Source organism: Pollicipes pollicipes, unplaced genomic scaffold, assembly GCF_011947565.3.
Source record: "Pollicipes pollicipes isolate AB1234 unplaced genomic scaffold, Ppol_2.1 Scaffold_4219;HRSCAF=4965_pilon_pilon_pilon, whole genome shotgun sequence".
NCBI classification, from domain to species: domain Eukaryota; kingdom Metazoa; phylum Arthropoda; class Thecostraca; order Pollicipedomorpha; family Pollicipedidae; genus Pollicipes; species Pollicipes pollicipes.
The window spans coordinates 20,735,002-20,802,038 of NW_023596448.1; the positions used below are offsets into that span (position 1 = coordinate 20,735,002).

The following is a 67,037-nucleotide window of genomic DNA, read 5'->3' on the forward strand; positions in this document are numbered from 1 at the left end:
ACCCCAGTGATTCATTATTAGTCCGCTTTTGTTCACATTATGTTTTTCACAAAGGATTACGGTTGAAAGCCTTTTGAAGCTTGAGGAAAAACTTTCCGGCGTTTTTTCTAACCACACACCCTTTATCAGCGATTCGCGGATAAAAATGTTCCGCAGACAAATAAAAACGTGTTTGTGAATACGAATAATTTGATAAGATTACCATTGGCTGCCTATACGCAAGATAATGCTTATATGGGCAGGGGTGATGCTAGATCTCTTCCTAACGAAAACTTTTATAATTTTTGAAAATAGTCGGTGGTATTTCCGACGTAGACGCTACAAACAAACTTCTATATATCCCTCTAGCGTCCCTGTTCACAAGTATGCAGCATCAATGTAACTTATTTGCAGTACTTACAGGCCTTACATGCAGCATTTAATATAACTTATTTGCAGTACTTACAGGCCCTGTCTACAGTGCTTACGAGGCTTAGAGGGCATCATAGAGGGCATCATCATACCATAACATCATCTAAGATAAATGACCCTTGAATGAAATGATCCTGAAAGCCCGCCTGGCTCCACAATGCTATTGTAAACAATAATGGCACAATTAACATCCGACGTCCTCAACCGACTTTCATGGCTGATTTCCGGGCCTGGAATTTTCCTCGACTTTAGGTGAATTAAAGGCATGGACTAAGAAAATTTCTAAAAAGGGTCCCATTTAATCAAACTGTTTCTGACTTGGATAGAAGTGGTTGCACTATTCCATTTTCAAGCAACTGCATGAAAACCACCTTTTCCTTGCCAGATGGTTAAGTGTACACTACAAATTTCAGAAACATTTTGAAACTGTCTTAAAACTTTTCAGGGTATTTATGCACCGCGAAAGCAGCTGTTCTTTTATTTATCATTGTTGGCAAACGACTTGCCCAGTCACCTGCCACATGAACGCCTCACATGTCAAATAACGCCACACATGCAGACGACACTTAGCTGTTAGACAATGCCCCTCTCAACAAGGAAAGCCCCAACGCAGTAAGAAGTCGTCTGGAAATGTCAATTTGCTAACTTCAGCTTGGTTTAACGCAAGCTGTCTGAAAATGAACAAAGATAATGCCTGCTATGTTCTGGTAGGTTTGGAACATAATTTAAGAATCTGTGGTTTTTGCTTGAATGTGGATGGAAAGATTGTCACAACTTTACGGCACAGCAAATTTTCTCAGTTTGATCATAGGCTCAACACATTTGTGGAAGAAGCATGCCGCCAGAGTCGTGTTCAAATGCAAAAATGTTCCGTTCGCGTTGTGTTACCCTCGGCATTACTCCACCCGTTATGTTCACAATATTATGTTAGAGGCTGATTTTCCCTCATGTATTATACAGTCTTTGCTTATGGAGTGGCGCAATCAAGTGTCCAGCGCAGATAATTTTACTAATTTCTTTTCGGGGTCACTTTATGCCAAGTGTCAAACAACCTCCTCCCCCCATCGCGTCGTAAACCACACCCCTTCCTTCAGACCAGCGTCACTACGAGGGGCTCTCAGCGCGAGCCTGGGGTCAGAGGCTCCCTGCTCTTAGTCGGTCCGCCGCGTGCCCTCGCCGCTGATAGCGGCAGTCCAGAGGCCAGGTACCGGGCCCCTGCGGCCCCGCCACGGAGCGCGGCCGGCACGGCCTGTCCGTCAGTGTGATGACGTTCGTCATAAGCCACACTCCGCCAGCCGCGGGCCCCGGTCAGCTATCGTGCGATCGGAGGGAGGCATGTTGACCGAAGGAGCTCCTCAAACAGCTGCTAATGGGCGGGCCGACACGCGGCGTGCTGTTCAATGTCGCGTCGTGCGGTGGAACGATGCGCTCGCTTAAATGCCAGCTCCGGCTTTTAGCAATAAAAAAGGTTTGGTCCTATAGATTTATTGATATGCGCGCAGGAATGTTGCTTTGCGTACTTACTGAGTGGTGGATGGGTGGGTGGGGGGTGTTCCGCATGCTAATTTGAGATGTCCCAGCGCTTCCCTGGGCCGTTCCCACTTGCAATGCACGTGGGCAAAACGAGAAAAACTGCACCAGGGAAATGCAGGAAGATTTCTCTGAACTGTCATTGCATGGGGTGCGTGTGCCTGACCACATCACTTTTATTATGCTGTCCAATTTGTACCATAAAGTATTCCGCAAGTCCCTAAAATGTATTTGCCATGGAGCCTTTTAAAAGTCGAAGTCAGTTTATAGGTCTTCTAACAGTTGGGAAGTTTTTCGACAAGCTCGCAATTGATACAAGCACAAAATAAAACGCAATAAGCGACCGGTTTAAGAAGTGAAACCTTGCCGGTTTAAGCCATAATATTTATATCATGCCAAATATATAGTTAGAGCACTTTACCGCGATAATCAAACCATACGAACATTGCAAACGAACCCTACTCGAGGCGAAAAACGACACGTTCGCCCGAGCAGAGCGGGCGCACTCAATGGCCACTTCGCTGCCGTTGGCCCCCACATCGCTGCGAAGGCGGCGGCGGTGCGAGGTAATTCAGGTGCGGCCCCGGCTGGACTGCGCCCGCACCGTGTCTGTGCCTAGGCGTTCTTCCTGCATCTAGCCTCTACCGGAGTTTTCTTCAGCCATCAGGAAGGTGAGCGCATCGAGGGCTGTCGGTGTCGATGGCGTACTACTCTATGCAGTGTAAAAGTGTTTCTCTGTGATCGGCGCCCATCCTCTACATCTCATCAACTTCTCTATCACATCACGCACCTTCCCGTCCATCTGGAAGATCGCGCGTGCCACCCCGGTGTTCAAGTTGCGCGATCGATCAGACCTGAACGGCTTTCGGCCCATTTCTATTCTCCCTGCACTGTCGAAAACTACCGAAAAGTTCGTCTTCTCTTAGCTCACTTCTTGCCTTCTTCGACATCATGTACTGGCGCCATCGCAATATGCTTACCGTCCACGTCACTCGACGGAGGTCACCCAGATCGGCGCTGTCGGGTGACTGGCGACGGCTGTCGACAACGACCATGTCGCATCGATAACGACGATTGACCTCAGCGAAGTCTTTGACAGCGTTGATCATGGCATCCTACTCGGCAAGCTGTAATAACGGTCGGAAGCAAGTGGTTAGTGGTGGCTCGGTTACCTTGTCTCTATCCCGCGGGGTAGCCTAGGGATCCCTTGTCGACCCGATCCTGTTCTTCATCTTCAGCAACGATCTATACAGCTTCCTACCCCACGGCTGCACACTATCTCACGCCAATGACACTTAACTCCTTGACTTCGCTACCCCCGATGTCGTCGGCCTGTCCAACCTGAAAGTCCGTGTCGAGGAGTTCATTTAGTACCTTAAAAACTGGTTTCAGTCCAAGAGCCTTAAAATGAATCCCAAAAAGACAGATTTCATGCTGATCGGCACCAAACCCTCTATCACAGAGTCCGGCAACTTCCACATTACCATCTCCTGCACATTCATCCACCGTCTTCAGTGAAGGTACTGGGTGTACTCCTCGACCACCACCTCACCTGGGAACCCCACATCTCCTCTCGCGTTGGGCACTGTAATGCAATCTTCGTACCCCTGTTCAAAATCCAACACCACTTCACTCCTGAGGTTTTGAAGCTCCTTGTCGAAATCCGCGTCTTCCCCCACAACCTCTACTGCCTGGACATCTGGGATGGAGCAGCCGAACGTCATCTAGACAGGACTCAAAGAGTGATGCACTTCGCGGCCAGGCTGGTGAGTGGTGTCCGCCGCAGCGATCACGTTTCACCCGTTTTGTGCGCGCTCGGCTGGCGTGGCGTCGCGGATCTTGCGCACCACCTGCCTGAATGTGCACAGGGCACTGCACGTTCCCGAATCTCCCAATGCACTGCGTGCTGCATTCGTAACGCGCCGCGCTGAGCCTTCCCAACGCCAAACTCGGCCTGTTTGGGGCGGTGTCGGCTCGCCACATCTGCCACGCGTCCGACTGAGCGCCACCCAGCGGCACTTTCCGTACCGCGTCGCCGCCGCGTGGAACCGGCTGCCTGCGGCGGCCGTCCGCGCTCCCTCGCGCCAGGCATTCTTGACTGTTTTAAATCGCTTGCTCATTGACTGAAACTGTGTATCTATACGTGTGTGTATCCCTTTTCTGTGTGGGGGTTCTTTTTCTTGTATGGCTAAGCACAGAACATCCACCAAGTGGATATGCCTTAAATAAAACAACTGCAACTGTAACTGAAAGGTTTTGAAGCCCGTACCAAGCATACGGATGCAATCGAACTTGCTAGCGAGCGTCACTGGTCGTCATCGCAATTAGAAAACCACATCTAAACCAGCATAACATGAGCAGGGCTGCCCAAAACAAGTATCAGGACCACGTTTGAGCTAAACCTCGGGACAAAGATCGAAGACCCGCAAAAGTTCCAATACTTGCACCCCAACGAAAGGTCGCGTGGCTCCCACCGTGTCTGCACTGCAGCATTCCTTGCCCACGTCTGGCAGAGCGGTTGAATGCCCACGAAATGCTGGCCCTTACACTTCGCAACGGCTACAACTACTTGCAGCAGAACTGTGCTAAAGTGCTCTTCATTTAGGGTAAACATCCTTCAACTGTACTGGTTCGTTCAGACAAAGTCACAACTCAAGTTCAGGAACTTTGCGAAGTTGGCTGCACCGTAGTAGTGCCATTACTGAGAAGCGTTAAACCGTTCATGGTCTGTTTCCACTTTCACAATGTTTGACAGTCTGTTGAAGAACACTCGTAGCAATAAAAACTTGTGCATCGTTGATGGCGTCATGCTACCGCACTTGGTCCACCAGTCATCAACTGCTGCATGCTAACAAGTAAAGTGCACTGCTTGCAGGTGAACCTGGTGACCTTACATGATGCGGGATGCAAAATCGCTGCAGCAACATCCATATTGCAACAGAAGTAGAGTTGCTATTAAGTCATTCGTGTGCTTTGTTTTGTTTGAGTTCATTCTATTCCAACTTTATACAATAGCGTCAGGCGTCGTTGCTATCTTTCGCTCCGATTCCGACTCAAGACGAAGGCCAGCGACTTATGATTAACTTAAAAAATTAAAAGTGCTAAGTGGTGATTATGTAATTGCAGATTGGAATGATACCGATAGTTAACCATCTAAGACGGTCTAAGCACCTATGCTTACGACAGAGGGGAATGCAGAGCGGGCGGGGGATACAGGAGGCGTGCCGGCAAATTGTCCAGGCCTCCAGCAGTGTCAAATGAAGTTCTGCTCCTACGCTCGTAAATATTTCCCTCCAAAAACAGCTTGCGTTTCGGCCCCCAAGATCACTACGTTCGATCCACCACGCGTGTTCAAACCTGTGAAGTGTTGATGTTGAAACAAGACGAAATAATTACGCACGCTGTGTTTTTCTCAATATGGGAAAAGATGGAAGACTTTTAGCCTGAAAAGCACCAAGTTGTTTCCTGTCGGATACTTCTGTAAGCCTGGCCGAGATTGTCTAATCGCATGGGTTGCGATGCGCCCAACTTGCATATTCAACAAGCCTCCGCTCCGCTGACCGCACGCATCTCGCCTGTTCCGCTGCGGCAGCCCCCGGCGACCCTACGCCGACACGGGTCACGTGGTCACGGACCAATCGCCGCACGCCACGCAGGGCTGCGTCCCGGTACGACGCCCCGAGCAATGTGGCCCGAGCCGACGGCCCGGACCGGACCGAACCGGACCGGACCGGCTAGGCCGGCCCAACATCCAGCAAAGGAGCGCTCCACCAACACAGAAAGCTGCACGGGCAGCTGTGTGGAACCCCTACACTTCTAGGCTAGTATATGAGCGAAGGTCAAAAGAGTCGGGTGGGGAGGGGGGGGGAATTTGCAGCGTTCGCGATCATCAGATAGTTACAGGGGTAAGATAAAAATAAAGAAGAAGGTGATACACCTGTTACAACCGTGCCATGCCTGACGCCGGACAAGCGGTTAAAAGCATCCCGTCACTTTGATGCCAGTGCTGTCATTTAGTGGTGACATGGTTATTGAATGATGTGCCAATAGACAGTGCGCAGTTTAAGTCAGTGGTTGGTCCAGGATTTCGTCAACTGGGCGGGGGAGGGGGAGCAAAGACATGCATCGTTGTGCCCCCCCCCCCCTCCCCCTGGAGTTTGAAGCTAAGACACCAAAGAAAATCAGCATCGTGTTGATCTCGGAAATACGGGTGTGAGTTACTTTGGCCAGGCCTGTGCACGCGAGCAGGCAAGCCACCATGAGTGAAGGGAGTGTTGGCGCTCAAGAGCGCATGTGGGACCATCGGCAACAGATTAAGGTCTCTCTGGTATGATCGGAGAGCACACGACCAATATGAAGGGCCTCGGAGCGACAAGGAATGCCCTGGCCAATTAACACGCGCTCGGGTAAGGTCACTTTGACCCCCCGAAAGTTTTCCGAAATGGTTACCGAACGGCGCGGCACAGCCACGCCAAATTTTGTAAAACTTCAGGAGATGGAAGAGTGGATCGTTCGGCGTAAAAATCAGATTTACCTGGCAAGATGGCTGAACCACGGCAGGTCGAAATCACGTCAGGGATTCAGAAAGGTGAATTTCTAGGGAATCGTTCAATCTGATGCAACGACGGAGTGTTAGGCGAAGCCATACATCTGTGAGATATTTTCTTAGGTAACCCAATAATTGAATAAGCAAATCGCATTGACCTAGGGTCAGGTATAAAGGTCAGGCCAAGGTTAAAATCGACCTGTTGTATTACTCTAGGACTTACTGTATGGGGTAGTTTCTGGTCCTTATTTTGAATTTATTGATAGCAAAAACTGTATTTTGCATCTTCCATAAATATTTTAAAGGCCAGAGTAGTTCACTGAGCTAAAGTGACCCGGGTCAACGCTTTGCTTTTAGGAGCATGCTGCCTAGCGTAGTTTTTGTCGCTTATTCAAATGCAGATCTCGAAGCAACTTCGTATGATTTTGATCACCATGACCTTCGAAAGGGCAAACACGGTCACTGACCTTAAATGAACACGTGACATTTTGCCTAGAGCAAGTACTTACGTTCTGGGAGCACTTTGGTGACCAACCTGGTGTTTGTCATTATTTGATCTTATTTGACCCGAAGATCATGACCTAGGCGCCTCAAACTTTTGACCTGAGTGAGTTCACGTACAAGCAAATATCCCCTGTGAATTTAGTGCATCTAGCTCTCTTAGTTCGTGAGATCCCAATGGGGTCAAATTGGCCTTCCACCCGAGCGAAGGGTATCCAACCGGCCGACCGGGCGAGTGTTGACATTGAGGTCCCTGTCAACAGCGCAGGCCCTCCGATAAAGTGGGAAAAGCCACGACCGATAGAGACGAAACCTGAGCGATCGAGCCGTGGAGGAAGCCGCGGCAGGGCGACAAGGAGGCTCCCGTCGACTGTGTAGGGTCCTCAGAGAAACCAGAGGAACCCAACACCAACGTGGTGGACCTCTGAAAGATCGAAAGTGTTCCTGCAGGTTAAAATATAGGGCCCAGGCCAGGACGCAGGGCCCTCCCAGCAAACCGGAAAACCCCAAGACCAACATATTTGAGATAATGCCCTAGAGCGATCGAGATTGCCTTAGCAGATGAGCGTTTAAGGTTCATGAGAGCCGCGTTAGTTCCACCTAGCAATATGAAGTGTCCAATATAAATTTACGGCGTCGTCTCTATTAAACATACTTCATCTTGGTAGCTCAGTTGGTTAGAGCGCCCGCCTTCCGATCCATCCACCCGTGGCGGGATGGAATCGAGTCGCTTTAGGCACTTGCTATTTGCCCTTGACAGGTATGGCCTGCGGCCGGTGACAGCGGTCGCGCTGAAAGTCGGTTGACGTCAGAGGGTAGGATGAACCGTGCCGGGCATTGCGGCACGTTAAACTTTCGCCACTAAATTCTGCCGTTGTCTGGAATTGCGTGTTCGGATGGTAGCGGTCAGGACTCACACAAGTCGTGCTTAGCGTGAGCTCTGGTCCCAGAAATCCATCCATTCAAAATGTTCGGGTCAAACCTTGAAAAACTGTGATGGTCCCCTGTGTGATTTAAAGTAGCCCGACAGGTCACAGGGAGGGCCCGACAAGAGCGTGAGATCAACCACAAATGGGATGAAATGGAAAGACCCCTAGAACAATGTAGAGGGCCCCTGAGAGTCGAGGGCCTCGGTATGCTAGGGCCCCAGCAACATCGCAGCCCCCTCCAAGCAAGTGGAAAGAACCCGAGACCGGTGTGGAAATACCTTGGGCAGCTGGCAGTGTCCCGACAGGCTAACATATGCCCCCCCCCTCCCCTCCTTTCCTCCTGCAAGCGCGTATGGATAGAACCTTTCGGGCGAATGGAAAGAATCCGTGGAAGACCACTGATGGATCAAAAGTGCCCCGCAGGTTAGCATATGGGGCTCGACAACAGCGAAAGGCCTCGGGACAGTGTAATGACTCTTAAAACATTCCCAATCACCACCCTCTCAATCACCGAAGAGTTATTTGTGTAGGCCCATGGACCCTTCGTTTTCGCCTGCAACTGATCTTGGTCGCTTGGAGGCTCAAAGGAGACCAATTTTGTTGCGTTTTGTGTTAAAAAACTGCGATCGCCCGGCCGATCATGGGTTCTTTTGGAGCATGTGGACCACTTCGGAGCTCAAAGGGGGCATAGCCTGGTGATCCCCCCTCTGGGTCCACCACTGGCTAAAGGGCGCTAGGTATGCCCAGTATACATACTACATATTAACCTATATAAATTATATATATATATATATATATATATATATATATATATATATATATATGCGTAGTATGCGTAGAAAGGCACTGGGCACACCAAACTACAGGGAAGAGAAGCTGTGAATGACGGTGTTGATCATTGAACGGTATTTATTTAAACGAGGGCTTCAAAAGCATGCCTCTGTGAGCCCGTTACGCATACACGCAGAATACTGATGCGCCGACGGCTGGTAAGCGGTGCGTTTTAATGACTGACAGATGAATGGTCTCCGAACCTGTGCTGGCAGTCTGGTTCTTTACATCATGGTGTTCATCGTTCATCGGTGTTCATCGAAACGTAAGCAAACAGTTTTTTGTCTCACCAAAACAAGTTTGTTAACAAAGGTTGCATAATATCTGATCGCAGGGTTTCACGCCTATGCTTTCAGGATATTCAAGTAAATAATTGCATACATTAGTATTCATAGTGTCCTTATTTACCAGCTAGGTACAGCTAAGTACAGATATCTCTTGATTTTAACACTGACGGTCAAAGAAAAGGGCACTGTAAACGGACGCTCGAAGCTCAGCATTTATGTAATTGCGAGACCAAGCTGAGCATGACCTACTACAGCAGAGGATGAGGGCGTCAGGACATGGAATACGTGGCCAGATTGTATGCAGGGCTTTGCAGGCGCTCGGACGGAACTGAGAATACATGGCTCTGTTGACGCTCGGATGGGACTGAGGACGCACGGTTCTGCAGGCGTTAGGACGAGACTGAGAACGCAGGGCTCTGCGGGTGCTCGGACGGACTGAGAACGCAGGGCTCTGTGGGTGCTCGGACGGACTGAGAACGCAGGGCTCTGCGGGTGCTCGGACGGACTGAGAACGCAGGGCTCTGCGGGTGCTCGGACGGACTGAGAACGCAGGGTTCTGCAGGCCTTCAGACGGAACTGAGGATGCAGGGCTCTGCAGGCCCTCCGACGGGACCGAGAGCACAAAGCTCTGTGGACGCTCAGGCAGAACTGAAAACACCGGGCCATGTTGACGCTCGTACGGACTGAGAGCGACGGGGCTCGGAGGGCATTTGGACGGACTGAGAATGCCGGGCTGCTTGTGGTGGGGCCCTGTCAGTAGGCGTCTTTATGAAATCTGGTTTGGCAGGTGACAAATACGAACGTCATTTTACGCTCTTGTCGATGTCGTCTAGCAACCTGACGTCCAATGCGACCTCTAAAAAGTTTCTCATTCGTGAACGATAAGGTGGTGATTTTTCAGTAGCTCACTTTGTAGCATATTGGCTCATTTTGTCAGTTTAACAACAGCTTTCTCTATAAGTTGTGATCAATGACGGAGATTGAAGATGAAGCACTTTGTCCGTTCTTAATTTACATAATTCATTTGGGAAATAAGTAAATGCCATAGCTGCTATGCTTCACATACACCTGTGGCCGTTTCTGACTGGTCCAACATGAAGACAGTCGGATATTCCTTACCTGAGCCCAGCTCCCGTTCACCGTCAGTGGCCACTTCCCTGAACTGTTCCCGCATAGCTGACTGCGAACTGAGCATGTGACTGCTTTGCTGCATACTCGTGGCATTGGTGTGTAAAAGTATATGGTACGCCTGATTCGGTACCTATTCTCGAATCCCTTGCACCACATCAGAGCAGAAAATACATTTTAGGGTAAACTGTCTGTGTTAGGCATCAGTTGGTCCACCAGTCATTCATCTGCCCCTTCTTCAACGAAGGCGACTTGATCTGCTTTTGTATGTGGGGAGAAGGTTTACCTTTTACACAAGTTGCGTACCCTTGTCCATCCTAGGTGTTTAGCGTAGCCTGGTACCTAAAGGGGACGTTCCACGTTTGTAGATATTCAAGTAAGCATCAGATATGATGAAGTAAGCTCACTTACAACTAATCGCATACTTTTGACGTCATGGATGCCTGGGTGACTTTGAATTATTCTCCCGAAATATTCTGCGCATCTTCGCGGGCGCGTAGTTCAGAAATTAGAAGGTTTTGGGCCTTAAGAAGGGCAGGGCTGTGAACTGCACGGAATAATCTTCGAAATGACAATTTTTGTTCAAAATCCCTTACAAATGTGGAGCACTCCCTGTAAGGAAAAAGTTGGCGTTTCGTGCATTACCGGCCATCCATTCAACGTCTCTAAAAATAACCAATGTTACTGTATATTAGCCAGTATCTTTCTTGCCGTCCAGATTGCGGGCACCTTCTGTAATGACCATTATCATCTCATTTGCGTATCGAACATAACTATCAATGAAGTGCTCAAATTGCAGGCTGAATAAGTTGTGCACAAAATGCTTTCGATTGCCATTTCATGCCTGATGAACAATTCGATGAGCAACGCTGTTAAAGGAACTTTCGCCCCATAACACAGAATGAGTTGCACTAGCTCCTCAGACGTCGACCATGCGGCTCTCAGCTGTTTCAGCAAGCTTATGAGTCGGTGGTCGACCATTGGGGTCTATATTACCCACATATTCATATTCGGTCGGCTTCCGCAGTCGCGCCCGAGTGGTTTAGACTTCCCGCTCCAGCATGTGGTGGGCACCTGGGGCTGGGCATTTCAGCCAGCTCAAACCTGGCAGATGCCAGTTGGGCAGCCGAAAAAATCTCCACGATTGTACGGCATCATTGTTCCAATACATTTGGTCTCGACGGTTGCAAGCAACGGTTTTTAGTTTTTGTGACGAAATGTGCAAAGTGCTGATCTCTAAAGTTGCCTTTGCAAACCGCTTTGACTTAACTAAAAAAGGAAGCGCTAGTACATTTTTGAGGAAAAAACTTACAACTATTTGGTGGTCATGTACAAAGCACTCGGCGACCACTTTCTTCCTCACAACTTTCTCGGTGTGAGACTAAAGACTTCACAGTTTGCCACAGCCTGCCTGTTAGCAGACGTCACCAAATCTTAAGGCATCCTGACAAACGCATTGCACGCGCTGTGTGGCATCCTAGTGCATGGTACTGCCTGCTTTGCCCCAGCTCGACGGGCGCACCTGGCGAACCTCTGTCTCGGAAAACGGTATCGTTCAGAAATGCCTCCCGCAAAGTCATGCATTTCTGAACGTCGCTGTTAGCAGCAGTGGTTGCCGGCACATACACGAACGTGCCGGCGCTCCTCGGAAGACTCTCTGAAGAATCTCAGAGATGTATGGCTTCGTCAATCATTCCGTTATTGTATCAGATTGGACGATCCCTACAAATTGCATGCGCTGAAACCATTACCTGACTTTGACTTGCTATAGGTCAGCGACCTTACAAGGACATCTAATATCTTATGTCAAACGGTTCACTATTCAATTTTCTACCGCTATGAAAACTTTGGCTTGGCTACGGCGCGCCGTTCGGAAACCATTCTGAAAAAACCTTCGGGGGGGGGGGGGGAGCAGTTTGACCCCTACCCGAGCGCGTGTTAAACGTAATCTCTGTTCAGCTTAATCAGCCTTTCTTGAAGGCCCAATGCTTTTCAAATGTTTCACAGAATGCCTAAAGATGGCACAAGTCAGGCAAGGGCGTGCAATGTTGCCTGGGAAAACAGCCTGCAAACTCGTAGCGCTTCAAACAATGCTAAAAAATTCAACGACATAGTACAATAGAGACAGTTTTGCAAAATTACGTGAAACAGACCGCAATGTATAAAAGCCTTGCTTAGCCGATATGCTAGACGTGCACACAACTGCCTTTGAAATATCCTAGCTCCCTGAGCATGTATGGCTGAGCGGACTGTAGCAGGCATGCAGAATGGCAGAGATATGTGGAAAGACAGAGCCTTTGGTACTTGCACAAGTCAGTGTTTGCCCCTACATAAGTCCGTTCACCGTACAAGATAAGATTAAGATGCTGCTACTTATCACATAATGCAAGTGTGTCCCCGGGTAGTTTCACGAAAACGGCTAGTGACCCTAGGTAAATCGGCATGCATGTCTAAGGTAGTACAAAGAAAGCTAAACGCTAAACGCTTCAAAAATTGAAGCCAGTTAATATTGATGTTCCTCCGCTTTCGAAAGTCGGGGGACCATGCCCCTGTTACCACCCCTTCCCCTACTCCTCCGCTCATGCTCGATTTGGTTCGCTTTCCTTCTCGAAGCTCGGGGGGGGGGGAGGTTCCAAGTTGACGATTGGAGCCCATCGAACTGAACACAAAACCATGCCGTTACTGGTGATAGCTTTTCATGAAGGGTGTATCGCATCGACCCTGACGACGAAGAATCTATGCCGTCGACGTCACTGATGACGTCATACCACATCGATGTTGCGCCTTTGGGTGTTCGCAGCGACCCGGACGACAAACGATTTTACATGACGTCACCTTGAATCGTTGTTGGAACGCCGCACAAGTGTTTATGCCGTCGATGCAACCTATGTCAACAGAAATGGCGCACAGTTCAATGATAAAGCAATTTGTTTGCGGTGCGGCCGACCGATGAAAAGGTGTTTTTACGTTACAAAACAACATAGTTTACAGTGCTTATTGTTAGGAGCACGCGTAGTGCTAGCAATGGAATATATGGTCTTGCATGCGCAGCTATTGTCACGACAGTTGGGGCTGGGTCACGACAGTTGGGGCTTTTGTTACGACAGGTGTAAACAGAAAACGTGCCACGATGTGACTGTGACCGGCAAATATTTTTTGTGACGTCACGCGGAATAGGCTATCATCGATGCGTTGCAAACACATCCTTAGTCTGATTTCCGAAGCAGCCCATTTACGATCATTCTCGTGAACTGGAAGGTTACCTTTTCACCTGCATCCCCAAAACCGACCATCTATAGATAGCTTATAACACACTTAATACGCTTATTCTTAGTTGGATGCTCTATCTGTACCTATTTGAAAGTCCGAAGGGGGGGGGGTCAAGCTCGTCCTGTCACTGCAGCCTCACATCCTCGTCGGGCGAGGGTATAGAAACGGCAGCGCCGGGCGAGCGGTAAAAGGGCTGTTCCCTATCTGTATCGGGTTCTGAACTGAAATCGCCATCTTGAAGATCATGCGGTGCAGTTCACCGCCCTGCCCTCCTTAAGATCTAAGCCCTTCTAGTTTGTGAGCTAATAATAACGATATACAGATCCTGCCATTCCGTTGGTCATGCGGCAGACAAGCCCAAGAAAAATATAATTGTCGTATCGTTCATGTCTGGCATTCGAGAGAATGATTTGTGGATACAACGGCCGTAAATTAGCTGTCCAACAATGCTGTGCAAGGTACGATGACGTAATGAACAATGACGTATTGTTGAGCATATTTACTTAACAGAAGAAATTATGTTGTCTAGACCGTCTATATTGTCTATGTTGCATTGTCCGTATGTAGCGTTGTGTATGTTGTCTATGGTTGTCCTAGAGAAGCTTTTTCACTTAAAATATGTCAATAGTTAAAAGTGCGCTTATTTCATCATACCTGATGAAATATACATATTCTATCATACCGTCATACCATACCATCATACATATTCAATATCCTCAACGTGGGATATAATAACCACTTAAAGTTTTGCAAACTTTTAAACATCGCACACCGTTTCATTCATTCATCTCAGCATCTTAATTCCGCTGGCGCATTGGATATATTGCCAACAGAGAGCGAAAGAGAGAAAAAGAAAACATCTAAAAAAATAGAATAAAGAAATAAAAGCGGCCCATGGAATGTTACTTTCTGAATGGCTGATCAAATATATCAGAGAAGCAATCGATAGCGCAGGATAAGGATGAGAGCAATGTCATGTCAGCCCAACGTAACGTCGGGTCAGCTCAGCAGTCACTAAATATAACTTTTCTGCCCCCCAAAGTCACGCAACGTACGTTGGCACGAGGTGACATTAGGGAAGCACAAATATTACAAATCGCGGGAAAGAAAACCAGTTTTCTCTTACCTGTGCCGCGTTCAATGCTCATCACTTTGAATTCACCTGCTGTGCTCTTGGAACAACACAAATTTGTCGCTGTGCTGGTGGTCCGACTGTCTTCAGCTACCGTTTGCCCACCGCAGGTCCGAAGTAAGATTCGGGAGGCTAACGTTCGTCTGCTCCCAGCCGGATCACACCTGCTGTCAAGGTACCCGCCAGCCGTCCGTCACTGGCTCACGCGAGCGCTTCACCTGCCTGACGTCACCTGAGGTGACCTGGCGTGACCTAGGCCGACCTAGCGTGACCTGACGTGACCTGGCGGGGCCGGCGCGGGGCCGGCTCTGTCGGCCGCGTCGTGACCTGCCTCGACAAGACCCGGCCCGGCCCGCGGGCACGCTCTGGGCCATCGATCCAACCGGAAGTGGCGCCCCCCACGGGTCCCACGGCGACGCCCCCCCCCCCAACGCCCGCCGGTGAGCCGTGAGCCTGCTCCAGCCGCTGCTTCCGCGGTTTCGCCACATCGAGGCCCATTGCTGGCGTCATACCACTCTCTCGGCCGTCGCAACCGCAGCCGTTACCCCAGGTGTAATCTGCGGGCCATGCCGTGCGGCGGGTTGACGGACGTTAATGCGCAGGCGTGTTATGATGCTGGGATTAGTGGCCCGTAGCGAGACGGCCCTGCTGGATAACGCCGATCTCTCACGACAGAAGTGAAGGCTTCTAGCTGACTGTCTTCGCATGCAAGCCGTGGAGAGCTGGCATTGGATGAACACGCGATGTCACCTGGTGACCAGGGCAAAGCCGTTTAACTGCCACTGAGCCCGCCTACGCAGAAACAAATGAGATACAACGAGAAGCAAAGCTGGTATATTTCACTAGAGTATCCAAGTCCTTTCCTGGGGAGGTCCACTGCTATCCTCAGGAAGGACAATGCAAAAGCTATCTTGTGGCCTTCAGCAGTGGTTGTGCAAAACTGCGACGACGGAAATCTTGTGTGAATAACATCTGGTGATCACAGTTCAGCCATCTGGGATGTCGTTGACCCGGAGTCAAGACGTCCCATTCTCGGCTGAGCGCCATTTTACACAGCCGCGTCGTGACTGCCAACCTCGCAGCTGAGGTAGAGGGTCGTCCTGCCATCCTTACAGCAGGGGAAGCGGGTCGTCCCTGCCAACCTCGCAGCTGAGATAAAGGGTCGTCCTGCCAACCTCGCAGCTGAGGTAGAGGGTCGTCCTGCCATCCTTACAGCAGGGGAAGCGGGTCGTCCCTGCCAACCTCGCAGCTGAGGTAGAGGGTCGTCCTGCCATCCTTACAGCAGGGGAAGCAGGTCGTCCCTGCCAACCTCGCAGCTGAGGTAGAGGGTCGTCCTGCCATCCTTACAGCAGGGGAAGCAGGTCGTCCCTGCCAACCTCGCAGCTGAGATAAAGGGTCGTCCTGCCAACCTCGCAGCAGAGGCAGCGGGTCGTCCCTGCCAACCTCGCAGCTGAGATAGAGGGTCGTCCTGCCAACCTCGCAGCAGAGGCAGCGGGTCGTCCCTGCCAACCTCGCAGCTGAGATAAAGGGTCGTCATGCCAACCTCGCAGCAGAGGCAGCGGGTCGTCCCTGCCAACCTCGCAGCTGAGATAGAGGGTCGTCCCTGCCAACCTCGCAGCTGAGGCAGCGGGTCGTCCCTGCCAACCTCGCAGCTGAGGCAGCGGGTCGTCTCTGTCAACCTCGCAGCAGAGGCAGTGGGTCGTCCCTGCCAACCTCGCAGCTGAGGCAGCGGGTCGTCCCTGCCAACCTCGCAGCTGAGGCAGCGGGTCGTCCCTGCCAGCCTTGCAGCAGAGGCAGTGGGTCGTCCTGCCATCCTTGCAGCAGAGGCAGCGGGCTGCCGACGCCGCTGGAGGTGGTAGCCGGGTCAGCAGCCGGCCGCCGCTGCTGCTGGTCAGAAGCATGAATCGGACCGCTGGGGACAAGGTCGGTTCCCGGCGATTCAGGTCAGATCGCTTGGTCGCAGGTCGCTCGCAGGTGGCTCGCAGGTCAGATGCCAGATCGCTTGGAGACAGCAGGTGGGTCCGTTGTGCTTTGGTGTCCCTCCCCCCCACGGAGCAAGCAAGTGAATCTGTCGTACCAGGGCCTGACTTTTGATGTGCCGGCGCGGTAGTGTGATCGCCACTTCATCGATCCAGCTTCGAATACGGTACTGAAGCGAACACTGGCGCCTTCAACCGCATCCAGGCGCTGACAGCGGCTCCCTGGGGAACACAGGCGGATCCAATCATCTTGAATCGGATGCTGTCATTTACCACCGAAGATAAAGGAGCTTATGGCACGTGGATGCCCCGGGGCTGTCAGAGCACCGTCGTTAGCTGCATGCTCCGCGCCGCTCGATAGGAAAACCATTAACGTAATGACCGCGCAAGCAAATTACCGGGTTCTGTCGGTGCCGCGCGGCTGAAAAAGGTCGCCTGGCATCCTGCAGAAATGATTGACTGAAGCACACCTTGCAAGAATGCACTTGATTTGAATGCGAAGGTTATTGCCGGCCATCAACCCTGGGGTTAACCTGAACCTGGGGTTAACGGTAGTGCTGGTTGGTACTTGGAAGAGGAAGTAAGGAATTCATCCCATTCACTTTTTTATTCGTCCAGTGACTAAACGTGATAGCTGTTGTCATTTGAGTGAATGAGTGCCATTGCTTTCGGAGTAATTGGCCCACAGATAATCTGGTATGACACTACTCAACGAAGGCAGGCATCAGCAGATGCCTACATAAAATATCAGAGATAACCAAGAGCTTTGTTCAGGGATTAATTGGGCGACGTAGTTGGTTTGTGGGCATATATGATTATAAAACAGCCTGCCCTCAACTAGTCCTACACGCGCCAGGTTGGCCGCCTGAATACCCTCCGCTCGGGTGGGGGTTAATTTGACATCCCTGAAATTTCAGAAATTAAGATAGCCAGAGACACCAGAAGTAGCAGGGTAGGATGGTCTGTATGTAAACTCAGTCGTGTCAAATCTGAGGCTCTTAGGTCAGGACCCTCTGGTCAAAAAAGATCAAACAAGGTCAAACTTCAGATTGGGGTCTTAAGTGTCCCGAAACATTCTCATGCGACCGCTGTGAGGTTAGATACCTATTCTAAGCAAAAGGTCAATAAGGTCAGTGACCTTGTTTGATCTTTATAAGGCCAAGGTAGGGAAATATATACGATACTGCTCCTATTTTGGCATTCGAACAAACGTCTGGGATTACGCTAGACGGTGCATCCTAAAAGCAAAATATTGGCTCGGGTGATATTAAGTCAGTGACCTGCTCTGATCCTTAGAAACTGCACGGAACATATCTGCTGCGGTCCCTGTCATTAATACATTAAAGATGAGCACCAGAAACTATCCCCAAAAACCAGGCTCTCGAGAAAAACCAGCAAATTAGTTTTGACCTCGTTCTGATCCTTCTACCTGACCCTAGGTAAAAAAATTGGTTGTAATTATGAATTTAATTGTTTCATTGCCTAACAAATTACTTCAGATCTGTATGGCTGCGTCCAACATTCTGTTGTTGCTCCACATTGAACGATTCTCTAGAAATGCCCTTCGCTGACAGCCATGGTCTGACTTTGACCTGCCATATGCCAGTGACATTGTGACCTTATAAGGTGCATCTGTTTCTGCATCAAAAGATCCGCTGTTTAATTATTTACAACTCTGCAAGGTAAAGCGCTACAACGCCGAGCCGTTCGGAAATCGTTGGGGAAAAACCTTCGTGGAACAGTTTCAGCTCCTACCCGAGTGCGTGTTGAGACTCCTGCAAGGGAAACGTGCCCGTCGAAAATATTTCCAAGTTAATCATGTCGTTCTGAACGAAATGGGGACTCTGCTTACAATAATACGGAATTTTAACGCGACAAATACATAACCGTGGCATCGCGACAAGCTCAACGTTCATGGCAACTGGCTCGATCCATTGGTTTAGAGCTGGGGTGCTGTCAGTCACGTGTTTTCCACAACGTCTCTCCGCTCTGGAGGATCTCCCGGAAACCGCGCGCGAGGAGCTTGACAGCATGAATGTCACCAGCTTATTCCACGTCGGGCTAAACTCACGCCGGGGCCACGGCACTTCCCTGCTGAGGGCTCTGTTCAAGGGCCTTGGGTGAGGGCATGGATTCTGCCAACCCGCCTGGCTCATCCCGTCCGATCGTGCCAAGACAAGTCGTCAATCTCTGGAAAACTACAATACAGCGTGAGATAGGTGAAGTTAATCAACGTGTCTGAATCATCAGCGACAATGTGTTTGACATTTAAATTAATTACGGCTGCAACTCCGATGTCGTTGATTGAGCAAAATCGTCAAAATGAATTTTGCGCAAACCAAATAACCAGTGTATGAACGTTATGAATGGTGCTCTATGTATACGAAAAAGTCAATAAAAGTCAGAAACAGCCGGAGCACTGTCCGCACGACTGGTTTTGGGAAAATCCGTTTTCACTCCTTGCGCATTTAGACCCGAACGAACTGTAAAGCGTTATTTTTTTCCCTCGGTACGTTTTCTACATTATGGACATTGGCTATTTCATACACTCCACACTGATTATGGCTGCTTAAAGCTGTCATAATGCAGCTTATCATGTACTGTCAACGCTGTGAATTCGAGACTGGGCGACTTTGTTGCATGTTCCACTAACCTTTAGCGCATCTGTTCAACATGTTGAGCCCTGCCACATATCTAAGTGCATTCTGTTAACTCGATAGGGGAGATCACTGAATAGATGGACCGATACATACCAACAGTGAACCATTTCACCCATATTTGCTTAATTTCCCCCCATGACCCACAGCTCTGGTAATTCGCGAAGGTGCACTTACCAACGAACGGTTGGAGCACATTAGGTACCGACCATGCCCGGCGACACGACTCATTATTCTCTCACCCGGCAGAAACAAACCCATTCTGCTTGCAGACTGGTAGAAAAGTTTTGTGACTGCGTCAATACGGTGGCATACAGGTGCGCTGTGATGTTCTGTGGCATACCTTACTCGGAAAGTCGCGAATGAATGGAATTCGCGCCAGCCCATAAGTCGCAGACTTTTCGTTGTTGCAAATTGTGTGGGTTTACAGGTGCAGCGGTGGTGCTGCCGGCGACCTGCACGACTGTTGTCCCAAACGCTAGCTTTGGCAAGTCACGGCAGGAGGTGAGGCCTGCCATTTCGTGAGCAATATGCATTGCAAAAGTATAAACCAATGACAGCAGCTTAAAACGGGGCGCAACAAGCCGTGCATTTTAATGGAAATAAATAACACCTTCTTAAACCAAAAAGCACGCCGATTCACGGCAGCTTTTTATAGTAAAAACAATCTGCTTCTGCACACTTTAATCTGCTTCTGCACTGCTGCACACAGCGCACATTCGTCTGACGCTCGTCTCGACTTCCGACACGGTAACAAATCCAGAAGGCTCAGCAGTGTCCACGCCACAGCAAGACGGTGGCGGCCGCCCCTGCGCCGCGCCCATGGGAAGGAAAATGACCCAATTCATAACAACAACAAACAGGTTAGTTAATCGGGTTTAGCGATCGGCATGTATGTGGCATGCACGCGCCTACGGCCATCAGCCCCAATGCCCCCCACCCCCACACCCTCGGTCAACAGCACAGCGCCAGTGCGGGTCAGCGTGACGGGCCGTGGTCGATACAACAGCCGAGGCCGTGGCGCGCGAGAGCCTGAGCCAGCGACAGACGCAGCTTGCCGCCGAGGTCAGGTCGAGAGGCGCTCGTGGCGACGGGCGGCGCGGCCCGCTCGGGCCGCCCTCGCAGGCTGAGCAGCAGCAGCGTCAGCAACACCACCAGGTAGACGCCAGGCATGGCGCACGTCCAGAGCGGCAGGCCGCAGCGGAGCCCCGGCATCTGCAAAATGATCGCGGTCAAGGTCACACAAACCTCGCGCTCGTCAACGTCATATACGTGTAACATCAGTCACAGCCAAGTTGTTATAAAGCTCGGTGCGATGAGGTTGACGCACAGGTCAGATGAATCAAAGTCAAGGTCACACCCACGCACGGCGCAGAGTGGTGGGATTCCTATGAACCAGGAGACTGCCGGTCAACTTCATATGCAGCATAAGTTTACCGAAATCTCATCTGTCGGACTACGCGCATAGAGCGGATTAAAAACGATCTAATCTTAAAAGGTTCAGCAAGTACCTTACAACGTATTACTCGCGCTGTAACAATCCTATGAAAGGAACTTGATGAACTTGATCTAACAAAATGTTGGTTTTGATCATCGATGGTTTGAATGTATCCAAGACTTTTGATATAAGCATGTCATTTCGTGGAATATTTCACAAAAAAGCGCTTTTAAATGGTAACAGGAGCAGTTTAACAGGTGGCTAACAAGTCATGACCAAGGTACCATCCATACAGGTACAAAACAAAAATCATGGCTGACTGCTAGCAGTACACCTGAAACGCAAAGTGAAAGCATTATATACAGATACACCACGAGTGACCTGATTGATGGCCTTAATGTAGCATTGTAGTATTCACATTTTTATGAGCATGCACTTAGTTTTGCCAAAAAAATATGCATTAGAGGCCTGCGCACACTCAAATATTTTGCAGTAAGTGCTCTGTTTTCAATGCCAGTAAACCTTGTATAATGGCACGAAGTTAATGCTGAGGAAAATTACAAGTACTTCCATACTGTTGGATAACTTCAGTTCGGTGCTCTCTATGAATACACGAAGAAAATGTAAAAGCAAGTAGGATGTCCCCTTCTCAGAACTGAAACTAGGTTCTGAAAACTCAATTCACCTCTGAAGTCCGCTCAGAATCCGCAATTTAGGTGTTCTTCTAGAAATCTCTTCATTCCCCTTGTAGATCACGCCTCTGCGCACGAAAATATAGCGTGCTGGAGGTGGTCTCAAAGAAATCTTATCTCCTTTGAGACCATGAAACCATGCCGATTTAGTCCGACACCGGACTAAGTCGGCATGGACTCCACAGAAAATGTGCGGCAAAATCCTACGGATTCAAGGAGAGCCTTACATCCCGACCCCAACGGCGTCTGATGACGCTCTGTTGAAGGTCACATCGAGATGATTCAGATGCAGATGCAGATGTGCGTTCGTCAATAATTCAGAACCATGGTGGCTTTTCACGTGTCCCGTCAGTATAATAGTACATCAATAATACGTCAAAATACGATGTGGTACAATACAAATAAAACGCCGCAGATACAGACACGAGCGTCGCTGTAACGAAACAGCAAGTGCAAAAGAGGTTTTCAGGCGTCTAAACAAGATTTCGCTCAAAAGTTTCGATGGAATGACAGTAGATACGGATCAACCTTGTTCCACTTCAGCAGAGTGACCCCTCTGGTTCACAATTAGCGCCTGGCTGTTTCAGTCTGCGTTCGAGGCTATGTTACGCGGTCTGCCTTGCGAGTGCTGTAGTCGCTTAGCTCGTGGGACGTATGATTTTGCTGCTGTACTCGGGATTAGCTGCCCTATTAGCTCGCTGAACTGCGCAGACGGCGTGGCATTCGTCTAGCTCAGCCGCTCGCAGCTGATCAGCTGCCGGGCTGCTCCATAACACCTGAGATGAGATCACAGCGTCTGCGATCACTGACCACTCGGGCAGCTTCTCAGCTGCCGAGCTGCTCGATAACACCTGAGATGCGATCACAGCGTCTGCGATCACTGACCACTCGTGCAGCTGTTCAGCTGCTGAGCTGCTCTACAACACCTGAGATGCGATCACAGCGTCTGCGATCACTGGCCACTCGGGCAGCTTCTCAGCTGCCGAGTTGCTCGATAATACCTGAGATGAGATCACAGCGCATCCGACCATTGGCCACTCGAGCAGCTGCTCAGCTGCCAGGCTGCCCGATAACACCTGAGATGCGATCACAGCGTCTCCGACCACTGGCCACTCGAGCACAGCAGTTGACCTGCCGCACGCGAGCAATCTGCGTCACGCCATACGAGCCATGCACGCTCATGCGGTACCGAACGACCGAAGGAACGAGAACCCGCACAATGATTATCAGCGTGTTCGCAGGCAGCACGCGACACGCGTGACTGAGGGCGATCAGAACGCATGTACATATATGTGGAAGTCATAGCGTCAATGTGTGCCTGGTTAGGTCAATATGTGCCTGGTCAGGTCAATATGTGCCTGGTCAGGTCAATGTGCGCCTGGTCAGGTCAATGTGTGCCTGGTCAGGTCAATATGTGCCTGGTCAGGTCAATGTGCGCTTGATCAGGTCAATATGTGCCTGGTCAGGTCAATGTGCGCCTGGTCATGTCAATGTGCGCCTGGTCAGGTCAACCCGTGCCTGCTTATGTTAATGTGTGCCTGGTCATGTCAATTTATGCCTGGTCATGTCAATGTGTGCCTGGTCAGGTCAATGTGTGCCTGGTCATGTCAATGTGTGCCTGGTCAGGTAAATATGTGCCTGGTCATGTCAATGTGCGCCTGGTCAGGTCAACCCGTGCCTGCTTATGTTAATGTGTGCCTGGTCATGTCAATGTGTGCCTGGTCAGGTCAATGTGTGCCTGGTCATGTCAATGTGTGCCTGGTCAGGTCAATATGTGCCTGGTCAGGTCAATATATGCCTGGTCATGTCAATGTGCGCCTGGTCAGGTCAACCCGTGCCTGCCTATGTTAATGTGTGCCTGGTCATGTCAATGTGTGCCTGGTCAGGTCAATATGTGTCTGGTCATGTCAATGTGCGCCTGGTCAGGTCAACCCGTGCCTGCTTATGTTAATGTGTGCCTGGTCATGTCAATGTGTGCCTGGTCAGGTCAATGTGTGCCTGGTCATGTCAATGTGTGCCTGGTCAGGTCAATATGTGCCTGGTCATGTCAATGTGCGCCTGGTCAGGTCAACCCGTGCCTGCTTATGTTAATGTGTGCCTGGTCATGTCAATTTATGCCTGGCCATGTCAATGTGTGCCTGGTCAGGTCAATGTGTGCCTGGTCATGCCAATGTGTGCCTAGTCATGTCAATATGTGCCTGGTCATGTCAATGTGCGCCTGGTCAGGTCAACCCGTGCCTGCTTATGTTAATGTGTGCCTGGTCATGTCAATTTATGCCTGGCCATGTTAATGTGTGCCTGATCATGTCAATGTGTGCCTGGTCATGTCAATGTGTGCCTGGTCATGTCAATGTGTGCCTGGTCATGTCAATGTGCGTCTGAGTCTGGTTAGGTCAAATGGCGGTCTAGGCACAGCCCAGGTTTTTCACCGTCGCTGCATGCCTCACTACGGACCCACAGCATGTGACCGTAACGGGAGTGACGCTCCTCGGCGTTGTCGGTGTGCCCCGTACAAATATTTCAGTTTTGGCGCTCTTGACCTTCATGTCATTTTGTCAAAACAATCGGTAGAGAAAATCAAGGGCGGTTTCTATGAGAGAAACGATAATTGCCAAAGTCTAATTCTACTCGTAACATGAATTTGCGGATCATCTGCAAACTTAACGATGGCGGCACCATTGGGCACGTGCAGACTCAGGCCGTTGGCGAAAAGCATGCATAGGACCACGTAAGACGCAGCTAAGGCTCCCTTTAGAACACCCCGATGTTGTTTTCTCTTGGCCGAGGCGTTATGCCGGAGCCATCAAGACCACGCTCTCGCGCGTGCTGCACGTGCCCCGCCAAATAGTCTGTGAACCAACTGGCGTTGACAGCGTCATACTCAGAAATAGTCTGTGAACCAACTGGCATTGACACCGTCATATTCAGCTGTTCGAGAAGTTTCTGGTGAGGCATAACGTCAGCACCTTTGGAAAGACTGAAAAGGGCCAACCCTGAAATTTCGCCGCTGTTCATGGCACGAAGGGCGCGATCAGTGATGACACAGAGACCTGTCTCAGTCCAGTGTCGTTGTCGGTATTCGTGTTGTGCTGCAGCCAGTAAACATAGCGTGTCCAGGCAGTCGGCCAGCTGTTTTTGTACCACACTCTCCATTATTTGCATTGTACTCGATAGACTAGGACGCGTATCAGTTGGATTAATGGTTGTCCTTCCTTTGGGTATCTGTGTACCTATCGCATGCTTTCATTCTGCTGAGGTAAGTCCGGTGACAAGACTCGTGCGTGTGTATTGAGGAAGGCGTGGCGAAAAACAGTTAAAAATAGCTGCAGCGTGCTCATGCTCACAACGTCTACTCCGGTGGATGTTTACGGCTTCATGATGAAGGACGTAGTGCAGTGTGACAATGTCGGTAGGATGAATCATAAACGTGCCTGCGGAGCCACATGGTAACCAGACTGGGACAGGCACGGTCGGTAACGGGAAACCGGCAGAACTGTAGAAGATCCTATCATGACGTCATAGCCGTGATGCAATTAATGCGGACGCTGTAAGAGAACGAGAAAATGCGCGGATCTCCCAGCCTGCCGACCAATCAGTTTTTTACCTGAAGCGTGAAAGGAGCCCACACTACATCGGTGCGGGGGTACGGCATCATTGCCCGAGGAGGCAATGCCGGGAGTTAGGCGGGGCCAGAACTGTTCACTAGCACCGAACGTACTATACAACTGCAAAAAGCAGCCTGCAAAAAGATATCGCCTGTTGTATGCATACACTTTTCTAGCTAGATGGTGCTGGCGACAGGCTTTTGGAAGTGCTTCACACACAATGCAGACCGCTCAAGTGGAGAGCTAACCTGCATAAGAACGGAGTAAACCGCGATCCCAGCGAACTGCAGCATTTGCAGATGGATGAGGTAACGCTTCCTTTTGGAAGTGGCTTTTGGAAGTGCTTCACACACAATGCAGACCGCTCAAGTGGAGAGCTAACCTGCATAAGAACGGAGTAAACCGCGATCCCAGCGAACTGTAGCATTTGCAGATGGATGAGGTAACGCTTCCACCACAGATAGCGGCGCATCGCGGGCCCCAGACTGGCCAGTAGGTAGTAGCTGTAAATAACACCGTGGACGAAACTGTTGATGGCCAGTGGCAGCCAGCTGGCCCCGCCTGAAATGTAGGGAGTGGTTTACCGCTGTTACGTCAGCATAGTCACGGAGTATAAGAAGTTACCTATAATTGCTACCACAGCACAGTCACGCAGCATAGGGAGTTGCCTACAGCTGCTACCTCAGCACAATCCTGTAGTATAGGGAGTTGTCTACAGTTGCTGCCTCAGCAGAGTCACGGAGCGTGCTGACACTGGAGCGTCGTTCAAGCTTCAGGTTTATCGGGTTTCACATAAAATTAAATCAATTTCAAGGATGCACAAAGCCCTTTTAGGGCACATACATTTGTAGTATATCATCCGCGATCTCGTTGAATACGAAACCACAGATTTTACTGGATATTTTTTCACAGGTCATTTTTTGGCACTGTGAGTTTAAAAGTGTTTATTGTCTCAGCTCTCTTTATTTGCAGAGGTCATGGCAGATTTGAAATGCATCTAATGCGTTCCTGCGTTCCTGTGCTGCACATTTCTTGGCGACCTTTGTGTGCGTGCCGGCTACTGCTTTTGCCTCTCGGCTAGATGTATTTCAGTGCATGGACTTCAAAAACACAATCAGAAATGAATCATCCTGCAGTTTCTGGCTTCTGGTAAAGTTAAAAGGGTCAACATAAAATTTAAACAAAAATTGTGGCGCCTAAAGGTCGCCTCGAAATTCACTTACTGAAACTTATAACTTAAAACTCAAACCTCATTACTTGTGCCATATATATATTTTCCCAATGATGAGACAAAACCTCGTAACGCAATAATGTAGAGATAACGGCGAATATATGAGTGACTTTGTACGAACAATCTTTGCGATACAGTTAAGCGGAAAGCTGGGAGTCTCGTACGCTGTAACAAGAAGCTTGCTCATGCGGAAGCAATGCTCCTTTTGATCAAACATGCATGAACTCACACAAAAAGTATTCTGCCAAGATACACTGACATGAAACCTCACGACCAGGCAATTAAGGAAGAAGGTACCACCAAGAGGTATGGAGAAAAGCTGGTGATTTATCAACTGGGGCAGAAGAAGGCCTGCGGTATTCTTAAGAAAAGAAGTGAAAGCTTTAGAAAAGAGTTGTAGTTATGTTTCCCTGAACATGAACTAAGACGAAAAGGGTTTGACGACTTTAACGTAATTGAGTGTAATGTTAGACTTTTTGCTGAAAATTCATTTCGCAAAAATTCTCAAGACTCCATGCTGGACACAAAATATTACTGGAAACTAAAGACAGCTGCATCAGCTCATCAAACGATGATCTTACTGAAAAATAAAAGGGGGTACTGAAACTTATATTAAACTGCCACATTTTGCCAAAATACGATAAACATAAGAAGAAAGAAGAACTATAATTTTGTCCCAGGATATCGCAAATGTTGGAAAATAAGAAAAGGACGCAATAGACAAGGATCTTAAAAATAGCTTTCTGGGAGAGACCACGAAAAAACGTGAAAGTAGCAACACACACACACACAAACACACACACACACACACACACACACACACACACACACACACACACACACACACACACACACACACACACACACACACACACACACACATACACACACACACACACACACACACACACACACACACACACACACACACACACACACACACACACACACACACACACACAAACACACACAGGTTTTTTGTTTGTGTGTGTGGTATATTTATTGCTTTTAAAACTGGACTGCTTCCGTGACTGGGCTTTTGCCTGTGGAGTGCTCATGCCCTAAATAAACAAATAAACAAGTATTCGAACAAGAGCTCAGGACTTCGGTAAAGAGCTTTGTGAAAAAGAGGACATCTTTATTCAGCGAGCGAGCAAACCATCGCTTTGCGTGATGCTTCACAATAAAGAATGTAATGAGAAGCTAATTCTATCTTGAACGATAAAGAAAAATTACTTCGTGCCACAAAAGATCCAGCAGACTAACTCAAACTATGCGTGACAAACTGATCACTGCTGCGAATGCCGTTGTTGATGGCGCACACTTCTCCAAGATAAGAGGTATCCCTGGTTACACTAGTGGCTCTATAAATACTCACAAAAATGACAGCTCCCTTTCGTAAGATATACACACATGCATATATATATTTATATATACACATATGTATATATGTATGCATGTATATATGCATATATATAAATATATATATATATATATATATATATATATATATATATATACACATATATATATATATATATATATATATATAGATAGATATATATATAGATAGATATGTGTATGATATATATATAGATATATATATATAGATATATATAGATATATGTATATACATATATATATATATATATATATATACACATATATATATATATATATATATATATATATATATATGTACATATATATAGGTGTGTCCAGATCTTGCAAAAAGAGTGTAAAGAAGATTGAATGCTGCATTACAATGCTAATAATCTGAATATTCGTCAGCCAATGCTGGCACTAGGGTGCTAGGAGAGGTTAACGTGGTACTATCTTTGCACAACTGTAATTAGAGGAAAGAAGAGAAGCGTTTCTGAGCAGGGTTGCCTCCAGGGATGCAGCAAGGGTTCTATATCACCTGGAACTTGATGGCCTAAAATCGGAATAACATTTCATCGCTCACTGCTGTGCAGTGAACAACGCTCCAAACAAACGATGCCAAGGGCGGATCCAGAAAGAAAAGGACGGGGGCATTGCAGGATAAGAACAACGTGGCCACCAACAACAGGCCTTCCGCTATCGGTCTCGGCGATGGGCCACCCTCCAGTCACGTGTCCCGTCCTCCCTTCTTTGAAGAACTGGGTACGCCTGTGCCACCTTTCGTAATTCGCCTGTGGCACCTGTCGTAATTCGCCTGTGGCACCTATCGTAATTCGCCTGTGCCATCTGTCGTAATTGTACGTTGGCACTGTAATTAAATTACAGTGCGTATCATCCTCATACCAGACAGTAACATCTTTTACTTACCCAGGTTCTTATCCAACCGCTTTAATAGGCATTCTGGTTCTACCTATGTTACAATTTTGATATGTACCTGTTTTCCTAGAAGCAAAGCAAGGCACAGTGACATTTGCGTCTCATGCATCGAATTAAAAACCCGTCATTACAATGTTTTTTACTCCGTTTTGCGTTTCCTTGATGGCACGGTAGATTTCCAATTTCAAAATATTGCCATCTTGTATGAATTTCAAAATAATTGTCCGTCTTTCTCTTGAAAATTGCGTTGAAATAGACTGATTACTATCACAAATAAGTGACATAAAAAATATTCGCTTTTAGGTTTTCGCCTCCCTCTGTCCCCCCCCCCCCCCATAAGAAGTAAGTGGGACTTTCTTTCCGCAAATATGGATCTGAGAAATTCAACCGTTTTTTTAATCAACCCGGTATTCGCAGAGTTCAGGCGGGCGGTTCGGGGAGTTTACGGCCTCCAACTGGCTCTCAATCAATGTTGTGTAAAGTACGATGACGCAATCAAACAATGACGGATTGAATCATACAAAAGGTTATGAGAGCTTATCTCATCTTATATCATGGTTGCTTTGATATCTTAAAATGCGGAATATTCCCTTTAAGAACTGCTTGGCTCCAGCTCCCAACTGCTAAGTCTGCCTAGCGCATCAGGCCCCATGCCTATTTCAGGTAAAAATCCTGCTTCGGAAAAGCTTGCCGTCATGAACCAGAAGATGAACAAGAACCATGAACCATGAACATGATGCATGAGCGGAGCACCAGCTGAGACAAACCTGGGGCGTACACCGACGCTATCCAGCCGCTGAACAACATCGAGCCGTGGTGGTACACGTGGAAGTACGTCATCCTCTCGTGGTCCTTCCGCAGCACCAGGAACACCGTATCCAGGAAGTCAAGCATCTTGCTCAGGACGAAGACGGCGATGGCATCAGCCAGCCGCTGCGCCCGCGGGTCGTCGTTGACGTCGACAGGGACGCAGAGCCAGCTGGACGGCCTGCTGACCAGCGTCTCGTGCAGCAGGTACCCGCTCAGCCAGACCTGTCGAAGCACGGAACGCCGGTCACAGCCTGCCGAAGCACGGGACGCCGGTCACAGCCTACCGAAGTGACGCCGGTCACAGCCTGCTGAAGCACGGGACGCCGATCACAGCCTGCCGAAGTGACGCCGATCACAGCCTGCCGAAGTGACGCCGATCACAGCCTGCCGAAGTGACGCCGATCACAGCCTGCCGAAGTGACGCCGGTCACAGCCTGCCGAAGTGACGCCGATCACAGCCTGCCGAAGTGACGCCGGTCACAGCCTGCCGAAGTGACGTCGGTCACAAACTGCTGAAGAACGGGAGGCAGGTCATGGCGGGCGACGCATTAGCCCAGGTGGGGCCATCGCGCATTTTCACGAGAGGTGGGGGTTGGGAGGCCAGGGGAGGACCTCCGGCTGTCCCTATGACCACCGGACGTTGACATGACCAGCTTGGCCGCCTTTGACGCTCCGTTATCAAGAACAGGCGATGACCATAAAGCATGCTCTGAACTAACACAGCCGCACTCACTAAAGAGGTCTTGGCTCCTATACGGTAGGTCCCAAGGGAATGTGCCACCTTTGGTGCATATCTTAACAGCATATTCTGGTAAAACTCCAACAGGCGTTATGTCTAATAATAACTCCGGGGTGTGGTACTACAGTGCCAACGATTTGTAAGAAGCAAATGCATTTTAAGAATTTTGGAGTCCAGCGTACGCAGCGTTACAACGCAGCTTCATTTAACTCACGTGAAAATGGCCCGACAGTTGCATTCAATTTTTCCACATATGGTATTTTAGTTCTCACAGCAAAGATCAAGTATGTTGTCTGATTATTTTTGACCATCGCAAAGACCAAAAAGCTTGTCAAACACTGTTTTTTACACAAAGATTTAAAATGGAGCTTTGCGTGAACAAAACGAAACACTCACAATTTGTTTTAGGACCTCCAGCTTGAGCATAAGCACACAAATGCAATGGATGCATGTCATTGTCACCTTATCGCATGCCGATCCTGCCCAACTCACATGTCACTCGTGGCGCATATTCCGCACCAAGCACCCCATTAAAAAACACATTGTTTTAAACAATGGATGCAGCACAGAAACGTCTCCTACTCTGTCATCAGGTCCTGTGCGCTTAGATTCGCGACGTTCCAGCTTTCATTGGGACGCTCCACAGTTTTGCTGAAAGATTAAAACCGCCTCCACTGTTTGCCAGCAGGTTTTGCCGGTTCGGACACATCGCTTTTACGTGGCGCATTGACGCAACAGTGTCCCGGACAGCCGGGCGTTACACATCGGACTCTGAAGCCATCAAGGCTATCCTGTCTTAAATCCTCTTGACCACCTGCTTACTTACTTGCATTACGACTGGCTTCTATCTACGTGAAATATTTGTTCTTTTAATTGCTTTCTTATCTGACTTTTATGCCTAACGATTTTTCTCCCATTCGAGTTTTTTCCTGCTGGCTTTTCGTTCTTTGATGTTTTTTTCCAATATTTTACCAATACCGACTATTTATCCCTCATGATTTTTTCACCTTGGGCCCTGTTGGCTTTGATCCCACCTGACTTGTTGGTAGGACCACTAACTAGTTTTGTTGATTAGTCGTATTTCGACTATTTTCGTTTCACTTTTTTGCCATTGGCAGGCACCGTCACATACGCAGAGCCCTACATGATAAATTTATGTTAAAAAACAACAACCTTTATATGTACACACATATATATATATATATATATATATATGCATTTGGCCATATATATATATATATATATATATGTATATATATATATATATATATATATATATATATATATATTCGCTTAGAATTAAACAAAGAACACATTCAGTTTTTGTGCTAGTGCTTGGCATGATTTCGTAAGTACTTCCATGCAAAGCTGAAATAAAGCAACTCTCTGGATAAATTCACCCTTGACCTGACATGAAGGGGTGAGGCACTAGTTTAGCAACATACACATGGTAGGATTTCGCTTAGATCGATACACTGCTTTTTCCGTGAAGCTCTATTTGTTTTGGTTGGAAACAGCATTAGAATGGGCGGGGGAGGATCGTAACGACCAGCTCTGAGGGTTAAGCGATGCTCATTTGTTACGGCGTAACGGGAGGAACATTTCTTTGGGTCCACCTTTTTCATGCGTTGAACTTCATACCGCACCACACATATATGCATTATGCTTTGGGGAGTGCTAAACGCGCGACAGTAGAAGGCACTGTAGCGCTCAAAATATGTCCATGTACAATGCGCATGCGCGGCTGGTCTAGCCCGAGGGTCAAGATGAGTTGTCGAGAGCTCGTGGAAACGTTTTGTTCATGCCATGTTTGCATTACTGTTGACACCAATGCAGTGAGCCACGAGATGCTGGAGATAAAACAATTGTAAAAGGGCAAGGTACTTTGCTTTTATTCCGAAAATTCATCACTTCCGCAGCGTATGTGAGAGGAGCGACTGCTTAAGTCACAAAATATAACCTGGAAATTGTGCATGCCGGGGAGCGTACTGAAACTGTAAACGTTCTTTTGTGCTATTGTTTTAGCATAAACTAGTAATTACGCTGCTCTTCTAATAAAACTGACCGTGATTTGAATATTTCTAGGATCAGCATTCCTTGTAATTACAGGTTAAGTCATATAGAAACAGTTTTTCATTCTTGTGTGGAATTTTCTTACTGGGATGGATCGAAACAGTGTCGACCATTTGAGTAAGTAAGGTCGACCGATCTTCGCCAGGGTACGTTCATCATTTTACAGAATCAGGCATTGACCAAATGGCTTAGAACAGTTAAAAGTATAAGTCTCGAGCACGCTCCAACGCAATTTCATCTCGCGAGAACGCCGAAGCCCAACGTTGTAGTGTCCATGGGCTGCGCAACGTCGCCTGTCGCAGCTGTCATTTTGTGGGCGTAGAAAGCCGGCCGAAAACGACAGCGTGGCGGAAAATAGTGCTTTCGAACGTTTTTTAAGTTAAATAGTGCGTTTTACAGGTTGATATTGCCGCAAACTCCGCTTGTGCAGTTAACAGATTGTAGATCTGAACAGATTAGCAGTTACGACACAACAAATATTTCACGCAATGTTGCGCTATCTGCTGTTCGGTTTGGTGTAACAGCTAATCTGATCGAGGAATCAATGTGGATGTTGCGCATGTGAAATGCGCACAACGAGATGTGAACTCCTGATAATACGGCTTTAGCATAACAGATGTATAAAGCGTACGAAGATACTACTTTCCCGCACATGGGCGTTTTTGCCCAACCAGATCATAGCCTGCTGTTAGCAACAGTGACCGACGGCGTCCAGCATATGGGCACTGCGATTCCGGGAGCCTTAATCTTGCAAGGAAAGACTGCGAGCGCGCGTACTCCAACCAATTCGTATCACTTTGTTGTGGTGTCTGGAATGCTTTTATCCCATAGCTGCATGTTATAAAGGAAACCTAGAAGTCCGTTGTGAAGAAAAGTATCGTTCTTGCAGGATACTGGTACGTCAATTTTGAACGGTGACCTGATCGGACCTGATCCAAGTGAATAATAAAAAAGGTTGGATGTACTCCCCATGGTCTTAACACCTATTTCCGTGCCCTCAATATCCGTTTCGACCTGTCAACATAGATTTTAACTGCATCTATCAGAACGACTGTTTTTTACCTTTCGTGGCCTCTGGTGACCTCACGGTTGAGCTTAGGTCAAAAATTTGATATGCATTCTTTATGTGAGGATACCTTAAAATAGTGTCTTTGTTTCTCTCATGCGGCATCTGGAAGTCGGAAATCTTAGGGGCGGGAAGTCAGCTTTCCCCGGCCGGGCGCGGTTGTCTCAGACCCCCGGCCGGATGTGGGTCAATATCCAAGTCGACGTAACACGTGACACAGATGAGGCCATCCGCTCTTAGCGCCTGTGGTGCGCCACGTCCGCCGCCTCGCCTGCGCCATGTTGCAATGGGTGAGCGGGAGAAGAAAGCCATGTCACCGCCTCACCTGCGCCACGTTGTACAGGGCGAGCGGCAGCCGAAGGCGCGGCGTGGGCCGGCCCTTCATCAACCGCGGTCCGCAGCCCACCAGCAGCAGGTAGCCGCCCAGCGGCAGCAGCACGGCGGCCGCCGACGACTGTATGAGGCGGCCGGAGACGCGCGGGTCGCGCCGGTGCGCCAACACACGCGCCACCTCCCAGACCTGGTCCATGCCGGTCGCTGGTGCTCTCTGTCGGACGGTACGTGGCGGCGAATCTGCTCCACTGACGGTCGTCCCCGTCGATGGGCTGGTGGGAGACTGTGCTCGCCGAGTTGGTCACCGGTGCGGGTGCGGCGCGGGCCCCCGCCGAGCCTGACGGAAAGTGGAAAGTGCGGATGCAAGACTGGGCTGCGACCGGAACAGACCAGCTCGACCGCCAGCCATAATCCGGTGGTGCAGAGCGCGTCCGGCAGCGGCTGCACTCCTAGCAGTAAAATCCTGCTCGTCGCAGCGGGGCTCCTGCTAGTGACCTCGGAGAGGAGCAAAAACGTGCCGTGGTCCATTTTTCGTTGGCGGGGCTTTTGTCGCGGTCATTTTACTTGCCATTTGTACCTGGCGGTTATAAAACAACATCGATGTTTTGTTTTGCTTTCGCTAGTTTTCTCCTCATTGCGAGCATGTATTGTACAAGCTTTTTAAAATGTAGATTCCAGCCTTAGCGATATTAGCAGTTATGGGCATAGCTTCGCGTGCTCTCAGGTACACGACCAGCGTACCTCCCCGAGCCGGATTACGGTGCTGATGGCAGTCCGTAGTGGGTGGATAGCCACCGACCTGAGGTACGTCCACTTTTGCCTTAACGGAACCAGTTCTTTTCTGGGTCAGGAGACGTAGACCGCGCCTATTGGCCGCTTGCACTTGCATGCGACTACGATACAGGCGCAATGAACTGGGTGGAGAAATCATTCGTTATGGAGCCGGCCGATGGGGTTGCAGGAAGTTGGCCCTCTGCCCTCGTTGGCCGGTTGCCGACTGGCCTTTCCATTTCAGTCGAGTCGGAGTCGGAGTCGGACAATGCGCCCGCTCTGGGACTCGTGCCAAGTCCCGTTGGAGTACGAGTCCAGCATCTCCCGCCCAGACCACGGAGACGGCATCAGCGGGCTGACATGCGTCGACTTCTCCACAAGGTTCTCTTTCCGCCACCGGAGCCGGCACATGGATGGTCGGTTACCGGTTGCTTGAGACGTCGGCGCACCGGTGAGGCAACCTATCGTGCCTGTATCGCGCCTGTAACCTGTGGCACTGGTTGTGTCACCGTCTCTTAAGCCCCGTAGAGGCGGGCCGCGTCCCGGCTCAGCGGCGCCCCGCTCCCTCGGCGCCCCCCCCCCCCCCCCCGCGACGTCCCGTCCCCTCGGCACCCCTTCAGCGGTGCCCCACCCTTCAGCTCCGTCCCCCCTCCCCGGCACCCCTCAGCGGCGATTCGTCCCTCGGAGCCCTGCCCCCTCGGTTTCCCGTCCCCTCGGCGCCCCTCAGCAGCGCTCCGTCCCCTCGGTTCCCCGCCCCCTCGGCGCCCCTCAGAAGCGCCCTCTCAGCACCCCTCAGCGGTACCCAGCCCTACGGCGCCCCTCTCCGTGTCCCGCGGGCCGTGGTCGGGAGACCCCTGCGCTCTGGCCGAATGCCGCGCCAGCCAGTTTGGACTGTGCTAACCGGGAGACGCAACATAGCCACTGGCATGCACGACCGGTGTGACTTGCCCATGTGTTTCCTGAGCATGACGCACGTGATGCTTACTCTTTTTCCTCGTGATGGAACTATGACGGAGGGTAACAGTTTCCGTGTGAACCGTCGGTGCCTGGTGCTGTGTCGACGTCGAGGGCTTTAGGCTGCTCGGTTGGAACTATGACGGAGGGTGACAGTTTCCGTATGAACCGTCGGTGCATGGCGCTGTGTCGACGTTGAGGGCTTCAGGTTGCTCGTGATGGAACTGTGACGGAGAGCGACAGTTTCCGTATGAACCGTTGGTGCCTGGTGCTGCGTCGACGTCGAGGGCATCAGGTCGCTCGGGCCGGGAGTTCTTCGAAAGTTTATCTCCAGAGTGACGTCGTTTCTGAAGGCGAGCAGCATGGCGTTCGGGTCGGCCTGGCTGTCGGTCATGCAAAATGCACGCTCATTGCGGAAAGACTGGTGTCATCAGTTGCAGTTCAAAGCCTGTAAAATCCCTGAAATTTTACTCTCTTCATATTAACTGCTTACCAAAATAATTAAGTTGAATTACTAAAAGGGGGCCGGCATCGGTAGTTGACAGATAGCCTTCGACAGACCTTATGCCATTACAAATGCGGCAACTTCAGCAACCACACCTCAAAACATGCCTAGCAGTGACATACACTGCACGGTGGTGTCAATAAAATCCCATGAGAATGCATGCGAAGGGTTTCGAACCCTATCTGAAACATGTTAGAGTGCTGCACACCCACACCGAGATGCTGATTAGAGTACCGCACACCTGCACTGAAATCTAGATTATAGTGCTGCACACCTACATTGAGATCCAGATTCGGAATATTTGGTGGATTCATGCGTCTTGGTGTCTAAGTGCACTTTTTTAGCCCGTCTCGACCCTTTCAATCGTAGTCATAAGTACAGATTGAAGCGTCAGGTAAAAGTTGCTTGCCCCATGTATATCGTCATTTAACCGATACCTCCTGGCATCCTCAATAGCAGTAACTCAGCAAAGAACTTGAAATGCATAGAGCACTATAGCCACAGCTTTGCCGCTTTCGCCCCGCCCGTCCACATCCTCCGTCTGTTTGTGGCCGACGCAGCCGCCCGTGCCAGGTCCGCCTGTAGCCGACGCAGCCGCCCGTGCCAGGTCCGCCTGTGGCCGACGCAGCCGCCTGTGTCCGGTCCGCCTGTGGCCGACGCAGCCGCCCGTGCCAGGTCCGCCTGTGGCCGACGCAGCCGCCTGTGTCCGGTCCGCCTGTAGCCGACGCAGCCGCCCGTGTCCGGTCCGCCTGTGGCCGACGCGGCCGCCCGTGTCTGGTCCGCCTGTGGCCGACGCAGCCGCCTGTGTCCGGTCCGCCTGTGGCCGACGCAGCCGCCTGTGTCAGGTCCGCCTGTGGCCGACGCAGCCGCCCGTGCCCGGTCCGCCTGTGGCCGACGCAGCCGCCCGTGTCCGGTCCGCCTGTGGCCGACGCAGCCGCCCGTGCCCGGTCCGCCTGTGGCCGACGCAGCCGCCCGTGTCAGGTCCGCCTGTGGCCGACGCAGCCGCCTGTGTCAGGTCCGCCTGTGGCCGACGCAGCCGCCTGTGTCCGGTCCGCCGATGGCGAAAGCGGTTCTGGGAGCTGGCGCGTGAGCACTGACGCGCGGCTGCGCCAGTCCGGCCCCGGGCGCGCCACAGGAGGGCCACGAACCGCTGGCGTCACCATGGAAGTGATCCGGAGTATCACGAACGGCCTGGTGCATCGGCGCGACCCGCGCGTGCGAGACTACGTCATGCAGTCCTCGCCCGAGATCACGCTCGGCGCCACCGCTGGATACATGCTGCTGGTGGCGTACGGGCCGCGTCTCATGAAGAACCGGCCGACGCCGCCGCTCCGGCTCGTCATGTTCCTGTACAACATTGGCCAGGTGAGCGGTGGCTCTGGTCGGTGAGGCGGCGGTCCGGGCTGGGTCAGCAGCGGTCCTGGCTGGGTCAGGCGGCAGTTCTGGCTGGGTCCGCGGCGGTCCGGGCTGGGTCAGCAGCGGTCCTGGCTGGGTCAGCGGCGGTTCTGACTGCGTCAGCGGTGGGTGGCCCCGGCTTGGTCAGCGGCGGTCCTGGCTGAGTCAACAGCGGTCCTGGTTGGGTCAGCGGCGGTCCTCGCTGAGTCAGCGGCGGTCCTGGCTGGGTCAGTGGCGGTCCTGGCTGGGTCGGCGGCGGTCCTGGCTGGGTCAGTGGCGGTCCTGGCTGGGTCGGCGGCGGTCCTGGCTGGGTCAGCGGCGGTCCTGGCTAGGTCAGTGGCGGTCCTGGCTGGGTCGGCGGCGGTCCTGGCTGGGTCAGCGGCGGTCCTGGCTGGGTCGGCGGCGGTTCTGGCTGGGTCAGCGGCGGTCCTGGCTGGGTCAGCGGCGGTCCTGGTTGAGTCATCGGCGGTCCTGGCTGGGTCAGCGGCGGTCCTCGCTGAGTCAGCGGCGGTCCTGGCTGGATCAGTGGCGGTCCTGGCTGGGTCAGCAGCGGTTCTGGCTGGGTCAGGCGGCGGTCCCGGCTGAGTCAGCGGCGGTCCTGGCTGAGTCAGCGGCGGTCCTGGCTGGGTCAGCGGCGGTCCTGCCTGGGTCAGCGGCGGTCATGGCTGAGTCAACGGCGGTCCTGGCTGAGTCAGCGGCGGTCCCGGCTGGGTCAGCGGCTGTCCTGGCTGGGTCAGCGGCGGTCCTGGCTGAGTCAGCGGCGGTCCTGGCTGCGTCAGCGGTGGGTGGTCCCGGCTGGATCAGGCTGCGGTTCTGGCTGAGTCAGCGGCGGTCCTGGCTGGGTCAGCGGCGGCCCTGGCTGGGTCAGCCGCGTTTATGGCTGGGTCAGATGGCCTCTCGCCGTCTCTCTTGCAGCCTACAACGTGCCGCGGTGCAGCGTCGTGCGGCTGGCGGGCGGCGATAGTTGCAGCTGACAGCTCTCATGGATCCGGCTGATCTCTGTAAGTCTTCGTACCAAGTGGAACTATTGGTCCATACAAGATCGTGTTGTGAAAACTCACGGATTGATGAGAGTGCATCATACGTAGGGATGTGTTGTCGTTGTATTTTTTATTATTTGGTCGTTTTATGTTTTATTGAACGCACTGACAGCTGAGCGACCGTTCGCACCTAGACAAAACAGAAGGCCAGGTCAGCCATGGTCGACCGAGATCGGCCATGGTTTGAAAATCGGGCTTTAGAAGCCCCGTCGTATCCGTGTTGACGCAACTGCACTTTCAATTACGACTATAACCAGTTAATCATTTTGTTATCGCAGAGCAAAACCAAGCAACGCAAAGTGAGTATTTGACCAAGCTTCCTTCTGTTCGGTCCTAGATCACGTAAATTGTTAGGTGCATGTGCGAGAAACACTATTCACATAGATCAGGCAGTAGAAATAGCCTTATTACTCGGAAAACACAGGAGAATGGAGATGTGCGTGTGATTTTTGTGCGTTGATATTTCGGCAGCATTCCTCTATCAAAACGAACAGCAGAAGCGAATTAAAAATTGCCTGCCAATGACCCTACTCGATTTTTCAGATTTTTTTTTAACACAGCGAGCCACAGTTTTTTTACAGAAAACAAGCATTCGGGGATTAAGCAAGGTGCAATTGTCACCCATTATTACGATACAGTGCATATCTCGCAAGGAATTGGACTACGCGAAAAATACGCGTGCAAATACCTTTATGTGTTTTTCGCCCGTTCCGATTTTTGGATATGAGCTGTATCGTAGTAATGGATGACAGCTGCTCCTTGTTTAATCCCCCGAATGTTGGCGTTCTGTAAGAAAGCTGTGGCTCGTTCTGTTTAAAAAAGCCCTGAAAATCAAGTTGGACCATCGGCAAGCATTTTTTAAAATACATCTCTGCTTTTTGTTTCCATTAAGACGTGTTGTTGAAATATCAACGCATCTATATCTTCATTCTCCTTGTTTTGCTCCGAGGAATAAAGCTATTACTACTGCCTCACCAAGCTCCCTTCTCTTCAATTTGAGAACAGTGGGCTCAGAGTCGGATTCAGATTTCAAGCACTGGAAGTCACACTGAAAGGCCTGCAAACACGTGGCTCGGACCAGACTTTACTTTTCATACACTTACATCATGGCTCAAGGTGCATGTTTGCAACAAAACGCATTATGCAAAACGAACGGTTTGGTATGACGACACATTGTTCCCGATCACATAGGATAATAAGTGGTTTCAGAATAACCAAAAACGTTTCGCAACATTTAAAACGACCAAATCGTTGGGAAAACATGCTGACTGAACCAGAATTTAATACAGTTGTGATGTCGAAGACACAGGGTCGTTTGTGACCAAAAACGTGTGAATGCATTTTCGCCAACTTGTACTGTAATTGTGAGCATGAGGTAGGTGGCCGCTTAGCCGGAGCGGGGATCAAGTTGCTACTCAAGTCGAAACTTGTACCCGGCCGGAGTCAATGACAGGCTACGATACCTGATACGGAGCGTAGCCGCGCTCAGCGTGGAAAAAGCGGACGAACGGCTATTTGCAGCCCCCCCCCCCCCCTCTCGGAATTTTTGCCGATTTTGCTGCTACCTGTCACTGAAACTTCAAATCGCGCCGTGCGATCGCAGCTTGCCACTGCAGAAGTCTTGAATGTGCCTGCCACCACCGTGGTCACCTTTATCATGCATTCACTTACATTCAGACGGCTGGAGGGCTCCGCTTTGGTCACTGTTGAGCGAACGACGGCAGCGTCTAACGCGACTCATGCCAGCCTACCGATAGAAAACCGTCTTGACCGATTCTCTGTCGATTTAGTCTTTTTGGTCGCTTTAGGCGCGCGGTGTTGGCTGTCGGAGTTGGTTATTTCCAGCCACTTGGTCAGTATAAAGTGGGGCCCTACGGAGGGGGTGGAGCCTGAAGGGTCACTCGATCCGACATCCAAATTAGGACGGACGGCGCGGCCCGTCGGTGGCGGCGAATGCGTGAGCACAGATTCCTAAGATATGCGCGAGGTAGGTGTGTGGGATCATGTGCACAGCCGGGATTTCACTTGTTGTGTCGCGTTCGTAAGTTCAGTATGTGTCATGGACAACACGTCAAACCTTGTCGCATCGAGACCTACAATTTGAGATGCGTCATGGCACAAATATCGCAAGAACATAGACATTTGGCTGTCGCTACGCGCTTCAATAATGTTAGTTATAATTGATCATTTATATATGCATCAAGCACGCTTATTGCAAAATAAATGCCAACGGCGACCTTTTAGGACCAAATGCCATCCAATGAGTGGTGACATTTCGTGTCTATTTGTATCGGACAATTTGTCTGTGTTCAAAGACGGGAGTATGCGGGTTGGTACACACATAACTTTCTGCATGCGATGCCGTGTGGTGCAAGATCTGTGAGTGGATAACACTTTGTGGACATGATGTGCTGCATGCGAGCGTGAAAGCAGCTTGAACACGGTCAAATTGACGCCCGAAGGTTTTTCCAAAATAGTTTTCGAACAATGCGGCGTAGCCGCGCAAAATTTTCCAGATCTGTAGACAATTGAATAGCGGATGGTTTGACATAAAAAATTAGACTTATCTTGTAAGGTCGCTGACCTATGGCAGGTCAACGCCAGGCCATGGTTTCAGCGAAGGCAGTTTCTAGGGAATCGTCCAATCTGATATAATAACGGAGTGTTTGACGAAGCCATACATCTCTGATATGCTTTCTTAGGCACTACGAAGGTCAGACCAAGGTCACAACTAATCTGGTTTATTACCCTAGGGCTTGCTGTATGTGATAGTTTGTGGTGCTCATTTTGAATTTACTGGCAGCATGAACCGCATTATACATCTTTCATTGACTTCTAAGAGGTCAGAAAAGGCCATTGACCTGAGATGAGTCGGTTAGAAATTTTGTTGTATGAGCAAACTGTCTAGTGTAATTTTCGTCGCTTATTAAAATGCAACACTCGGAGCAGTCTTGCATGATTTTGGTCACCATGACCTTCAAAAGGTCAAACAAGGTCACTGATTTCAAATGGGCTTTTGATCTTTTGCTCAGAAACAGTTTCCTAAGTTCTGGGGGCAATTTCGTGACCAGCCTAGAATTTGGCATTGTTTGGCCCTACTTGACCTAAAGGTCATGACCTAGAAAGCTCAAACTTTGACGTAAATGAGCTCACATGCAGGTCAAGACACCCTGCAATTTGGAGTCTCCTTCTTAGTTCCCGAGATCTCAGGGGGGGGGGTCAAATTGACTCCCCCCACACCTGAGCGAAGGGTATCTAGCCGGCCACCCGGGTGCGTGTTAAGAAAGTAGCTTATAGTTGTAACACCTGTAGATAGAGGCCAAGTGGAGAAGCGTTGTATAGGAATGCGTCTAAAACAACTCAGGTCTGAAAAGAGGATTATCACAGATTTTTCGGCTGCGATTTGACTTTGGTAGCGCCCCTCCCCGTCTTGTTGCCACATAGATCAACAACGACTGTGGTAGATAACGCCATGAAAAAAATTATGTAAATACCATATGCACTTTCGCAAACAGGACTATGCCAATCATCCCGCCACATGGCAAACAAAACGAACGGCATCGTTAATTTATAATGTGTCCGGATGGCACGTGAATGCGACAAATTACGACTAAATCACAAATTAAACGAAACTATTAATTTGACGGTGGTGACAGTTGGCAAATACTTTCACTCTTTCACGTGCGATTATTTTCAAACGTGATGGCTTCAGCGCCATCTGTACAGAAGTCTTTGCTCATTAATGGCTTCTAGTTGCAACCTGACGCTGACCGTCAGGCTCTAAATCTGAAATACTGCATCGGCACTGTTTTAGAGCAACAAACAGCTTTGAAGTGCCAAACGCTTCAAGCCACGGCTAAAAATCCTTTTTCATCTCTCTGGATCTTGTCGCACAGGAAGCATGCCCAAATGTTTTTGACACGGCACAGGAATTAAGACCTATCAAGTTGCTGAGCTACCTGCCCGTGCAGATGTGCACACTATTTCAAGGTCACCCAGACATCCATGACGCAATCATAACGTCATTCAAATCATATTACCGCATTGGCCAAGCGGAGATTAAGGCCAATAGAAATATAACCGTCGAGTCGTTCATAACTGGTGGTCGTGAGCACGATTTCCAGATATAACGGTCGTCAACTGGCTCTCAAGTAATGTTATACAAGGTGCGATGACCTAATGATACAATAACGCATTGGGGAGCACGTCCACTAAATATAGAAATCGTGTCGTCTGGAGCGGCCCTTTTAACTTAAAAGCATACCACAAATTATAAGTGAGCTTACTTCATCATACCTAATGCTTCTTTTGATATATTTAAATGTGGCACGTTCCGCGCACCCATGGTCATTTTTTATGGCGAATGTGCTGGCAGCTGTGAATTAAAACGACGTCTACCAGGAAAACGTCTCGGTCTCACTATACCGAACGGCTCATACACTGACGTGCATATGCAGTACCCATGAAGCCAAGGTAAGAGAAACCGCCTGGAACGAAGTTCGGTTCATAAATTTGACACCGTCTAGACACCGTCTAAATGGGCAATTATCTGTTAGAACTTTTGTATCCTTTGTTTTGTAACATTTGGTGGCCTGGTACTGGGGATAGTGTGATACAGATGATACATCAGTGACTGTGTTGTAAATTTAAGTAGATGTCATGTTCAATACTTCGGCAGAAGTTGTAAGGAAAAGGAATGATACTTCATTAACCTGATATCAGGTGCATACTGTTAGCGAACCTACATCATATTCCATAAACAACAACAAACATTATGTTCCATAAACATCAAACATCATACTCCATAGGTGGCCTGGACCAATGCTGGCTCAAGGGCGATCCGTTTACATAGGATTTGACATGGTGCCAGATGGGCCGCAGTGACACCAAAACAATTCTTCAGAAGTGGCCGAACACTTGTTTGATGACAGCAGGAGCGTTGAATCGAAGACAGATGTAGGCTATGAAATTACAATGTAAACTTAAACACGCTTGCGTTTGCCCCTTACAACTGCGTGCACATGATCGTGGTTTCGTTTCGTGACGGTCGGCGTTCTCGCCCCCACAGCCGACATGCGGCCGCAGCCAGTCGCTGATTGGTCTAGATTTTGTCCAAGATGTGTCATCAGTTGCGATTGGTCGAGGGTTGTCCTCGTTTGGACGTCCCGCTGGGAGTTTGGGCCTGTTTTGGGACCAGGCTTGAGGGCCGGTCCATTGCTTGGCCGTAGCGTTTGACGTCATTTGGTTGCGGGTCTGTCTTATGAAAAGCAATATTTGTACGTTACAGGTGAACATATGCTGCGCCCTATGAGGAGAACAGGTTTCCGCTGGTGCAAGGGAGAGCCGTACCCTACCCAGGCGCCAGATATTACAACATGGCCAATGAGATGTGGTCGGCACTGCTTGTTTAGTGAGGCAAACTGGTGTCACTTTTTCTGTGCCTGATACTATCCTTGAGTTCGTGAGGAGCTAACCTCCCGTGACGCGGGAGGGCGCGTAGTAGCAGGTACTTACTAGCTTACATAGCGCAGAAAATGTACAGTGAAGCTACCACGCTGAAGATTAACGACTAGGTTACCAGCCTCGCTTTCGGTCTGTGATAGATGCTGTGTAAATGGAGGAACTGTGGCTTAAAAGCAATACAATATTCGTCGTACCGTACACGAAAACTTTGACCCGGTACGTCGTGTGAGTTTGGCTGCTATAGACAAAGCTTGGTGAATGGATCGGTGCGATATTTTTTTGGGGGTACCATGTTTAGTGAAATTGGTCTTGTGGAATTTGACAAACAGCTCTCCGAAAAAGCACGCCTTTAACACGTGAACCCTATGAGCTGGTAGGAAAAGCAACTGTACTGCCAACACACTTTGACTGGGAACGCCACGAACCTTTCTCTGCAGCGATTCGCAGCGCCAGCAGCATTATCTGTTCTGCTTGCAGAGGTCAACACGCATCAAACGGTCCAGACATGACAAGCTTCAAGGTCATGGCGTGGCCTTAAATCTTAAAAGAAATTGGAACAAAATTAATACACACTCGATTCTTACACTGGGCCACGACGACTGATTCCCTAAAACCAAGGATACCAGACAAAAAATATCAGAAGTGTTCAGCCTTCTTTGAAGGCGGCACATGAGCCAGTTTGCCCTACTGACGTAATGCGTATGTACAAGAACATCGAACGAATCCGTCTATTTATCAGGGTACCAGCGTATGTCGTCAAATGTGTCTGAGCACCAGTTTGTGGTACCACATGTGTCGGAGCACCAGTGTATGCCATCACGTTCGTCGGAGCACCAGTATATGCCATCACTTTTGTCGGAGCACCAGTGTATGTCGTCACGTGCGTCGGAGCACCAGCGTATGTCGTCACGTGTGTCGGAGCACCAGTGCATGCCATCACGTGTGTCGGAGCACCAGTGCATGCCATCACGTGTGTCGGAGCACCCGTGTATGTCGTCACGTGTGTCGGAGCACCAGTGTATGCCATCACGTGTGTCGGAGCACCAGTGTATGCCATCACGTGTGGCGGAGCACCAGTGTATGTCGTCACGTGTGTCGGAGCACCAGTGTATGCCATCACGTGTGGCGGAGCACCAGTGTATGTCGTCACGTGTGTCGGAGCACCCGTGTATGTCGTCACGTGTGTCGGAGCACCAGTGTATGTCGTCACGTGTGTCGGAGCACCAGTGTATGTCGTCACGTGTGTCGGAACACCAGTGTATGTCGTCACGTGTGTCGGAGCACCAGTGTATGCCATCACGTGTGTCGGAGCACCAGTGTATGTCGTCACGTGTGTCGGAGCACCCGTGTATGTCGTCACGTGTGTCGGAACACCAGTGTATGTCGTCACGTGTGTCGGAGCACCAGTGTATGCCATCACGTGTGTCGGAGCACCAGTGTATGTCGTCACGTGTGTCGGAGCACCAGTGTATGCCATCACGTGTGTCGGAGCACCAGTGCATGTCGTCACGTGTGTCGGAGCACCCGTGTATGCCGTCACGTGTGTCGGAGCACCAGTGTATGTCGTCACGTGTGTCGGAGCACCAGTGTATGTCGTCATCGGTGGTGTATGCCGTCACGTGTGTCGGAGCACCAGTGCATGTCGTCACGTGTGTCGGAGCACCAGTGTATGCCGTCACGTGTGTCGGAGCACCAGTGTATGTCGTCACGTGTGTCGGAGCACCAGTGCATGTCGTCACGTGTGTCGGAGCACCAGTGCATGTCGTCACGTGTGTCGGAGCACCAGTGTATGTCGTCACGTGTGTCGGAGCACCCGTGTATGCCGTCACGTGTGTCGGAGCACCAGTGCATGTCGTCACGTGTGTCGGAGCACCAGTGTATGTCGTCACGTGTGTCGGAGCACCCGTGTATGCCGTCACGTGTGTCGGAGCACCAGTGTATGTCGTCACGTGTGTCGGAGCACCAGTGTATGTCGTCACGTGTGTCGGAGCACCCGTGTATGCCGTCACGTGTGTCGGAGCACCAGTGCATGTCGTCACGTGTGTCGGAGCACCAGTGTATGTCGTCACGTGTGTCGGAGCACCAGTGCATGCCGTCACTTGTGTCGGAGCACCCGTGTATGCTGTCAGGTGAGTCTCGCTGTACCTCTGGCGCCGCTCGTCCGTTGACCGACTCGGTCCCGGCAGGTGTGTCTCAGCGCCCACATGATGCACGAGTTCTGGGTCAGCCGACCCTCCACGCGGGTCTGCGCGCCGCTGGAGACCAGCGATGATCGCAGGGCCCGCCGGCTCGTCGACGCCTGCTGGCTGTTCCACATCAGCAAGATCATTGACTTCCTGGACACGGTGTTCCTGGTGCTGAAGAAGGACCACAAGAGGATGACGTACCTGCATGTTTATCACCATGCTTCGATGAACTTCGGCTTCTGGCTCGGCACGCTGTTTTGCCCGGGTATGTCAAAACGCTGCCAAGCCGTCTGACCAAAGGCGGCATCGACTGATAACTCGTGCTTGGCGTTATAAGCCATGTTCTGCGCGATGTTAGAGAAACGCAATGGCTTGGTATTAACTATTGTATCGTTTCACGGTCACCGTACTGCTATAGCTTGTCACCGTTTGCTGTCTGCAATCATCCAGAGTCAACGATGCTGGGCGTAAACTAAAGCCTTCTGATCGGTTAGCAACGACCAGTCTTTCTGGCGCATATCGTAAGAAATGGGCGGTGCCACAAAAGCAGTCAGCCTAAGTACAGTAACTGAGATTTACTTGGGAAAGGTAGCTTACTAGATTTAAACGAAGATTGTGGAAGTTATCTTGCTTGAGACAGAAGCGCATCCATGCGTTTTCTTATGCGTAAAAGTCCGTTTCATCGGTTAAACAGTACACTTCTGATCTCATAATTATCAGCATTAGCTTCATCAAAGGAGCAGGCAGCAATACTTTTGTCAATTTTACTGCCACCAAATCACAAGGATTTTGAAGACATGGATATGTCAAAACCAGAGTGGCCACGCTGGTCCGGCCTTGTATAATGTCATAATATAACAACTCTCAAATAGTTTCGATGATAATTTTGTTTTTGGCGTGCGGTTATCCAAGACATCGCGTTGTTACATTTTCCATGTCAAAACGCCAGCACTGTTTTTGTCTGCACGCCTGCGTGCGCATGCCTCGAAATAGGATTATGCCACACCTGGTGCCGTAAATAACCAGCGCAAATAAAGTCTGAATGACGAACAGTGGGGACGCACGGCGTATGTGGGGGACGTATGACTTGTGATAGGGAACGCGGTTTTTGAATGACATTGGACGACATCACGCTGCTATTTTGAACGCGTGGGGGTTGGGCTGGTATCAATGCTTCCCTCCACTTTAAAAAGTGAAGGTGGAAGCGTGCCCCCACCTCTACCCCGCCCCGCGTTCTTACATGGAGGAGAACTACGAAAGGCGCCAAGCTTAGGAGTAGCTAAGTCAGTAACCTTATCTTATGACGGCAATCACGAACAGGCCAGCGCTGGTTTAAGCATATATGATGCCTAAAGTCCTAAAAGGAACGAAATTAAAAATGGCTAGGTACTTAACAACGAGCGATATGAAGTCCACAAACGGGCTGTGTGGCAGAACAAGCATTCAAAGTATCACGCAAGGTCAGAAACCAGACAAGGCACGTCTGGTCTGGCTAGTTCTGCACATACTGAATACAAACAAACCCACTTTAAATGTGATTTTCTTATTCCAACAAAACTTTTCAATATGTTGTAACGCCATTTTTTCAGATCTACCATTTTAAAGGCACTTCGCCGCTAACGGTGCTAGGTATTTGCGTACAGTTTCAGAGAAAACCAGAGACAAGTCATCGTACTATATATCCCTAGAACAAAGACATTTCCTTTCTGTAATCAACCTGGTCCTCAACCGAGCATGTTAATCACTTTTGCGTGTGTACGATTGCAGGTGGATCCACATGGATCCCTGGAGTCCTGAACAGCTTCGTGCACTGCGTTATGTACAGCTACTATCTGCTGGCCAGTCTGGGCCCCCGAGTGCGGCCCTACCTCTGGTGGAAACGCTACCTCACCCAGCTACAGCTGGCCCAGTTCGCGATCATCGTGCTCTGCACCGTTATGGTCCAGGTAATGGAGCACCCACGTACGAGGGAGCCTTGTGTAAAGATCGTTCTCTGACATCTACCATGAAACTTGAACCGTTACTTTATTTAGGTCATAACTTTTAACAGATGACCTTCGTGCAGCAAGTCCAGTTGTACAGCAAACCAATTATGCAGCAAGTCCATTGGTGGTCAACCCGTAGGAGCACCGTTAATGGGCGAAAAAGATGCTGGGAAGCTGCGTCCCATCGTGCGCCACCGAAGTCAGAGCCTTGCAGCGTCGGGGGAGGGAGGGAGGGGACGCGTACGACCACCGTGCAAACAAACCGCTGCCAACAAGTGCACCCTACAATACGCGTTTCTACGAACAGTTTGTTTCATACGCACTTTGATTTCCTGTCATTAGCGCGTGGTGCCTGAGTCAGACGCCCTGTGACCAGACGGTGACCGTTGTGACCGAGCGACGTCCTCTCGCCGCAGGTGGAGGGCGGCCGCTGCGGGATGCCGTTCTGGACCTGCTCCATGACCTTCGTCTATCTCATTGTGCTCACCGGACTCTTCGTCAACTTCTACGTGCGCTGTTACCTGCCGATGGCGGGCCGGGGCCTAAGTCCATCTCCGGCCGCGGCGCCGCCCGCCATCTCGAGCGAGGCCTCGATCCCGGCCCCGGCCCCGCCCCCGATCCGGAAGGCCGCCTCGTGCGAGCGGCCGAGCGTCATGGCGGATGTGGTGCGCGCCATACTCTCACACGGCGTGGGATGCTTCACAAAGGAGGATTAGACGCTGCCAGTGTTTGCCGCCGTCGTCGAGACGTCTTCAAGGAGACGTGACCATCGGCCCACGAGTAGGCTGCTCCAGCCGGGCACTGGATGACAGTGTCTCCGACACCGCGATGCCGGACTGGCCTGGTCACGACCGACGCGAGCTTCAAACCATCGATCCGAACAGAACTGTTTTACGTTAAACGTTTGAGAAGCTGCGTCATTCTCTCCAGTGTCCTCCGTTATTTGTCTTTCGCGGGGTTTTGCTTTCCGGCGCAGCAACTCTTCAACGTTCTGGGTTGAACAAGGGTCCAAGTAGCAAGCACATACCAACTGGCCGCACCTTCGTAATAAATGAACATGAGTTCATAGCGTCATGGTCAAAGACAGGCCTCATCTATGCCAATATTTGTTTTGTTCACGATTTGCTGATAGTTGAAGACTGCATTTTTTGTATTCAAACTGTTTTTCTCTTTCCTGTAAAAATGAAATCAGATGGCCATTTTTTCAGGTCTAGTTCTCTCAAAGATTTTGAAGATGTCGGAGGATGTCTTCAAATCCTCGCTTTATATGTGTTTTAGCCACGCGGTATAAAACAAGACGACTTCTCCTCGGTGAACAAGGATTGAAGATGGCTTGGGTTGACGTTATATTAATGGGAGAGAAAGCTTACTGGACATAAACTTCAGCCGAGCTGAAGCTCCGTTAACACGCGCTCGGGTGCGGGGTGAAATTGACCCCCCTCAAAGATTTTTTCCATAATGGATTCCGAACGGTGCGGCGTAGCCACGCCAGATTTTGCATAGCTGTAGACAACTGAATAACGGATCGTTTGGCATCAAAAATTAAGATGTACCTTCTAAGGTCGCTGACCTATGGCAGGTTGAAGTTAGGCCATGGTTTCAGCGAAGGCAATGTCTAGGAAATCGTGCGATCTGCTACAATAACGGAGTATTTCACGAAGCCATAATCTCTGAGATGCTTTCTTAGGCACCACAAATATTGAATGAGCAAATTACGTTGACCTAAGGTCGGTATGATGGTCAGACCAAGGTCACAACCAACCTGATGTATTACTCTTGGTCTTGCTATATGGGATAGTTTGTAATGCTCATTTCAAATCTATTGACAGCAGGAACCACATGTTGCCTCTTTCATTGACTTCTTAGAGGACAGAAAAGGTCATTGACCTAAGATGACCCGGATAGACATTTTGCTTGATGAATATACTGCCTAGCGTAATCTTTGTCGCTTATTCGAATACAAAACTCGGAGCAGTCTTGTATGATTTTGGTCACCATAACCTTCAAGAAGTCAAACAATGTCACTGACCTCAAATGGGCTCTTGACCTTTTGCTAAGAAACAGTTTCCTAGGTTCTGGGGGCACTTTGGTGGCCAACCTAGAATTTGACCTTGTTTGATCCTATTGGACCTAAAGGTCATGGCCTAGGAAGCTCAAATTTTGTCCTAAGTGAGTTTACGTACAGTTCAAGACCCCCTTTATATTTTTTGTCTCTAGCTCTCTTAGTTCCCGAGATCTCAGGGGGTTAAATTGACCCCACCCGAGCGAAGGGTATCTAGCCGGCCACCCGGGCGCGTGTCAAGATGCGATTGAGTTGAGACGACTTTGAGTGATACAACACTGAGCACGTCCCTGGGTTGACAAACGCAAAGACTACCGTGGTATCTTAACACGCGCCGATTTGGGTGGCCGATTGGACACCCTTCGCTCGGGTGGGCAGGTCATTTTGACCCCTGAGATCTCAGGAACTAAGACAGATAGAGACACCAAATTTACAGAGTGTGTAAGTAAACTCAATTAGGTCAAAGTTCGAGATTTGGGTCAAATAAGATCAAACAAGGTCAAATTCTAGGTCGGGCTTCAAAGGGCCCCTGGAACCTAGATGACTGTTCTAAGCAAGAAGTCACATGTTCATATAAGGTCGGTGACTTTCTTTGACCTTTTGAAGGTCATGGTGACCAAAATCATACAGGACTATTTTGATTTTGTATTTATATAAGCGACAAAGATTACGCTAGGCAGAAATGTGTTCCTAAAAACAAAATGTTGACCTGGGTCATTCTAGGCCGGTGACCCATTCTGACCTTACAAAACAGGTTAATTTTGACATTGGTCTGACCTTCATACCTGGCCATAGGTTAATGTAGTTTCGTTCAATTGTTGTGTTGCCTCAGAGAATATCTCAGAGATGTATGGCTTCGTCTATCGCTTCGTTGTTGGAACAGATTAACCTATTCTCTAGAAATTGTCTGCTGAAACCATGGCCTGACTTTGACCTGCCATAGGTCAGCGGCCTCACAAAGTACATCTAAATTTTTTATGCTTGTTGTTGATGTTGTTCATCCGCTATTCAACTGCCTACAACTATGCAAAATTTGGCGCGACTATGCCGCGCCGTTCGGAAACCATCCCAGCAAAGTCTTCGGGGGAGGGTCAGTTCGATCCCCCACCCGAGCACGTGTTAATCGTGGCACTCACAATGTATGTGTGTGTGTGTGGACGCTTGTGAGGCTGTGTTTTCTGCATTGGCACGTCTAGGCACTTGCAAAAGTATGTGAGACAACTCGCCGTTGTTGCGTTTTCTGCGGATTGGCCAGACTGTGATGGCGAGAGCCTAGTTGATGCTGATGCAGCAGTTTTTGACGGATTTCAACACAGAAGAACGGTCATTTGCCTTATACATAGGTCTACGATCTAATGCTTTCGCAATCTATTCCACCCATTGTCATTCCTTTAAAGGAACAGCAATGATAATGCTTCGTTAGCATAGTGTTGGTACTGTGGTTTGGTGATGAGTGTACACGCTGATTTGATAACTATATGATGCATGTAATATGTTAAAGGGTAAGAACTTGACATATGCCTTCATTGAATGGAATGCACGTCATTCGACAAGCTGAATTTCGAAATGCAACCGTCCGGGGGTCTGAGACAACCGCGCCCGGCGGGGGAGTTTGGCCTCCTCTGGGATCTCCAACCTCCAGACGTAGTGCGAGAAAAAGAGATACCGTTGTAAGGGCCTTGTCAAAACGGTAGTAATGCACACCAAATGTTTGGCCTTGAGTGAAATGTGAGGTAGCCAGAGGTCACAAAAGAAAGCAGGTCGTTCTGATTGATGCAGATAAAGCTTATATCTCCCCGTCGAGACGGCTATAGAGGGCACAGGCGTAAGCATTAAGACTGCTGGGAGTCCATTACGACTAATTCTGTTCCCCACAAGGGTCAGGTCAGGTCAGGTCGCCGTTCGGAATTGGTCGAACAGAAGCCCACAAGAACATGTCTTTTCTGCTTTCTTTTACAATGTGCTTCTGACTGAAATTACTGTGCAGTTGTGGGAAAAAGTATCCCAGACGCAAAAATACAGTTTTAGGCTGACCTAGAGGTCCGCTGAGGTCAGCCTGGGCCAAATTTATGAACCATCCAAATGAAAAAATTGGAATACTAACCAAGTGTAAGTGACCAGTGCACTGTTTTTCTGTGCTCAGAAATAGCGTATTGCACATCTGCAGATACTCAAGATAGCATAGCTCTTGTATACATCGTGCGTAGTCCCTTCGTCGCTTGGCAATGTAGTTGTAACAAACTGAAAACAGACAAGTTTGGACATGAAATTTTGCTTATCAGCTTCACAACAGGAACTAGGGGTAGTTAAACGCGTCGCCATTGTTCATCTAGCCACTCCGCTGCTGACAGCATAGCTCATTGGTCTCAGATGACCTCATATAATCTTGCATGTCCTCATATGGTCTATTGTGGCCTCATTATGCATTAGCGTGATGTCACATGCTTCCAGTGGAGCATTCGAATTATGCGCCCAAAATTGCGTCCTAATGGTCTATTTTGAGCTCAGCATGCGTTTTGCAGAAAGTACCCATAGAGATAGGTCACGACCTACGTGAACGGCATGTGCTCTGTGGTTATATAATGGTTTCGCGTGTGCGTTAGTACTCTGCCTCAATGTAAACACCAAAACTACCCACAAGTACTTACAAATTTGCCTTCATTTCCAAATGACGCAAAAATTGATCTCGTCTTAGGCCATTGGCATTGCCTGTTTCGAAACGTCTAAAAAACCTGTAGGTGCTATCATTTTCTGTTATTATAGCTAATTGAAGCAACAGCAAATAAGGCTAAAAAAAAGTCATGCACGGTCAACCTTTTTAGAAGTTGGCCTCTTTGTCCTGACCTAGGTAACTGACCTGACCAGATGAAAATTTAAAATTTATTACAAAGAATGGGAAACTGATAGATCAAGAGGTACTGCAATTTTTCTGTTACTGCAAGCGTTCGTTTTTTAGCTGTTCTCGAAAAACCGTAGAGAAGGAAATAAATAATTCTGTTGCCATATTAATCACTAAGTTTTTCTTCAGGCCTCTCATCGAAATTCACACGATTGACCAAAAAATATATCTTTCCTGAAAGCCATTGCAGGTAACGTCCTGAATTTCACCTGAGTTCGCATGCGGACTGTCACAGAATCAGAGCCTTTCCGCGATTTTCACTCACGAACGCCAGACAGGATGACAAGGGGGGGGGGGCTGCAGTCGACCTTCCTTTGCCAACAGTCTCTTTTAGACAACAACCACGAAACGAGCACGAGTGAGCAGACTACCGGTCAAGGAACCCAGCAATGTCTTGCTTCACCTTCAAGCTTAAACACCGACTTAGACAACCTCTTGCTTCACCTGGCCAAGCTAACGCCCACGTCTGGGAGCAAAAGTAAAAAATGTCGGCTTTATGAAGCACGAAGCAGCATTTGCCAGGCGAGATAAGCGTAACACGCTCTCGGGATTGCAGATTGCGTGATTGCGTGATTGCAGATTGCGTGAAGATGTTCTGGGCGGAACAAGTATCAAACCAGGTCATCATGGGTTATCTCTTAAGTTGACCTTAAGGAGCTCATTAGCTTACACAGAGTTAAAGTCTATCGGAAGTCCATTTTTCCGCACAGATTGGTTACCCAAAATTATCGTTGTCACCACTGAACAACAAAAAAGCAGCAATACTCCGCGTAATAAATGACTTCACGACTTCACGGATCCTGTTAAGGCGTCTGACGTAATGACCACTGGGCTTTGGCAATTCACATGCCATGAATGTAGCCTCAGGGAAACATAACTTAACGAGGCTGTCTTCCGCAGGTTTTCCCTGCTTGTATACCTGCAGCCTGGCAATGAGATCCACTGCTCAGGAACATTATCCCCACGTTTCTCCACCGGAGTGAAAGTCAGCGGCCTTGAGGACAGTTCTCTGGTCAGCATATCTCCACTTCGTGGTAACGGTTGTTGACTCTTGCACCGACATCTCTCGCATGTCCCCATTATGGTCATCTTGCAGATCTTGTCCCCGGCCGGCAGACCGGTCAGTATACCCCTCGGTGGTTACGTCGGTACCACCGCGCTGCTCTAGCGCTGACCCGGCGTCAGCTGGCGGCGCCGCGTGCTCGCGGGAGACCTGCTGGCAAGAGACCTACGCTCGGAAGGCCCGCTGCCAAGAGATCTACGCTTGGAAGGCCTGCTGCCAAGAAATTTACGCTTGGAAGGCCTGCTGCCAAGAGATTTTTGCTTGGAAGATCTGCTGCCAACAGATGTACGCTTGCAAGGCCCGCTGCCAATATTTCTACGCTCGGAAGACCTGTCTCCAAGAGATGTACGTTTAGAAGACCTACTGCCAAAATATCTACACTCGGAAGACCTGCTGTCAAGAGATCTACGCTAGAAAGACCTGTTGCCAGGAGTTCCACGCTCGAAAGACATGCTTCCAGAAAGCCAGGGGTGAAAAAGCATCTTTTCTGTCACCGACGAAATTTGGAAAAGCCTGAATTGTCACCTGGAGCAAAATGTATCAGAATCCGTCGCTATTGAACTGTAAATGCGATAAACCACACCAGATACAGATGAATTAAGCGCAGAGAGTCATAAACGTCACCAATAATCTCATTTCGGAAGGTGTATTTCACAAAAGTATGATTTGCTGGCTACAGCAAAACCTCGGTGGTTAGCGTGTAGGTCTCAGTGCATGGCTGAGTTGTGCAGGGTTGCTCAAGGCCGGTAAGCACACCGGTTCAGTTCAAACCCGATACGTCCCATATACGGAGAAAGGCAAGAACTGTTCGGTCAGCAGTGTTCGAGAAGAAATTCTTCCAGAGTTAAGCTCATCCATAAAAATCTCTTCACCGGTTTACTATCAGTTGTACACTCGTTTTGATGTTACAAAATGCGTTACCTTAACGCACGCCCGGCTGGCCGATTAAATGCCCTTCGTTCGGGTGGGGGGGGGGGGGGAATTTGACCCCCTGAGATCTTAGAAACTAACGGAGCTAGAGACACCAAATCACAGGGTGCGTTTTCCGATAGATGAACTCGCTTGTGTCAAAATTTGGTATTCCTAGGTCATAACCTAGTAGTCAAATAAGGTCAAACAAGGTTAAACTTCAGATTGGCGTCCAAAGTGCTCCCAGAACATAAATACCTGTTCTAAGCACAAGGTCACTGGTGTTCATTTAGGGTCAGTGACCTTGTTTGACCTTTCACAGTTTATAGCAACCAAAAACGTACAAAATTATTTTGAGTTGCATTTGAATAAGCGTCAAAGATTACGCTAGGCAACATTTTCCTAAGACAGAGTGCTGACCTGGGTCATTTTGGGTCAGTGACCTTAAAGCAGTCCACTGAGGATGCATAATGCGGTTCCTGTTACCAATACATTTGAAATGAGCACTAGAAACTATCCCGTACAGCAAGCTCTGGTGTAACAAAGCAGGCTGGTTTCGACCTTGGTCTGATTTTTGTACCTGACCAAAGGTCAATACAATTTGTTTATTCGATTGATGTGCTGCATAAGAAACTATCACTGACATGTACGGCTCACTTAGTTCTCCGTTATTGCATCAGAGTTAAACGATTCCCTAGAAATCGTCTTCGCTGAATCCGTGGCCCTACTTTGACTTGCTGAAGTCAGCTACCTTACAAAGTGCGTCTAAATTTTTAACACCAAACGATCCGGTCTTTACTTATGTGCAACTATGCATGATATAGCGCGGTAGGCCACGTTGTTCGGAAACCATTCCAGGAGAACCTTTGGGGTGAGTCGAATTGACCCCCACCCGAGTGCGTACTAAGTTCAGAATTACTACGTCGTTTCATGTCAGAGCTATGGCCTATGTCTATAAGCGCAGTGTCTGAAATACAATTTTCTAGTTTTCCATAATCCCGAAATTAAGATCTCCGGCATTTATAACCTGTTACAAAGTCTTACCGTTGACATGGAATTTGACGATGGGATCGCGGAGTCATTGTCTGCACTTAGCGCTGGCGCTCATCCTAGAAATGCATGCAATCAAAAGGCTCAAACTAAGTCCAGAATTAAAGTCATGGCCGCCCCCGTCATAATGCATTACCATCGGCACATATTATGAGAACTAAGAAAAAGGTCCTTACATCATAATTGGGTCCGCAGGACGGTATATTTATCGTTTGGTCCCCGGTTACCTGAACGAAGTCATCCTGGCATATTCTTCTTCCTGTTAGAGCATGTACTATAAAAACTGAGTGAGTTCTCCCGATTGTGCTGGAAGTTCTCGGCTTAACAATACAATAATACCATGTTGGTGAAGAAAGGGCAGGGAGGTGAAACAAACAGGCCGGGTGAAGTTATCGCTTGTTCGGTGCGCATCTTGAGCTCTCCCGCAACTTCCATGTTCTGCCCAACAGTGGTGTGTGTATTTTTCGCACGATCAAGATTGCAGTGGCATTGTGATGATCATTCAATAACAAAACAGGATAAAAAGCAATGACAGTCATCAAGGATCTCACATTCGTCAAATCGTTACCCTTATAGAAGATGCTTCCTCAAGGACGAAAACGAGGGTCCCATCAACACCACCTCGGAGCGCTACAGTGCTACCGTTCTGATATCCTTCTGGGATGCCCTGGGGCGATTTCACGGGTCAGGTCGCGACGGGAACTGGCTGCAGCAGGATGGCGCGATACCGCAAGCGCATTGTGTGCCGCGTCGCCAGATCACGTCTCCTGGATTAGTTGTTAACATTGTCCCTGGCGTTCGCATCAGCGCAAGACTGCCGTTAGGTGGCTTCTCACTCGCACGCCCTGTCGCCCCTGATCGCAGGAGCCACGTCCACAAGGATGGGCCAGCTTACCGTCAAAGGCCCTAAGCCGCCTCTACACTTGAGATGGGAGACACCACCGTCGACAAGAGAGACTGGACGATCGACCACCTGCAGCGGGTTCAGATGTTGTGCACCTTGGACCGCCACGGGACAACGTGGGGCATGCTTTGTTGCCATGATTTGGGGATGTGGAATATCTGATGAGCACCACCGTTGCTGTACGTGTTTTGCCATTGAAGTTGCAGTTGTTGACGCCTTGCAGCGCCAGTGTAAAGCCTGGCATCGCCTCTGCCATGTCGGCTGCTCAGCCCCTCTGGCCGGTCGGGCAGGGCGTGTTCTCGGGCTTCGCGCTCGGTGTGGCTGGCACCCGTTTATGCCTGTCGATGCCGGACAATATAACTCGCATCTCGACAGCAATCGAATGCTTCCACGATCACGATGCTGCGAGCTTTCCGCTGTTGAGGACAGCATTGGTTAGCTTTTACCTGTGCCGCTCAACGCTTTAAAAAGCTGGCGTACATTGCTGCCTTCACCCACCTGCTTTGTCTGGTGAAAACCTTCCAGCATTCGCAGCCTTGCCAAGTACGTGATGGAGTCGGCATGGCAACAACGCTGCAGAATAGCCTAAGTAACCGACGCGCATCTTCAGGCGAACCAATGTAAAAAACATGAGACACCTGAGCAGATCTACATGGTTCGCTTCCCATGCATCATCTTAACAGACATGAACTCAAGAAAGACAACCAACCGTCCAACTGTTTCATGAAGGTCAAATGGCATCTGCTTCCAACCAAAACGAAAAAATCCTCTCGGGAAATCATCTCTCGACACGTAGAGGTAAGAACCACTGCGGAAAAAAGTGTCATTGATTATCGCAACAAAAGAAAAGAATCTCCAACTTTCTTGTGAGAAACAGCCTCGACAAACCCAGAATGTAAAATGCACCGATGTTGTGCGCCATTTTCAATGAAATCTCGAAGGCTGCAAACTTCTTTCCATACATCACATTTCCATACATCACATTACATCACACAGCATTCACATTCAGTAGAAGCTAACAACTCGTCCGATTTCGCTTATGCATTCTGCGAAATCGGATGAGTTGTCGACACGCACCTAGGTAATGACTCCCCAACAAAAGAGCCGTATGGATTTTACGGTGCATTTACAGCTTTGACCTGAGTAGTCACTAAAGATTGAAATCAAATTATGCATGAAATGGCTTTGGCCTACAAATAATGATGGCTGCCTTCACGCTACAATTAAAAAATGTACGATGCGGCTGGGAAGATTGAATGTATGGATATGCATCGTCATCTGAAGAGAAAAAAAAACATGCATCAGCCAGAGCTACCACACGGTTTGCCGCTGGGTCGCGTCAACGTAGATGGAATCCTTGCAAATTGCACTATTATCTGAAAAATCAAGCTATTTCAGGATTTTACCGATGCTTCAAAACCTTCGACTTGAAATGAACTGACTAGGAAACAGATGAAGGCAGATTAAGCAAGTTGTGTTCGAAAGAAGAAAGGGACTGCACATTGATCGAAGCTTTACCGGCGATATTTTCCTAGGTGTTGGGTCATCCTGATTTGTCCCATTTACTGGTACGTAAGAAAATAATCCGCTTTTCACATAGTGCATCATTAGCTATGGCGACTGACATGGTACCATACGGAGCGGAAAATCGCAGCCATTTCACTTGTCTTCAAAGCGTTTCACTGTCACCGAGGTGCAGATACGCCGACTCCTGCATTTGTCAGCCAATTTATCGAGAATTGTAATCTCCAGAAGTCATGATATGATGCATCGGTATTCAATGTTTGTCATCAAAATCGTTGATATCAGGAAGTTTGATCTAGCATCTTTAAACTTTAAACTTTGAAAGCAAAATATGGGTAATCCGCTATGATTATGCTGCTACCTCATGATCATCTGCACACTTATGCAGCTCAGGTCTTGACGTTTTTTACCGAACGCGTTCATAATATACATGTGATCGGGAAGCCCTCATCGGGATTAAGCTAACTATAGAACATTTCTCTTTGTCCGGTTACATTTTTCTGCGACATAGATTGATATGTACGGCAATAACTCACGTTTATCCACGCTTGCATGCTTTTCTAATGCTCGTCGTAATTCTTTCACTTGATGGGATGGATTCTCTAGATTCCAACGTTCTGAAAGGTAAACATTGACTGACAGCAACGATCTTGATAATCAACGTCGAAACTGGATGTAGTATATCGTGACATCTGGAGATCGCATTCTTATGCATGACTTATAAGTGCAGGAACCTACTTACCTTGACGTGAATGACGCCTGAATCGACGCCAGAAAAACAGAAGGCATTGTGATTTTTTGCTCCGTGATGAACGTTCATTTGTCTGTATTGCACGACATGAAAGATTAAGCAACTTCAAAGGACTGTCGATTAATGGTAATATGGAGTATCGGACTCCTGCTAATCTTACGGACGTCACGGTTGACTCAACACAATTTGGAATTCCGTGCCGCCACGGGAAACAGCTCGGATGACTTTCTTGGACTCTTCATGGGCTTGTTGGCCTGTGACGAATTTAGCTGTCAACGGCGACGAATCGACAAAGGAGAAGGTGGGCGGGGAAGACGGGGGGGGGGGGGGGAATGAGAGCAGGGTCGTTTCTGGCGGAAGCCCAACATTACCACCACGATGGTGCCTCGAAATGGGCTTGAAACTTGAGTTTGCCCGCCCGCCCCCCCCCCCCCCCCGCTTTTATGACGTAGCTTTTATGACGTGTCTTCGTACCCGTCACGAGTCATAACCTCTACCCTGAACTCACACTGTTGGCCATTTGCAACTTTTGTGTCATTGCGGCTGCAATTCACGATTGTAAAACGCCTTGCAGAGTGCTGCTGTGGGACTCCATTTCCATGGACGGCTCCGCCGTCGGTGGAGGGGAGGGGGGCAGGGGGAGAGGATCCGAGATCAGCTGAGCCCCCCCCCCCCTCCCCACGCGAAAATGCAGGTGCAGGCGGCGCCCGAGGTGGAAAATTCTCGCGCCAGAAGTGACAGCAGCCAGGTGCTACGGCGCAGATGCATGGGCCCTCGGCGCCCTCTAGAGCAGCCGCCCTGTGCGATGCACCTCCACTTCTCCAGCCGTCCGCCAGGTGGCCAGGGTTTCTCGCAGCTTGGCCGCGGCAGAGCGTGACTCCAGCCTCAATCGCCGCCGCCAGACGACGTGGGCATTCTGCTGTCACCCAGCGGCTGGTGGCGGCTTCAGCTGGACCGGAGTGCAGGATGGCATGCATTTCACCGCAGAAAGTGCAGCCGACCGGGCCGGTTCAGGGAAACAGGATCAGTCTTCCATCATCGCCGCTGACCGTGCCAGCGAGGCTGCCGTGGGGCTGGCAGCGAGCCGTCTGGCAGCCGTGGAGCTGGGTGGCGGTCTGGGATCAGCTTCGGCCTGCTCCAGCATGCTAGCCATCGCCGCCCACGCCGCCCCCGCTGGTTTGTTCGTGGATGGCGGCGACCGCTTGTTATCGCTCAATGACATCGGCCCCGCAATGTCGGCCGGTAGCAAATCCTGATACCAGAATCCTCGGATCGTTAAAATGCAAGGCTAGGATCGCAGTATATCCGAGGATTATTACGCGATGCTGTGGGACAGATGCTCAGTGGGAATTCTAGCGGCAAAACAACACAGCAAACGCGCAGAAAGCTGGGTAAAACATAGCTATCAGCTGGTACTGAAGTGGTACGTGCCTGCATGCAGCGCGCTACGGCATGACGCAGTATTGCAGTGTATATTGTATATTTTGCATATATTGTATATATTGCAGTATATTGACAAGGTCATCCCAATAATCCTGTGAGTGTGAGTGGATTGTGGACGAGTTTATTTGCATACCATCTTGCAAATAATTCGACCCCAATCCTGAATATACCACATTTGCATAATGAAATGCGCCTGCTTTTTAGTGTTTGTAAGTCGGCAAGCCTGTCCCTGTCCTGTGACTGCATGTCCTACATATGCAGCTATTTCTAGCATGATTCTCATCCTGAGGTTCACATCCGGACTGACGCTAAGGGGATAGGAGACAAGACTAGGAGTAGTCTCTGGCTGGCTCACAACAAAATGACTTCTAGTATGTGTTCCCAATGCAGTAAAGCAGTGGTGGTCGCAGTGAATGTCGTTGCGAAGAGAACTTTCAGCGGCCATACCAGCAGCTGGTTCTCAAGCGGACCGCATGTTTTTACCAGTTTCAGTTACGATAACTGTGTCATTGGGTGCAGTGTCTAAGCACCAGCTGGGTCTCGCTGATTCGCCAACAACTCCACAAGATACGTCGCCCAAACACCGCCATGAACATTCGAAACGGACCAAACTCCAGCGGTGCAATTCTGACGTACGAGTGGAACGTAGGCGCAACAAGCTCTCCTGTCAGACGGGCCAGACGCACCATCGGCCGCCGCCGGACGTTAGGAGCCGGACTCAGACGGGCCAGACGCACTATCGGTCGCCACCGGACGTCAGGAGCTGGACTCAGACGGGCCAGACGCACCACCGGCCGCCGCCGGACGTCAGGAGCTGGACTCAGACGGGCCAGACGCACCACCGGCCGCCGCCGGACGTCAGGAGCTGGACTCAGACGGGCCAGACGCACCATCGGCCGCCGTCGGACGTCAGGAGCTGGACTCAGACGGGCCAGACGCACCACCGGCCGCCGTCGGACGTCAGGAGCTGGACTCAGACGGGCCAGACGCACCACCGGCCGCCGCCGGACGTCAGGAGCTGGACTCAGACGGGCCAGACGCACCACCGGCCGCCGTCGGACGTCAGGAGCTGGACTCAGACGGGCCAGACGCACCACCGGCCGCCGTCGGACGTCAGGAGCTGGACTCAGACGGGCCAGACGCACCATCGGCCGCCGTCGGACGTCAGGAGCTGGACTCAGACGGGCCCGGACGGCCGCAGGCGCGGATGCCACCGGACGGTCACCGGCCCGGGCAGGGACGGGGGGCCGACCGGTGAGAAAGTCGCGAGCGTGCCGCGCCGACGTCGCGCGCGGCGGCCCGGCCGGTCTGACCCGTCCGGCGGCCCGGCGTGTCTTCTGACCAGTCTGATGGCGGCCGAGTCCTCCCCCGACCTCGCTGCACCTCCAGAAGCTCCTTGACCGCCGGGCCACGCTGGGACCGCAACCAGCGCAGAAGGCGCAGCCCGAAGCCTCTCTGCCGCTAACGTGGCGCCGGTGACCCGTGGCCTCCGCCGATAACATGACCTGCGTTGGTGATCTGTGACCTCTGCCTCTAACGTGACCTGCGCTGGCAAGCCGTGACCTCTTCCACTGACGTGACCTGCGCTGGTGACCGGTGACCTCTACGGCTAACGTGCCCTGCATTGGTAAGCCGCGATCTCGATCGTTAACGTGACCTGTGCTGGTGACCTGAGATCTCCACCAATAACGTGACCTGCGCTTATGAGCCGCCACCTCTGCTGATAACGTGGTCTGCGCCAGTGACCTGTGACCTTTATCGCTAACGTGACTGCGCTGATGACGTGTGGCGGTTTGTCCTTAACGTGACTTGCCCTGGTGACCTGTGGCCTCTACCTACAACGTGACCTACGCTGGTGACCCGTAATCTCTGCCGGTAATGTGATCTACGCTGGTGAGCCGTGACCTCTGTTGAGAATATGACCTGCGCTGGTGACCTGCGACTTCTGTCGACAGAGTGCGATCTCTGCTGAAAGCGCGTGCCAGCTGTTGACTACAAATTATCGTTGCTCCTCACTTATTGCTTCTACAGGTCCAGGTTTACGTCGATATATTTGATAACGCATTTGTTGTAGGTACATGTCCTCTACTAAACAAGCGATGCCCATGTGCTGTCATGCACGACCCGTCCTGACCAGACCCTCTGCCGAGCAGGGTGTGCAGCTGAGCTCAATCGTCCGCTGGTGGCTGCGGGTGACCCCGGCGCCGCCTGGGGGTGTGAGTCCTCCGGTCAGTGAAGCAGGGATGGTCCGACCGAGCGGGCTGCCGGGCGGCACTCTGTGTGCGCTGCTGGTGAGTCCGACCCACCACTTCTACGCCGGCTGACTGCCAGCAGACTTATGGTTAGGTCGTTGGCGTGATCCTGGGAAGAAAGGGGAGAGGCGAGGGGGTTTCCAATCTGCTACATCTGCCATTGGCTTATAAATGATGACGCTAATGTCCATAATATTGGCGTGCGTCGCAAGATAAGTCGAACATTCCTATTGAGATGACTGATAGCTTTTGGGATAAGTTTGCAGGGCTCTTTACGTGAATGAGCACACCCCGATGCTTAATTCGAGTGATTGGAAGCATCCTCCCATCTTCCATAGCTCGCATAGCAAGCGACACTTCCGCCCCCGTGCCTGCCCAACATCATTACATTCCCAAATCTTAACCATTTACGCAACATGAACATCGTGCCGAGTGATGAGTGGTAAGACGCTTCGACTCCGCACAGCTCACTATGAGCGTCACGGGCCTGACGCAAGCCCTCCATTGATGACACGCTGGAATGACGCCTTCAGAATAGTCTCCTGGAGCTCTTACTTGGTTGCTAAGGGAGAGCTGTTGGACAGTCTCTGTGCACTCAGCCACTGTGTGGTATCGTCAATGAACGGTCAGCTCTGGCTGCTCAGGGATACAAAGTCGCGATATAGATGAAAGGGGAGAGGGGGCACAGGGTTTGCAAGGGGCCCCTGATGGTAAAAGCCTCCTGCTGCAAAGAAAAATGCACGGGATATGGCCCGCTTAACTCCAGGGCGGCAACAGTTTTAGTTTTATTTCACTTTGACCTTTGTTGACTGCTGAAACAGAAGTCATCACTAACCGAAAGCTACTGTTTTCATTCTGAAGTTAACACGCGATCGGATGGGGCGGGGGCAAATTTGATTCCCCGAAGGGTTTTTTCCGGAGTGGTTTCTAAGCGGCGCAGCGTAGCCTCGCTAAATTTTGCATAGCTGTCGACAATGGAATACCGGATTGTCTGGTACCAAAAAATTATATGTACCTTGTAAAGTCACTGACCTATGGCAGGTCAAAGTCAAGCCATGGTTTCAGCGAGGGCAATTTTTAGGGGCTCCCTCAATCTGATCCAGCAACGGAGTGCTAGACGAAGCAATACATCTCCGAGATGCTTTTTTAGGCAACACAACAATTTAACTAAGAAATTGCATTGACCTAGGGTCAAGTATAAATGTCAGACCAAGGTCAAAACCAACCTGCTTTATTACTCTAGCGCTTGCTGTATGGGGCAGTTCCTGGTGCTCATTTCAAACTTATTGATAACAGGAACCGCATTATACACCTTCCATAGACTTTTTAAAGGTCAGACTAAGTCACTGACCTAGAATGATTCAGGTCAACATTCTGCTTTAGTAATATGCTGCCAAACGTAATCTTTGTTGCTTATCCGAATGCAAAACTTAAAGTGGTCTTGTATGATTTTGGTCACCATGACCTTCAGAAGGTCAAACAAGGTCACTTACCTTAGATGAGCTCATGGCCTTTTGCTTAGAGCAATTATCTAGGCTCGAATGGCCCTTTGGATATAAACCTGGAATTTGACCTTGTTTGACCTGATTTGACCCGAAGGTCATGACCTAGGAACCTCAAGCTTTAAGGCAGTAAGGAAGTAAGGAAAATTTTGAGGAAGTAAGTTCGCGTACAGGTAAACACACCCTATTAATTTGGTGTTCCTAGTTCTCTTAGTTTTGAGGTCTCAGAGGAATCAAATTGACCCCCACCCGAGCGAAGGGTATCCAACCGGCCACCCGGGCGCATGTTGATATACTGAAGAAACCTGTGGAATAAACCACCTGAGCTTTATTGCTCGGTAATTCCCTGAGCGTCATCCGAGCCGATAGGGCTCAGGGAGTTTGTCGTCATTTTTTTGGGTCTCTACAGTTATATTGACGGTTTTGTGGACGTAGATTTTTTATTGAAATGGGATTAAAACTCGTGTTGACGTTAACAACCTTTCTTCGTCTGGCATCGTTAATCTCCGTTAAAAATCAGGTAGTGAAGACAGAATGCAACATATTTCTGAGCATGCGCGCTCGAAAGTTTTAGAAACAAAGGCCCCCGACGCCCAGCGTGTAGTCTCCATAAGCCACGCGCCACCTAGCGTGCAGTCTCCATAGGCCACGCGACACTCAGCGAGCAGTCTCCATAAGCCACGCGGCACCTAGCGTGCAGTCTCCATAGGCCACGCGACACCCAGCGAGCAGTCTCCATAAGCCACGCGGCACCCAGCGAGCAGTCTCCATAAGCCACACGGCACCTATCATGCGGTCTCCATAAGTCACACGGCACCCAGCGCGTAGTCTCCATAGTCCATGTGGCACCCAACGAGCAGTCTCCATAGTCCACACGGCACCCAGCGTGCAGTGTCCATAGGCCGTGGGGCGTGGACCCTATGGCTCAAATTAGGCGAAGGCCAACAGCTGGAAGAAAATTATGATGCATTTGAAAAGTATCTTTTAACACTTGGGGACATCAAATCGTGTGCCTACAAGAAAGTCCGGAAGCAGATTTCGTGTGCGATTTCAGATTAATGATAGGGAAAAATTAGCATTTACAGTACCGAAAACTGGTGCTTGAGTATGGTGACAGAACTAGAAAAGCAAAGGCTGAGTCCATATTTGTAGTTATGTTATAGATGACGGTCTGTTCAAGGGGTAACCTCAAAATTATGCTGGTGAAGTATACGCTCCAGCCTTATCTTTACGCGGCATGAATTGATTTTGAAAGACTCTTGAAAGCATTCTTTCATTACAGTTGCTCTAGGGCGCTCGGAGCCACTGCCTGATGTTGGCTGCGGCGACCAACGCCGCTTGGTTTGATGGGAACTGCAACCTGGCCATCGGTGTTCTTGCTCCTAAAATTGCTCCTAAAATTGCTCCTTAACTTGCAAGCGCGCAGGCCGAAAACTTGCTCACGTAATTTGTTGTACTGACCTATATTGAAAAAAGGACAAATGTCCTCAGGCAAACATGGCTTGGTCTTTTTCCATTTTGACTTAATTTTGACCGATACTATTGAACACTTAGGAGACACCTCAACTTTCCCGAACGAGCTGTCCTGTGGGTACAACATTATACGGCGCGTCATCTTTTTTCAGGCATCTCCAGAACATGCGTGCTTGTGTATGTTAAGAAAACCTCACGTACCAAAGGCACGAGACATTTGACGGAATATGTGTCCTGCGTATGCGCAATGAGCGATGTTGACACGTTGCGAGACATAAAGAATACAGTACTCGTGTGCCTCCCTTGTCCCCGCTTTAGTTACTGTCTAGGTCGAGCGGCGCAAACTGAGTAGAATGCAATTGCATACTTGCAAGCTGTCCATGTTTGATGTGTTCGAGAGTTTGACGTTTGACATTTAAGGCCAGAAGGCTTTGATCCTGTACATACTACGCAAGAAACATACTATCCGTTTTCAAACAGTGAAAGCAATGCCGAACACAAACATCGCCCGACGACTAGGGTCGAACTTCCAAGGAAAGGTAAAGAAACCATCATATTATACGCATCTGCATGAAATTATTACCAGGGGTGCACCCACCCTTCGCGTGTCCTGTTTGTCGACCCCAGAGCCCATGATAAAATGTGATTAATTTTTCAACAGTCTAGCTCGACGCCGTCGGACTACTTTGCACCGATTTTGCCAGAAGCTTCTACTAACAACAGAAAGCTTGTCCCCTGCGTCTGTCAGCGTCCCCGGCATCCAATTATGCGTCGCGTCACAATGGAATCTCAGCGAGCTTCGCCATCACCTAAGCGTCTCGTGGCATGAACGCCACCAACCAATCACTTAAGCTCCAGTGTGCCCTGCCACTGCCATGAATCGCTTACAGAACTGTTTCAAACCAAACTACTAATGACATAAACGCCCTATTAGCACCACTTTGGTTATTCATCTCGACCTCTCAGACCTAACTGTATTTTCGAGGTCCGCAACAGCGCCCTGCAAACCAGCATCCAGAAAACATGGAGCAGACATTTCTGACTGACCAATGTGCTACCTGGACATCGTCATTTTGACAAAAGGGGCGTATGGAACAGCTGTTCTGCATCTCTGTTTTGATGGTAGGGGGGGGGGAGCTGCAGACACCAAGTGCTTAATTGTCTTCTGTCTATATTCTGAGCACACAGCGTGATCATTGTGTAGAGCGCTGCTGCTGATAGCTATTTTCATTCTTGTCACCTTTAGCTGCAACTCCTGAAAAGTACTGCTGGACGACTGAAACGCTCAGCGATGGACTACCAACGACTTGGCGCGACAAGAACGTGCTATTGAGTACGCGGAGGTCCATGTCGAGATGCAGCTTTATGGATGCCGTAGCCACCTGGTTTGTGCGAGCTA

The 67,037-nt window shown here is 49.8% G+C and overlaps 2 protein-coding genes across 2 annotated transcripts; one reads left to right on the forward strand and one right to left on the reverse strand.

The window, feature by feature from the left end:
• Window positions 1-22,418: 22,418 nt before the first annotated feature.
• Window positions 22,419-33,559, reverse strand: LOC119094985 (elongation of very long chain fatty acids protein 4-like). Its single transcript, XM_037217894.1, has 3 exons — window positions 33,500-33,559; window positions 29,254-29,518; window positions 22,419-22,462 (listed from the first exon to the last, which is right to left on the reverse strand). The coding sequence occupies exons 1-3, from the start codon at window positions 33,557-33,559 to the stop codon at window positions 22,419-22,421; spliced, it is 369 nt and encodes a 122-aa protein (XP_037073789.1).
• Window positions 33,560-36,898: 3,339 nt separating this feature from the next.
• Window positions 36,899-48,522, forward strand: LOC119094986 (elongation of very long chain fatty acids protein 1-like). Its single transcript, XM_037217895.1, has 4 exons — window positions 36,899-37,102; window positions 45,822-46,086; window positions 47,589-47,767; window positions 48,223-48,522. Exons 1-4 carry the CDS (start codon window positions 36,899-36,901, stop codon window positions 48,520-48,522), a joined length of 948 nt encoding a protein of 315 aa, XP_037073790.1.
• The last annotated feature ends 18,515 nt before the right edge of the window (window positions 48,523-67,037 follow it).

Bases quoted from the DNA above. Each gene is read 5' to 3' on its own strand.
- LOC119094985 (XM_037217894.1), bottom strand. From the start codon at position 33,559: ATGAAGGGCCGGCCCACGCCGCGCCTTCGGCTGCCGCTCGCCCTGTAC. The intron at 29,519-33,499 runs GTGAGGCGGTGA...GTGCTTCGACAG, and splicing joins CCCTGTACAACGTGGCGCAG to GTCTGGCTGAGCGGGTACCT. The intron at 22,463-29,253 runs GTTTGTCTCAGC...CGCGTGCGGCAG, and splicing joins AGCGTCGGTGTACGCCCCAG to GTCAACTGCTGTGCTCGAGT.
- LOC119094986 (XM_037217895.1), top strand. From the start codon at position 36,899: ATGGAAGTGATCCGGAGTATCACGAACGGCCTGGTGCATCGGCGCGAC. The intron at 46,087-47,588 runs GTATGTCAAAAC...GTACGATTGCAG, and splicing joins CGGCACGCTGTTTTGCCCGG to GTGGATCCACATGGATCCCT. The intron at 47,768-48,222 runs GTAATGGAGCAC...CTCTCGCCGCAG, and splicing joins TCTGCACCGTTATGGTCCAG to GTGGAGGGCGGCCGCTGCGG.